General features: G+C 31.1%; 4 protein-coding genes and 1 long non-coding RNA gene across 6 annotated transcripts; 3 read left to right on the top strand and 2 right to left on the bottom strand.

Moving 5' to 3' along the window:
* The first annotated feature begins 711 nt into the window (after positions 1 to 711).
* Positions 712 to 10,518, top strand: LOC25496990 (serine/threonine-protein kinase VPS15). Of its 2 annotated transcripts, XM_013597743.3 has the most exons (11): positions 712 to 1,109; positions 3,674 to 3,796; positions 3,917 to 3,962; positions 4,130 to 4,290; positions 4,893 to 4,972; positions 5,368 to 5,473; positions 5,593 to 5,769; positions 5,870 to 8,989; positions 9,318 to 9,565; positions 9,654 to 9,753; positions 9,952 to 10,518. In XM_013597743.3, exons 1-11 carry the CDS (start codon positions 837 to 839, stop codon positions 10,126 to 10,128), a joined length of 4,611 nt encoding a protein of 1,536 aa, XP_013453197.1. In that variant the 5' UTR covers positions 712 to 836; the 3' UTR covers positions 10,129 to 10,518. The 2 variants fall into 2 exon arrangements, with proteins under 2 accessions (XP_013453197.1, XP_024642396.1); XM_024786628.1 differs by lacking the exons at positions 712 to 1,109; positions 3,674 to 3,796; positions 4,893 to 4,972 and having other exon boundaries at positions 3,911 to 3,962.
* A 4,150-nt stretch (positions 10,519 to 14,668) lies between these two features.
* LOC25496988 (probable glutamate carboxypeptidase LAMP1) lies at positions 14,669 to 20,216 on the bottom strand. The gene is made up of 13 exons (XM_013597739.3): positions 19,774 to 20,216; positions 18,274 to 18,797; positions 17,883 to 17,950; positions 17,650 to 17,731; positions 17,218 to 17,310; positions 16,982 to 17,134; positions 16,823 to 16,891; positions 16,530 to 16,617; positions 16,166 to 16,249; positions 15,931 to 16,019; positions 15,702 to 15,821; positions 15,326 to 15,466; positions 14,669 to 14,930 (listed from the first exon to the last, which is right to left on the bottom strand). The coding sequence occupies exons 1-13, from the start codon at positions 20,192 to 20,194 to the stop codon at positions 14,748 to 14,750; spliced, it is 2,115 nt and encodes a 704-aa protein (XP_013453193.3). The 5' UTR covers positions 20,195 to 20,216; the 3' UTR covers positions 14,669 to 14,747.
* Positions 16,610 to 20,390, top strand: LOC112422690 (uncharacterized). Its single transcript, XR_003013203.2, has 2 exons — positions 16,610 to 17,071; positions 19,801 to 20,390. It is a non-coding gene; the product is annotated as an uncharacterized lncRNA (long non-coding RNA).
* A 12,088-nt stretch (positions 20,391 to 32,478) lies between these two features.
* Positions 32,479 to 37,514, top strand: LOC25496985 (probable pectinesterase 53). Its single transcript, XM_013597737.3, has 5 exons — positions 32,479 to 33,156; positions 33,964 to 34,153; positions 34,363 to 34,569; positions 35,563 to 35,798; positions 37,305 to 37,514. The coding sequence occupies exons 1-5, from the start codon at positions 32,789 to 32,791 to the stop codon at positions 37,450 to 37,452; spliced, it is 1,149 nt and encodes a 382-aa protein (XP_013453191.2). The 5' UTR covers positions 32,479 to 32,788; the 3' UTR covers positions 37,453 to 37,514.
* A 12,234-nt stretch (positions 37,515 to 49,748) lies between these two features.
* Positions 49,749 to 51,881, bottom strand: LOC25496984 (protein DETOXIFICATION 51). Its single transcript, XM_013597736.3, has one exon. The coding sequence runs from the start codon at positions 51,416 to 51,418 to the stop codon at positions 49,949 to 49,951; it is 1,470 nt and encodes a 489-aa protein (XP_013453190.1). The 5' UTR covers positions 51,419 to 51,881; the 3' UTR covers positions 49,749 to 49,948.
* Positions 51,882 to 60,948: the final 9,067 nt, after the last annotated feature.

The following is a 60,948-nucleotide window of genomic DNA, read 5'->3' as shown; positions in this document are numbered from 1 at the left end:
CGTGAATGTGCACCACAATTTATGGAGTTTGAACTCATCGAGTTGTATGTGTAGCAGACTGGATTTGCGATGGAGGAGGAATAAAGAGGAACACTGAATTGCAAAACAAAATTGATCTGAAGGAAGAAATAAAATCGAATTTAAAGCTATGACAAACGATGAAAGTAGAATATAAGAACGAGGTTTTGAAAGAAGGAAGAAGAAGGGTTCGAATGAAACCGATTTAAGGTTTTTTTATTAACCCTAAAATTTGATTTTTAAGCTTATGATTATTTTTTATTAAAAAAGAAAAACTGATTATTATTAATTTTTTACTAAGTTTATTTAGAGATGATGCGACACTTAGGTGGCGTCCACAACACTTAACTTAAGAGATGAAAATCTTTTGGAGAATTAACTAGAAAGAATTTTTTTTTTTTTTGAAGGAACTAGAAAGAAAAATATTGGATTTTTCTTATTGGGACGAAAACTAAAATTTGATAATTTCACGTAACGAAAAACTTACGTAACCCATAAATTTTTTAGACTAATATAACACAAGGGCCTTCAAAGCCATATTTTTTATAACAAGTTGATTCAAAATCGTTGGTTTAACTTTCGTTCAGATGAGTGATTTGTAAGTATTTTAGTGCAAAAAAACGCAGCCCATGACCAAGAGGGTAAATCTGTAAAGTACCAAAATGAACATAGCAAACGCAAAAGCTAGCTTAAACTATAATCGATTTTTAAACGTGATTCTAACCAATTCCCAAACATATTTCAAATGAACGTGTTCAAAAAGCTTCAAAGCAACATCACAAAAAAGCGATTCTGCAAATAATCCATCCATAATCTCGATGGGGAACAAAATCGCACGAACGACGCAAGTATCAGCGTCGGAGTATTACCTACACGAGTTACCATCAACGTATAATCTAGTTCTGAAAGAAGTTCTTGGACGCGGTCGATTCTTCAAATCGATTCAGTGTAAGCATGATGAAGGTTTGGTTCTTGTTAAGGTTTATTTCAAACGCGGTGATTCTATTAATCTTTCGGAGTATGAACGGAGGATTTCGACGATTAAGGAGATTTTTAGTAGTATTGATCATCCTCATGTTTGGCCTTTTCAGGTTTGAATTTCATCTCTTTTTAGTTTGGATTTTGATTTTAGCTTATTGTTGAGTTAATTTGATTTTGATTTTGGATTGAAATTTGAATTAGAAGTTATGTTGTAGTTTGAGCTAATTAGGATTTTATTGATTTTAGTTACTTAACGGAGTTGTTGATATTTTTCTTTATTTACTATGTGTTTGGCTCTGCTGTGAAAAATTGATTTTGAGTGAATTGATTAGGTAGAAGGGGATTTTTGTTTATGTAGAGTGAATTGATTATGTAGAGTACCACTCAAATTGAAGTGAAAACTTTATCGGACCGCGGTAAGACTGGCGATGTTGTAAAGAATCTATACGGACATAAATTAAGCGTAGCAGAGATGAAGATGTTGCGTTGGATGTGTGGTAAGACTAGATGTGATAGGATTAGAAATGACTACATTAGAGAGAGAGTTGGAATAAGATTCATAGAAAAAGTGATTTTGTTGCTCAATAATTTATGGTCCTTTTGGTACGGATTGTAAAAAGAGTGACTTTTTGATACATAATGTAGAGGTTTTTATGAAAAGCAAAAGCTGTTTTGCGTTTGTCTACCTAAATGAAATAATTTTTTTAATATAAAATTATTTTCCAAGAAGCTACTAAAAACAGCTTCTCAGGTTCAAGGTTCACCTATTTCTATTTTGGATTTTGATTTTTTAGGTGCAAATTGTGGTTGCGGTGTGTTAAATATGATTATTGTTGAGTTAATTTGATTTTGGATTGAAGTTTGAATAAGATGTTATTTTGTCGTTTGTGCTAATTAGAATTTTATTGTTTTTGGTCACTAAACATAGTTGTTGATATTTTGCTGTTTTGATTTTGATTGAGTTGAAATTTTGAATTTTGATTTTTCTAGCTGAAAATTGTGGTTGTGGTGTGTTAATATATGCTGAGTGTTGATGGTGGAAACTAAGCTTAGGTGGTTTGGGCATGTAGAAGGAAGACCTATAGATTTTGTAGTAAGGAGTAGGCTAGATGGAGGGTAGTCAAAACACTAGAGGCAGAGGAAGACCTTGGAAAACTATAAGAGAAACTATTAAGAAAAGCCTAGAGATTAATGAGTTGGATAGAAATATGGTACATGATTGAACATTATGGCGTCATTTGATCTATGCGACCAACCACACTTAGTGGGATAATGCTTGATTGTTGTTGAGTTAATTCGATTTTGATTTTGGATTAAAATTTGAATGAGAAGTTATTTTGAGGTTTGAGTTGATTAGGATTTTAAGAAGTTACTTTGTAGTTTGAACTAATTAGGATTTGATTGTTTTTGGTTACTGAATGGACTTGTTGATATTTTGCTCTGTTAGTGTGTATTTGGTTGTGCGTGACACAAATTGATTGAGTGAATCTTTAAAAATGATTCCGGTTAAAAGTGAGATGAATGTAATTTGGTTTATGTTTGGATACATTCATGTAAAAGAGAAATAAACACTAAACTCGAGTGTTATCAATTCTAGAATAAAAAACTAAACTTTCTTGCTTCAAGTTAGAATCAATTGTGAAGGCAAAATCAATAATGCTTGAGAGAAACCAAACATGTCAAAATCGATTCTAAATCTCTAGAATCAATTTTGGTTCCTCCAAAAGTGGAACCAATTGTTTTTAATTTTTGAATTGAAATTGTGATTTTGATGTGTTTTAATTGCTGAATGCTGAGTAAATTTTATTTTAACGGCTTGAAATTTGAATGAGACTTTTGTTTGTAGTTTGAGGGAATTTTAATCACTATGCATAGTTACTGAAAAGATTTCTTGATATTTTGCTATTTCATACTTGTTTTGATTTTAGTGTAGAAATTGTGGTTGTGCTATTTCTTAACCGATTGCTGAGTCAATTTTTATATTAATGGATTAAAACTTGAATGAGATGTTAGTGTTTGAGATAAATATGATTACTGTGTTTGTTAACTGAAAGGACTTGTTGATACTCTGGTATTTTGTAGTTGTTTTGATTTTTGAGTTGAAATTGTGGTTGTACTCTGTTTCCACACTTAATGCTGAGTCAATTTGATTTTAATGGCTTAAGTTTTGAACAAAACACTGTTTTGTAGTTTGAGGGAGTTTCGAATACTGTATTTTGTTACTGAAAAGACTTGAAGATATTCTGCTGTTGTTTTTCCTGTTTTGATTTTGAATTTTAAGTTGGCATTGTGGCTGTGCTGTGTTTCCTAACTGAACTTTTAGCCCATTTGATTTTAATGTTGTATGTAGTTTGAGGGAATTTCCGATTACTATATTTGGTTCAGCGTTGTTGAATAGCAGCTATATTGGCGCTGTCCCACTAAAGCGTAGCGGAATTTGAACAAACCGCTATTGTTCCGCAATCCGCTTTTTACTACAAAATGTTGTCTAATAGCTGCTATCATGATACTATAGTACTGTTGGGTATTGGAATTTTGACATTCCGCTACCAGTGATTGACAACATTGATTTGGTTACTTAAAAGGCTTGATGATGCTCTGATATTTATTTTTACTTTTAGATTTTTTTTTTCTACTTTAAATTACTCATGTGGCAGTGTCTGTGATTTTGCAGTTTTGGCAAGAAACAGATAAAGCAGCTTATCTTTTGAGGCAATATTTCTTCCATAATTTGCATGATCGACTAAGCACTCGACCTTTTCTTAGTTTCGTTGAGAAGAAATGGTTGGCTTTTCAGGTCTCCTTCACTTGTCCACTTATTTTTTTTTTGTTTTTTTTTTTGCTTTTTTGCATATTAATGTTTTGTATTGTTGTTGACTTTTTTTTTTTTACTTTTCCGGTTTTGGGTAATCCACAGTTGCTTTTAGCTGTAAAACAGAGCCACGAGAAGGGAGTTTGTCATGGTAAGTCTTGATTTGATTGAAACTTAACCTTTTAAAGACAAACACAATTAGAAAAGAGGGAGTGGAGTGGAGAAGGATCTATTAGTTTCTGATTGTATTTTCTCTTATCATGGGTTGATTGACATTACATTGATGTTATTCTTGTTAATTTGCATTATTTTTTGTAGGTGATATCAAGTGTGAAAATGTGCTAATTACGTCCTCAAATTGGCTTTACCTTGCTGACTTTGCATCTTTCAAACCCACATACATACCGTATGACGATCCATCTGATTTCTCTTTTTTCTTTGACACGGGTGGAAGAAGACTCTGTTATCTGGCACCTGAGGTTGGATCCTTTTCCTTTTATATCTATTCGACTTTTTATATTGTCTTTCTTATTTAATTTGTTGGCTCAGCCAAGTTGTCTTTCTTATTTACGTTTATTAATTGATGTAAATTTTAATATAAAGATGCAAGTGAAATGTGTACCAGATAATTATTTGCTTAGAGGCTTAATTAAATTGTGAATTAAGCAAGTGGCCCTGATGAATTGATTAAACTATTAAATTATGAATTAAGCAAGTGGCCCTGCTGACTTGATTAAACTAGGACTCATATTGGTTATTAAATTTTAGTTTTATATGTTTATAAATACTAATAATCTGTGCTTTAGGCTAGACACCTGAGGTTAACAAAAAATCTGTCATGCTCTCAGACAGCCTCTTTCTAGATTTTCTTTTTTGGTATATTTAACAATTTTGAACTTTATTGCAACATTAGAGAACACCTTTGTTCAAAATAAAAAATGCAATTAGTGGCTGAAGACATTAATCCTTCCAGTGTGTCACTGCTGAAGTGCTTTCTTGCTGATCGCTACTGTTTTTACAGAACAATATTATATTTCTAACTCTATTTCTTTCTTCTTTTTTTGGGGCTGTGTCCTGCCAGAGATTTTATGAAAATGGAGGGGAGATGCAGGTGGCACAAGATGCCCCTCTAAAGCCATCTATGGATTTATTTGCTGTTGGGTGAGCATTTGTAGCTGCAAGAATCTTTATCTTGCTGAATATGCTGTTCTTCAACCATGTTTTAGGCTTAAATAAGAATACTTAATGTGCAGGAAATTTAATTAACTGACTTAACAATGGAGAAATAATAAATTGCTGTGTATTTGTTATTGTAGTAATATAATCTGCAAGGCATCATATTGTGTAATTATGTTGAGGTAGTGGTGATGTTTAGTGATGTTTAGTTTGCTGTCCAGTTGATTGTTCTATAAATTTTTGTTGAACCCTAAGTCTCTAGATTTACTTTATTGAAAAGTAACCAGTGTGGTTTTGCAGACATACCATTTTTTGTACTGTTTTTATTTTTATTTTGTGTTCCTTCTTGCTAAGGTACAAATATTATTTTACTTCCTCAGGTGTGTAATCGCTGAACTTTTCCTTGAGGGCCAACCACTATTTGAACTGTCTCAACTTCTTGCGTATCGCAGAGGGCAACATGATCCAAGTCAACATCTTGAAAAAGTACTCTATTTGCGTGTCTTATTTTGTTCTCCAATGGTCTCATTAATAAGGGGTTCCACCTGGCCATACTCATGACCCAGATTTTAATATTTTGAATACTTCATTCTCTATGGGCGCAGATACCAGATATTGGAATCCGTAAGATGATTCAGCACATGATTCAGTTAGAACCAGAGTCTCGATTTTCGGCTGAAATGTATCTAAAGGAATACGCTGGAGTTGTATTCCCTACCTATTTTTCACCATTTCTGCATGATTTTTACCGTTGCTGGAGTCCTCTCCATTCTGATATGAGGGTATATGTGTTTACCGAAATATATTTTCTGTCCATTGATTATTTGATGTTTTCTGTAACTTGCTTATTTTACCTTGATTTTGTGGGAACAATCTATGCAGGTTTTACTATGCCAGAGTGCTTTCCAGGAGATACTTAAACAAATGATGAACAAACAGTCATCCGATGATGCAGGTGTGACCTCTGGAGAACTTTTGGAAGAGATGGTTGCCAAAGAAAGCGCAAGTTTCATGGACTCACGAAGGAAAAGAGAGGACATAGGCAAAGGCTTAGTTCATGATCAGTATGAACTTCTTGGTGATATTAATAGCTTACTGAGGGATGCTAAAAATAATAATAAGAGTCCAGCTGGTCCTCAGCAAGGAATAGGAAATGCACAGAATTCAACCTTTCCTGAAAATCTAAAAAGTTTGCAGTCTCCTGGTGAGCTGCTTCAAACTATATCGAATGCATTTCGAGGAAATGATCATCCCTTTTTAAAAAGTATTACTATGAAAGACTTAAATTCATTGATGTCCGAATATGATAGTCAGTCGGATACATTTGGAACACCCTTTCTACCATTACCAAAGGATACTATGAGATGTGAAGGCATGGTTTTGATAACTTCTTTGCTCTGCTCCTGCATACGCAATGTCAAGTTGCCTCACCTAAGGAGGGCAGCTGTACTCTTGTTGAAGGCTTCTGCCCTATATATTGATGATGAAGATCGTTTGCAGCGTGTGATTCCATATGTGATTGCAATGCTTTCTGATACAGCAGCAATTGTTCGTTGCGCTGCTTTGGAGACTTTGTGTGACATTCTGCCCATAGTGCGGGAGTTTCCTCCTAGTGATGCAAAGATATTTCCTGAGTATATTTTTCCTATGCTTTCTATGCTTCCTGATGATCCTGAGGAAAGTGTGAGGATATGTTATGCCAGCAACATAGCTAAGCTTGCGCTCACTGCTTATGGATTCTTGATACACTCAATAAGCTTGAGTGAGGCAGGTGTCCTTGATGAACTGAGTTTGCCACAGAAGCCATTTACATCATCCACCCAGACCCCGGGGAGGATGATGATAAATAGTGATGTCCAGCTTCTGCAGCTGAGGAAATCAATTGCAGAGGTTGTTCAAGAACTTGTTATGGGTCCAAAGCAAACGCCAAATATTAGGAGAGCGCTTCTTCAGGACATTGGTAAACTTTGCTACTTTTTTGGTGTGAGACAGAGTAATGACACTCTCTTACCTATCCTTCCCGCCTTCTTAAATGATCGAGATGAGCAATTAAGGACGGTATTCTATGAGAAGATTGTTTATGTTTGCTTTTTTGTGGGACAAAGAAGTGTAGAGGAATATCTATTACCTTACATTGAGCAAGCTTTAAGTGACATGACAGAAGCTGTCATTGTTAGAGCCTTAGAATGTTTGGCTATTCTATGCAAAAATGGGTTCTTCCGGAAGAGGATATTGCTTCAAATGATAGAGCGCGCCTTTGCTTTATTGTGTTATCCTAGTGAATGGGTACGAAGATCAGTTGTGTCTTTCATTGCTGCTAGTAGTGAGAGCCTGGGTGCAGTGGATTCATATGTTTTCCTTGCTCCTGTTATACGCCCTTTCCTTCGTAGACAACCTGTATCTCTTGCTTCAGAGAAAGCTCTTTTGTCATGTTTAAAACCTCCTGTCTCAAGACAGGTTTTCTATGAAGTCTTGGAGAACTCCAGAAGCTCGGACATGTTAGAAAGACAGAGAAAGATATGGTATAGTTCATCACAGTCTAAAATATGGGAAATGGATTTACTTAAAAAAGGAATTGATGAGTTGGACTCATTAAAGAGCTGGGCTGAAAAGCAACAGGGTTCTGAGGCTCAACAAATTGTTGGAACTGGCATCCAACAGCCAGGGCTATCTGATAATGACAAAGCTGAGTCTAAATTTAGAGATATGGGGGCCTTTATGCATAATGATAGCAACATGTTGGGACAACGTGATCCGCAGTTCTCGGAGAAGTTACAGTTTTCAGGATTTATGTCACCAACCTTTAGTGGTGCGAACAGTTTGACATATGACAAGCCATCAGAAGGCATACCTTTATACTCCTTCAGTGTGGACAGGAGAGGAATGGGAATACCTCCCGCAGCTTCTGATTCTCCATTACAAATGAATTCTCTGGGTGTTAGTTCATCTGCAATGCCTTGGGTTAATCCACTTAGTAAGTCCTTTAATTTGGCCAATTCAGTTCCATCACCAAAGCTTTTTTCAGGTTCTTTTAGCATCAACAATGGTACTAAACAGTTCCACCGAGTGGTACATGAACCAGATCCTAAGGAAAATGAGACAGCCTTTCTCAATAGCACATTTCAAGACGTCGGACTATCTTCTAATAATAAAGGTACATCAATTTCACTAGAAGATGCTACTACCCAAGCTGATTTATCAGGATTTCAATCTTTTGCTCGGACATCCATCCCTGATTCTGGATGGAGGCCACGTGGGGTGTTGGTTGCACACCTCCAGGAGCATCGTTCAGCTGTCAGCGACATAGCTGTTTCTTCTGACAATAGCTTTTTTGTGAGTGCATCCGATGACTCGACAGTCAAGATTTGGGATTCCAAAAAGCTGGAAAAAGACATTTCGTTCAGGTCAAAGCTAACTTATCACCTGGAGGGAAGCCATGCGCTATGTGTAGCAATGCTTCCAGGTTCAGCACAAGTGATAGTTGGAGCATCTGATGGATTTATTCATATGTTTTCTGTTGATCATATCTCTAGAGGTCTAGGAAATGTTGTTGAGAAGTATTCTGGTATTGCTGATGTCACAAAGAAGGATACCAAAGAAGGTGCAATACTTGGCCTTTTAAATTGCCCCATGGATAATAACAGCATTATGTATAGCACCCAGAACTGTGGCATTCATCTATGGGATACGAGGTCAAATTCCAATTCTTGGACGTTAAAAGCTACTCCTGATGAGGGCTACGCCTTGTCCCTAGCATCAGGGCCTTGTTCCAACTGGTTTGTATCAGGGTCGTCCAGGGGTGTAATTACACTTTGGGATCTGAGATTTCTTGTACCTGTAAACTCTTGGAAGTATTCTCTTGCTTGTCCTATAGAAAAGATTTGTCTCTTCCTTCCTCCTCCAAATGCTTCTCTGTCTTCAACCACTAGGCCCCTTGTTTTTGTGGCCGCGGGTTGCAATGAAGTTTCTCTTTGGAATGCAGAGAATGCTAGCTGCCACCAGGTATGGGATATTTGTAACTGTTTATAGAAAACGAAAGCAATATATGACAGAACAAGACCTAGTTCTATCAAATATACTTTCTAAAGTCAAATTTCTATTTATCCAAAGAAGATATGGTTTTCTAGTTTCTACTAACATTTACCACCTTTTGTTTTTATTTAAGTACCTAAAGTATTGTATGAATTAAAATTTATCATGAGCTGGTTTAATGATGCTTATGATACGAACCTCCTGCCAAATTGATCATAACTATGTTGGATAACATGAAATACATTGATTTTCATTACTTCATATTTATAGTACCCTCATTATTTTCTTGTACGAACAGGTACTGAGGACGGCCAATTATGACAGTGATGCAGAAATGTCCGATATGCCTTCGGCCTTGGCCAAACCTTCAAGTAAGCCAACTTCTCAGTCAGATCCAAGACGAAATGTTAATCGCAAGTACAGAGTTGATGAGCTAAATGAACCTCCTCCCCGTCTTCCTGGTATTCGCACATTACTTCCCTTACCAGGTGGTGATTTATTGACTGGGGGCACTGATTTAAAGATACGTCGATGGGATCATTACAGGTTTTGTGTTGAACTTCAATCTCTGTTACTTGTTTTTCTTGTGAAAATAGTCTATTTGAATTTATTTATGTACTGTTTCTGTTTGCAGTCCTGACAAAAGCTACTGCATTTGTGGACCTAACCTAAAAGGAGTTGGAAATGACGACTTTTACGAAACAAAATCTAGTTTTGGAGTGCAAGTTGTACAGGTAATTTATGAATCAGTGTTTGAAAGGAATCTGTACCTTTTCCAGTGGTCTCCTGTTACCCCAGTGATTGTTTTACTTTTACTAGTCAACTTACTGTACCATCTAAATGCTGTTGGATATTACCAGTTTCTCCTCAATACCTTCCAATTTGTTTAGAATATAGGCAGAAAAAATTTGACCTTTTACTCTTATGAACAGGAGACAAAAAGACGGCCTCTTGCAACCAAGCTGACACCAAAGGCAATTCTCGCAGCTGCTGCCACTGATTCCGCTGGTTGCCATCGTGATTCTATTGTGTCTGTGGCTTCAGTTAAGTTAAACCAGAGACTTCTACTCTCAAGTGGTAGAGATGGGGCCATCAAGGTTTGGAAGTAAATTACTAAAGTTCATCTGGGCATTGTTGTACATAATTAGCAATTCCTGGTAGCTAGTAGAACTGTACATGAAGTAAGTTATAGGATCTAACCAAATTTTTGGTATACACTTGATTTGTACAGCAGGTATTATTAATGAGAATTAGATAAATTTGTTAAGCTTTGAATGTTGACGGTGTCAGTAGTCTGTAAGATTATTATTATTTTAAATAATATATTTTCAGATAAAGCACAAAAAGTTATTGAAGGTGTCGTCTTGGTTGGCCTGATGATTTGTCTTGAGGGCATTTACCAGTTTTTGTTAGATGTTCTGAGTCTTGTGGCTCCAGTTAGTTAATTACCCTTGATCGTATCATGTAAATATTAAACGAGATTATTAGTTTCTCTTGAATCTTGGATTATAAGTCTGTTTCAGCTGTAGGCTTGTATATCACTTTCAACTGCAGTGATTAGTATCAGTGAAAGTGGCGTTAGATAGTGTCTTTCAGAATTTCTCAAATATGAGATGAAATTACAGTCTGTAGAATTTATTTCTTCAATAATGTTATCAACAATCAAGTTTTCCAGACTATTATTTACTGCGCCAATGTATTAACATGAATATCGACGAGCCATTAATTTAGTACTGTCAAACTACTGTCATTTAAAGATCAAATTAGAGAAGTTACGGGTTCCTACTGTCCATTAATACAGGGTAAATTATGTCAAATTACTGTCATTAATTTAGTACTGTCAAACAAATGTCATTTAAAGATCAAATAATGTTATCTGTTTTGGATCCACTCTTCCTTTCTTCTATTTCAAATTCTCATCCATCCATGGCCCATTTTTTTCTTCTTCCTGCGTTGGATGTTTTTGTAAGATATCTATATGTACATTAGAGCATGTTCAGAAATCAATATGGATTTGCTTAAATGAATGTATGAGGGAGGTCTTTCAATCATTTCTCTAATAATACTATGAATGATAGATCTTGATTGCATGAAACTAGTAACAAAATCTTAAAATTGAATCCTTGCAGATTGTTTAGATTTGTAATACTCGGTGTTACAAATATGTTGAAAAAAAAACACCAAATTGGACCAGAATATCGGCTTCTCATTACATGTGTGACAGCCTTGTCCCATGCATGTAAGAAACAAATTTGCAACTAGTCAAATTGCAAGTTACGAAAGATTTATGTATCATCCACCATATTTACTGTTGTAGAATTGATATTCATGTTAGTTGACCAGAAAGAGCCAACGAAGCATGTCTGATGACTCTTGAGACTCTCCAAACTTCGTGTTGTATTTGACTCCATGATTCTGCAGTATGCACATTTTTTGCCATTTTTGCAGCATCATAAATTCCAGGGAATGATTGGGAGCCGTAGTTATTATGTTTAGATGGTCCATATATCTGAAAAACAGGAAAAAATAATATTAAATTGGAAGTTTTCATAAATTTGATATTTCAATAACTTGAACAAAATGTTTCCACTTGATCATCAGACTAGCAGTGACAGAAACCAAAAGAGAGGACACTTGCCAATTTTTGTTTCTTTTCTCAATTCATTTTATTTCATCTTCTTTTCCTTTGTAATTTGTTGATAAAATCCTTCAATTTTATCTATAGTAAGCACCCTTTATTTGTCTAAACATTTTTCATACTTGAGTTGCCTCATACATCTTTACATACCATTGATTTTTTATTATGATTTGTTGTCAAACCAGACGAAAAATGAGGTGGCTCTAATAATAAGATGCTGTTAATTTTTTTTATAAAATAACGAAAAAGGATGCTATTAACCCTATCCTAAATAGCCTCAGTGTAAAAAGATTCATGTAAATATACTTGAATCTAGTTTGAGTAAATATATTTGAACTGAATTTGTGTAAATGTACTTGAACTTAGTTTGCAAAAACATACTCCACTTAAATTAAGTTTGCATCAAACATGCTTGAATCGAGTTTGAGTGTGTATTTGAATCGAGTTTGTGTTGACATACTTGAACTTAGTTTCTTTAATTGTACTTGAACTATGCTTGTACAAGATTTGGAAGTTCAGAATCAAGTTTACTTGAACCAAGTTTTTGTAAATGTACTTGAACTTAGTTTGTGTAAAAATTGCAGAAAATGAAAAACTCTAATTTCTTGCTTGAAATCAAAGAATACACGTAAAGGAACTCAAAACTTGTAAAATAATAAATAAAATGGAAATAAAGGTTTATTCATGTTTTTTATTTTGATATTGGAGAAAGCTTGTTATACATAATAAGGGTGAAATGAAACTTGTGAATTATATCCTTTACACGAATTAAAAAGTTTAAAATAACAAGTTTGTTTTAAAACTTGTGCATTGCATATTAAAATAAAAAGTTTTAAATAGTTTGTTTTAGAATTGTGCATTTTATGTTAAATATATATAATTTTCTAATAATTGATTGTTGTTTTTAAATAAAAAATTGCTAGTTTTAATTTGAGTAAATAGTCAATTTGATTCCTTACTCTGCAACTCGCTGTCATAGAGGTCTTTGACTTAGGATTAAATACAAAGTAGTCCATGAATATAAACTTTTGTTGTCATTTTAGTCTCTAACGTTAAATAATCCTCTTAACTGATGATGTGGCAATGTTTTATGCTGAAAAGGGGTATGAGGTGTCACACGAACTAAAGGGATATGAAGAATTGTTTAAGGCTTTCAGGTTTAGTCATGAATCATATTTTCCCGAATTTTGTATTTGTATATCTTGAATTGCTTTGTGGTTTCTTCTTTTTAATCTCAATGTTAACTTCAAATTATACTATTTCATTTTTTAAGAAAGATTATTAGCTTCAAGAATACATATTCAACTAAACTTCAATTGATTATTTACAAATATTGTCCCAGTATATTTATCTGGGCATGTGCATTTCTGCAACATGATTGCAGAACATAAACTTAAGTCACTTGATTCAGTATTTGTTTTGTAGTAGCCATTAAAATAATCACTGATATAATGACAAACATGTTATATGAATTGTTAGCTAATATTTAGCGTTTGTTGTCGCATTTTTAGGCATGTTGTGTGTTCATGGAATAACAGCCATTGCATGGAAGCATGATAAATGTTGTAGGCGTGGAATAGCAGCCATTGCATGGAAGCAAGACAAATGTTGTGTGTCTGTAAATGTTTACTATCAGGGACCTTAATGACGTGTTTTTTTAACTTAGAAATAAAAACATGGAGCATAATTTTTTACTTAGAAATTGAAACATGAAATATGTTTATTTTTCTTTGTTGAGTGGGGGTGAATATATTAAGCAATGATTTTTTTCTTGAGGCTCATTACTTTAGGAGATTCGGCTCGGTTGAGCTCTTTGCACTTTCCATCGATATGACCGTATTGATAAGCTATGAGTATTACCATTTTGTAAGTTGGTATTTTCAAATTTGAAACCCACCCACATTGAATTTTCCATTGCATTTAATATCCATTTTGAATTTTAGTCAGTTTAAGCTATACCTCTCGAGCCACTGAAAAACAGGTTTTCCAAGAACAGATCTCAGAATACCCAAATGTTATTCTCTTCTTCATCTACCTCAGAACAACAATCGATGCTCTTCTCTCAAAATCATTCTTCATCTCTTCTTGAACCATGATTCAACGGGAGCGAAGATGGTGGGGATAGCGTGAGAGTTTTTGTTGGTGGTGAATATGTGGAACGGTGGAAAGGTTTCTTTCAAAGTCACTAAACATATACAACTTAGTTAAGCAAAACAGATCCAATGTCTTTGAAGACGAAATATTTGCCAAACTCTACTACTCACTCAATCGACGCAAACATCAAGGCTGCACTTTAGGTATATTGTTGCTTTCATTTTTCATCTACAACATTTCTTATGAATTTACTTGTATATGATATAATATAATATAAATTTTGCCTCAATAATTAAAAAAATCTATAAATAAATAAATAAAAGAAAATTAGGTTATAAAAATCCCATCCCAAAATAACCAAACACTTTGACATTCCCTTCTCTGCGATTGCGATTTCTCTCTTCTCCGATTGCAGGTATGTGTGTGTATTTTGATTTTGTTTTTCAATCAATTCTATTATTGTGATCGTGTGTTAGGGTTCTCTGATTTTCACTATCTCTTAAAATTGGGGATTAGGGTTTTAAACCTTATGCATTGGGGATGGATGGATTTTCTTGTGTAACATGATTTTTGGCGAACAAAATTCGATCATTTCTCACCTTTGTTTTACCCCAAAAATTCACAATTTAACTAACTATATTATTTTGTATTATATAATATATGCAGCTCTCTCACAATGACTTACTCCAAGGCAAGTTTTTCTGTAGCAAATGCTTTCTTTTGATCATCCTAGTTTCACAATAATTATATTACTCTTTAAACCAACATGATTTCGAACTCGCATCTTATGCTTAAAGATATGAAGGATCATGTGAAGGAGTCTGGGGGAGTCTATTCTTCGGCACATTCATGAACGTCGTGCTGAAGTTCGACTGCATAGAGTTTCTGCTAGACCTCGAACCAAGACAACTGCTAAATCTCCAAAGCCAGAATAGAATGATCTTTTTATTTGATACTGTTGGTAAAACAAGACTCAACTATGAAGTGAATTCATATTCATGTTAGTTGACCCGAAAGAACCAACGAAGCATGTTTGATGACTCTTGAGACTCTCCAAACTTCGTGTTGTACTTGACTCCACGATTCTGCACTATGTAAACTTCTTGCCATTTTTGCAGCATCATAAATTCCAGGGAATGATTGGGAGCCATAGTTATTATGTTTAGATGGTCCATATATCTGAAAAACAGGAAAAAATATTATTAGCCAACAAGCCCGTATGAGGAGCACTAATAAGCTCGGGTGGAGAGAGAAAAAAAATACATCCAAGGGGAAATCGGTTGCCATACAAACACTGGTTCGAACAAAAACCCCTTCAAAAACCACCCATAAACAAAAGCACCAACCCAAGAGAATTGACGCGGGAATATACAAATGACACACCACATGCATACCCCTGCGTCAACACCGAAACCGCCACCCACAAACCAAGACAAAACCTCCAATAGGCAACCAACCTGCTGCTGCAAGAGACAACCAACCACCACACAATATATTTTTCTTTTTCTTTTCAATGTGTGCTTATGAAAAGCTTTTAAAGGTAGGAAAATTCCTGAAGAAAAAAAAAGACTTACCAAATGCTTATACCAAGGTATTCCTAAGAGACCATCTCTGTCAGTGAATGCACGCTCAGCCATCATAAGTCTATCATTTAGTTCTCTCACTTTCAAGTGGTCCATCTTCCATGTTTTCCAACCTTTACTTGCTTCTATTTCCTGAATAATCACATTTCAATTATTTTACACTTTAGAGAATCTATTTCACATTGAGCCACTCCAATAATTAGGTATGCATTATAGAAAATGTGACAATACTTGGGTATATTTAGGTATCTAAAAGATTTCAGTGACAATAATTTACACATTCACGGACAAAAATGATTGTTTACTCGCGATATGCTCATGTTTATATAATAATTAAAGGCCATGTATTGAGATACTTAATACATACCTTTATCTGTTCATTTATCTTGGTTGCAGCTTTTTCAAGTTCCTTGATGGACTTATACATAGGAGACAAATTTATTATATCTTCATTTGAAATCTCATTTTTAAGTGACTCCATGCTAAGCTGCATTCAAATATTAATTTGATTTGTAAGCATCTTTGATTCTCTAAAATTTAGTGAGAATAGTCTTTGCCTAACTACAATGTTTGATTAAATCACCATCTAATGTAACCTGAAGCTCCTTAGCATAGGATGAATAATTAAAAGGTAAGAATTCCTCGTCTGCTAGCCAAAGTGCTACTAAACCCCAAACACTTGCAGCTGTTTTTTACAAAAAAAATTACTGGTGTAAGTAAAACATGATAACATTTTTTCCCCATATAGATAAGTTTAATTGATATGCAATTTCAGTGTAAAAATATACACATATCAATCAATTATAATCGTTGAATAATTCATGTACTAACCTGCAACATGTCTTTGAAATACAGGATCACCAAATTTTGTCATCCAGACGAAATCATCATATTGTGAATGGTATACTGGGTATCCTGCAACATATGTGAAATAAATTTGGTTTTAATGTCTGCTCATTGATGACAAAATGTTACATCTAGGCATAGAATCCTGAGCTTGATTGTTTGTTTTGCACATCACCCAATTGACAAGTGTATATTCGTTTCGACTATTGAAGGAATTTGAATTATGTTTCAAAACTTATGTTCTTTCATATTGTTAATGATTTGCTTCTACCAAACAATGACATGTATTACAGAAGTTAAATTATTGATATGTCATGATCAATAATTAAAAGAATAAATTGTGTTTTACCTTTTCCAAAGGCTATGTCAGCTGCTGGAATTCCCACATGCTGCAGAAAAGGTGCATAATCTGATACTCTACCTCCTAACCTTCCAAACTTTTAGATAAATGGTTTATGATCATGTTCAGTTACACAGATATTATAAAGTTTAATGTCACTGATAATTCACTAATTTATTGAAATCAAAGAAGTAAACTGAATGTTTCTTCTATGCAATATTGATTTTAATCTTCTCTCAGTATCTCCCAAGCCCTACCTCAAATTGCTATATAAAAATGTGAACAAACTGCTATATACTTGCCTGAGGAGAACTATTAGAATCAGTCCAAGAATCATAGATACTTTGTGATGAGTTATCTGGATCTTTGACCTACAAATAATAAACATCATTGTATATTCTCTTACTGATTATGCATACAAGTTCTAATTCTAGTTGTTTTATATTCAACTCTTATCATACTTTCTGAGTTGCTTTTATGATCAATTCTTCAAGCTGTGGAGTAGCACTAGCACGGAACCCTGGTCCACCTACTGCACTGTCAACATTCAAGTAAGCAACTGTCCTTGAAGCAAGAATTTCTCTATTCTCTTCTACCCATTCTGTTGATCCTATCTGGAAAATATAATGAGTCAAATTTTGATGCGGCATTCATCTTTTGTGTGTAACAAATTATAGAAAATAAAGAAGAAAATTACAATGCCATATTCCTCAGCATCCCAATTGCATAAGATTATTGTTCTTCTAGGCTTCCATCCTTTTTTCTGAAGCTTGCCTAGTCTTTGAGCTACCTGAATTTTCATGTCACAAGTCACTTTTTTTTTCTTTTCTTTTTCTAGCTGGTTTTGCCATTAATTATCAAATGATTTAATTGTTATGATATGTTAATATAAAGATTTTTTAAATCACAGTTGTCAGATTATTAAAAATATTTGACTTTAATCGTATTTAGGACTATTAGAAAAAAAAACCTAAAACCAAACCGCATTGCATCGAAAAAACTGAACTTTGACTAAAAGTTCATCGAAAAATCACGTACAAGATGATTTGTCATTGGTTTAATGTGTAAGGGGCATCAAAATTATACTCATAGACTAAACCATGTGTACAAAGTACAAAACAATTGTTACCTCAAGTAATGCTGCAGTGCCACTATTAGGATCAACTGCTCCAAATGTCCATGCATCCCTATGGTTGCCTAAGATGACAAATCTACAAACAGTTGCAAAAGTTACTAAATAAATTTTTTCAAGAAAACAAAGACTGAGATTTTCTATTGTTCTCTCAATCTTGGGTTGCATCACATATCATTGCTATTGAATGATGCAAATGAATGAATGATGAAAGAGGAACTCTTGCATACCTGTCAGGCTCTTCTGCTCCTTCAATCACACCAATAACATTTTGAATTGTTGCTATAACTTGCTGCCCCTGAAAGCTCGTTGAATATTGTTGAAGTTAATTTAAAGTTAGCTGTTTAAGTTAGTTACAAGTTAGTTATGATTATTTAGTTTAGTTAGGATTACTATAAGTGTCATCAAATATTGGCCATGGCAGATTTTTTGACAACTGCCACGGCCAATTTCCGAAGGATGGCAGCACCATGGCGTTTTATGGCGGCGCCTTATGGCATATTTTTGGCTTTCCGCCATGGTCCGCCATCCTCCATCAATAACAACGATTACTATATAGTTCAAGTGCATCCTAGACACTCATTTTAAGCAACTTTTTTCATTCAACTAATTCTAACATACCGTGTAACTTAGATTGAGAATTCCGGGTCCAGGTCCAACCCTATAAGTAGGTGCATCTTTACTTCCCTGCCAATCATCCTCAGCAACAGGACCACCAATTGACCTAATTATCTTTTCACCATCTTCACCTGACACTGGCAATGAAGGTATCAAAGGAACATCACCTCCTTTCTCCACTTCATCCATTGATAGTCTCTCACACTCACCACAACTAGCCCAACCAGGTGTTGTAGGATCTCCAACTCTACTATAAACCCCTCCAATTTGAACACCACTTGGTGGCAACCATTTTTCATTAGGGAACCACTTTGCTTCATCAGAACCACCATTGTCCTTTTTATCTGAATATATCACCACTCCAATAGCACCTTCATTATATGCATTCTTCACAATATCTCCTCTATAGACTTTTCCATACTTTGCCAATACAACTGTGTTTGAAACATTGATTCCCATTTCTTTGAGTTTCAAATAGTCCTCCACCCTTCCGTAGTTTGCATAAACCACATAACCAATGGCAGTACCTGATCCACGAGGTCTTAGTTCAGTGGTTAGAGTTTTACTTTGTAACATCAAAGAACAAAGTTCAAATTCTCTCGAGGACGGTTGTAAAATGATCATCGGTGACACTTTGATTAATAATAGAGTTAATCGATAATTTGGTCTTTGAAATTGTATGCATCAGACGAAATGATCACTAAACTTTTGCGAAATGGCATATACATCCTTAAAATTGTAAAATGACTATAACATTAGTCCCTCCATTAAGTTTTACGGTTAGAGACTATGACGTGACACATTATCTGAATATGTGTCATCTTCATGCTGGTCTCACATCAAGGCCATCTCACTAGAGACTAGTTTGTCTTTGAAAATTATTTCATTCACAAAATAATTTGCAGGTAAACAATCATTTTGGTCCATGAAAGTGTCAGACACGGTCAATATAGTCCCTGAATGTATTGAAATTACAAACACATCCCTAAGCGTTACTTTAGTTTGTAATTTATGGACTAAATTGACATTAAAAAACACATTTCATGACTAAATTAACTAACTAAAGACATACTAAAGAACCAAAAAGACTAACAATAGATATTTAAGTACATTTTGCAATTTCGACAAATTGAGACACTATAGTTACAACACCTCACATGTCCAAGGACCAAAATGGTTGTCTGTTCAAGATTTTGTTAGTAATTAGTCAACGCACAACTACGATTACTACCAAATTTGTTCCTGAGATGATCTAAATTTTATAGGCAAATTAACATGCAATGTGACATGTCCAATTAACATGTTAAATCATAGCTTCTAACCATATAAGTTAAAAGGAGGACCGATTTAAATGACAATTTACGATTTCAAAGATGTATTTGCCAATTTCGAAAAATGAAGGACTATTTTGATTAATGCTTACAATTTCGACGATAAATTTGATTACTACTCTTACATAATAATTTCTCTCAAATTTTAAATAAAAATAGAAAATGGCAGTACCTGACTTAGCATATGCATGGAATGTAGGGACAACCTCATCTATCACATCAGCATAAGGATCACCTTCATAGCTTTCTTGTCTTAGATTGAAGCTAAAAGAAGATTCTGTTGAAGAGTTTGTCAGAACCAAGGAACGTGAAAAAGGATATGCAAGAGCAACATCATAGGATGTTACATGAGTTGGTATGTTAGATGAGGTGAGTATTGAGACAACATAAGCTGCAGCTTCATTGTTGGCTTCAGAACCTGCTATGTGGGGTCTATGAGTGAGAACTTTAAGGTTGTTAGATACTGAGACATTATCTGATAGAGAATTGGATATAAAGAGAGAGTGATAATAGCTAGATTTCTTGGTTGGAGTAAGTAACAAGTAAGATGTGGCTATGGCTAATAAGGTGATGATGATGCTTGTTTTGATCATGGCATATGCTAATTAAAACGTTGATGGATATATAGTGTTCTTTTTGCTTAGTTGATAGTGTTTTTGAGGTGTTTAAGGTTGGACAAGTTTCTTGGTTTCTAGGGTTTGCCCGTAAGAATGAGATAGAGAAAGATTGTTATATATATACTACTATTTTGTTGAAGTTGGTTTTGATTAAGAGAGATAAATTAAATGATGTGACTGGTTTTATTTTTTTTCATTTGGATGTGTTCAAATAGTTTTAATTTGAGGTTGTGCCGAAGTAAATATTTCTCGAGATAAAGATATGCCTAATGTCGGAAGAATACAATGCTATATGTTTTCCTTTTGGAATGAGTCATGACAATATGCAACTATCAATTTTTAAACTGGCATCTTATTCTTCAATTTGTTTTGGTTTTAAATATCCGTACTAGTTACAAACCCGTGTTTCGCACGGGTTTAATAACGTATTTTGTAAAAAAAATTATTTCAAAAGAAAAATGAGCAAATTAATGAATATTGCACAAACATTATAAATCTTTATCAAAATATTTATGAAAGTTTTATCAAGTCTTTAATAGAGATTAATATTTGTGAGATTGTGATGATTGATAAAAGAATTAAAAAGAGTAAAGAGTATAGAAATAAATTTATTAAAGAATTAACAATTTGTTTAAACTTATTTTTGTTACAATTTAGGCCAAAAAAATATATTGGACTTCATTGAGTTTCTCTCTAATTTCTTTTATCATGCTTGAAGCTATGACTCTGAGTTTGAAAACTGCAAAATTCACAAAAATTATTGAAGAAACACTATAAACAAATAAACGACATCGTCAAAAATGAAATCATATTTGGCTATAGTGATCAAGCAAACAAAAGAAAAAGAAGCATATTAAATACCTATAATCAATGGATTCTAATTGCATAGAGACGACACTTATATTTTCTCTATGTCTAGTCATCAATGAGAGTGATTGTTTTGCGCTTTCCTTTCAGAATTATTCTTGACACCTCGTTTGGGAAATGCTAAACAGGGAAATAATTGTAATATTAGTATGATGCATATTAACATGGATAAGATGTATGCGAATATAGTTACATATAATTTATAAAATGAAGGTAACATAACTGATTTTAAGCTAAATAAAATGTACCATGACTTCTAATTTATCTTCCTATAAAGTCTAGATAAATGCATGCATGTGCATTATATGTACCCCATTGACCAATTAACATTGTTGAAACAAATGAAAATTAAGCATCACTCCCGCATGTGCATCTATAGCTAGCACCATTTGACATTGATGTCTTCGAACATTTGGTGCAACTCTCATAATACCATTAGAACAGGTTAGGATTGAATTTAGTTGTTTTTCCAAATAGTGATGCAGTATGTATCCTGACACAAATTATGCACATGAAATAAAGAATAATGCAATATGCATTTTTAATTTGTGCGTAAAAACTCAAAGCATGTTTGTGCATAAAAAAAAAAAACAGACCTTGACTAAGTTTATAAATTCATCAATTGGCCTAACTTGAGACAAATTGGAAAAATCGTTCTACGAAGTACGTTGAGAAGAAGCCGAACTCTCACTTAAGTTATGACGGAAGCTTTGACTCTGAGCTTGAGAAGTGTTAAGTTCACGAGAACAATTCAAGAAACATGGTCAATAAACAATCAAATCAGATTGTGAAATAATAAGTTACTCTAACACTGTATTGTGAAATCATAATGCAAACTTACTAAGTCTTAAACTTTTCAACAACCGGATGATGTAGGTTGATGAACAGCCTCGAACCTGACCAATTGTTACATCTATTTGGGTTACCATTGACTACAAAATGGAAGCAAAGAATTCAAGGTAAATAGATGGTAAATGATAAAGCTACAGAGTATTTTACCCATAGTGTTACATCAACTATATTTCCACTGCATAAGCAAGGACATCTTTCAGGTCATTATCAAACTTATACAAAATCCTATCATCTGATGCTGACAAATTAGAAAATAATACCTTTTATCTTTCAACACAATGTTCGTACACGGTTTCTTTCCAGTCCGAATTGGTGTTGTCTTGACAATCTCATGAAAAAACCCAATGATTTCTTAAAATTTTTTTACATCTATAAGAACATTATAATCGGAGAAAACACATTAAATTAAAGCACATAACTATACCATATAAAATTTCAATTTTAAATTTTCCATCTTGGATTTCCTTAAATGACTTAAAAAGCAAAAATCATGAGTAAGAACATTAGTTAACTTGTCATACTTCTGCACCTTTGTGCCATAACCAAAAACAACCTTAAAGGGATTAAATGCAATGTCATTATCAAACACATGACAATTATACAAAGTATAAGTCTTGTTTTCCTCGATCAAAGCCTTCCAATGCTCCAAATCTCTATATCGAGTTATTACATGAACTTGATCACCCTAAATCCGAGAAAGAAACAAAAAAATATAAATAAATCAAAACGTACACTAATAAGTAATATTGATAAATCATAAAGGAAATTACTACAAATCTTAACTAACTCATCTAACCTTTGCATCACAAATAATGAGCTTCATATGTTGATTCTCATTACTACCAGTCATAATTCAAGAATCCAGCACTCCAAATCCTATTTTCCAAATGTCCAAATCATTTTTGAGATACTTAATGTAGTCATAATCCCTTGACATTGAAATTCATATAAAGAAATACAATAATACATCATTTAATTTTATTCCCTTTGTTCATTTTGATATCGAAAGAAGCTAACATATTTCTATGTGATCAATTTTTGTATCATCAAATTAACCTGATCTTAAATGTACAAATTTTTATCATCAACTTTCTGGACCTCAATGATATGATCGAAACAAATTTACACCAATCAACTTTTCGTACGGCTCGATGATATAGGAAAGAATAAACCAAATATGAAAACTGTTACAGCTTTAGGATTATTCACAAAAACTAATATAACTCAAATGCATCAATTATTTTCAACTACTGTACCAGAAGCTAAAATAACAATTGTGTCAAAACTTTATCATGAGTTAAAATTCAGTCATCATGACCTCTACTATACTCCACATAACAAAGGAAGATTTTTCTACAACCATGCAACATAACAATTTTTGGTACATAATCCAATAACAATTGGAAAAAAAAACTTTAAAATGCAGAATCATGAAAAAAGGAAGAAAACCATCTATGATGAAGCAAAAACTAAAATAGTGTCGAAAAATGAACCCCTTAAGCCATAAAAATCAGTCAACTCAAGTCATGCATGGTCTCAGAACCATGAAAAAAAAATAGAAAATGACCTCTTTTTTTTTGTGATGGCCGGGGTTTGAACCCCGGACCTTGCATATTTTATGCATTGTCCATACCAATTGAGCTAAGCTCACGAGGACGAAGAAAATGACCTCTTATGAAGAAGAAAGTGAAACAGTGTTCCCGACTGAACTTAGACACCGTTTGGTCAAAGGTTTTTTACGGTCTAAAAGTTACTTCAAAACAAAGTTAAAATAAAGGCTTTTAAGAAAGAAGCTAAAGTTGTTTGGTTTCTTTGTTTTTTTAGTTTTAAAGCTATTTAAGTTAAATGTTGTTTGACAAAATATTATACAAACTTTGAATTTATTATTTTTTATATGGTGTCCGGGGTTCGAACCCCGGACTTGACATATATTTATGCATTGTTCCTATCAACTGAGCTAAACTCATGAGGACAAAACTTTGAATTTATTATGAATTATCATAATAATTAAATAAAATGTTTAGAATAATTTTTGAAGGCTAAAAATGTTAAAAATATAAAAGATATTTTTTTTTTTTACAAATACTATATTTACTCAATAATGTTTATTTTGTGTAACATGAATACAAATTTGTATCATCATATAAATGACTTGTTAAATATTTGAATAGGAGAAACAATTTAAGGAGTCTGAAATAATAATATCAAAATAGTTGATTTTTTCTATTTCTATTATACTCTATAACAAATTTCGTTATAAGAATACCAAATTTTTGGCGTCTTTCAAAAAGATAAGAATTTATATTATATGATATTATATTTGTTACATTGTTGGTGTCATGGAAACAGATATGTTTAGTTTTTTTTTAATATGAAAATGATATGCATAGTTTGTTACAATATTCAGCTAAAAAAACAGACAGACGAACATAAAGTATTATTCTAAACGTTAATGTGTGTGTATATATTCGCGAGGTTGAAGAAAGGAAATAAAAATATTTGGTATCATTAAATGACAGCGTGAATAAAAATATTTGTTAGGTTGTGATGATTAAACAATATTGAAATTAAAATAATTAATATTGTGTTTGACCCAACTTCTCCTTAAAAATGTAGAAAAGTTGGAAAAAAGCCAGGTCAAACGATACCTTAATCTCCCACAACGGCAATGTAGAAACAACTGAATTTGGGAGAAAAAATTGAAAAATAGTTAAAAGTTATTAAAAATTAAAAAATAATTTAAAAAATTGGTGAGGGGCAAAATGGAAAATATGGCATAAAAAAGGTGAGGTGGCAACAAACCAAACCTATCAATTAAAAAATTACCTAAATGCCCATCCCAGGGATAAAATGGGAATTTCATATGGCATCAATTTTAATAGAGTATATAGATTAAATATTATGACACGTTGATGTTATGTTATTGTTCACTAATCAAGAATCTCTGAAGTTTTCTTACTAAAAAAATAAAAATATTTTGACCATTGAAAGATAAAAAGAGGAGTGTTTTTAATTTGATAAAATGTTGAGCCGTTAGTTAAATAGGGGCGAAGAATCTTCAGTGAAGATTTAAAACCTAAGAAAATATAAAGGCCATCCTTTTCCAATGAACACATTGGCATTTGGTGCATTGTATGCCCTACAAGTATAAAGAAAAGTTGTATTGAGATAATTTTCTTTAAGGAAAATGATTTAGGTGATCCGTAAATACAATTTAGATGATAGCTGCAAAAACATTTAATATGTTATCATGCGCGTAAAATCCACAATTCTCAATTGGTAAAAGAGTATGAGTTTCGTCGCTGATCTCTTTTGAAGAAAAAAAATTGATTCAAGTTAATTAACCGTAAAATGGTTCATTTAAGACAAAACTTATGATCGTCTTTAAAATTGTTCTCGACACTCACTTGGATTCCCTCTCAGATAAAACCAAATTGGATAAGAGATTTACATTTACGCTTCTCATTAGTCATTACACAAGTGTGACGGTCTTTACCATGCATGCATGAGAGAAATCAAATTGCATGTTATGAAAGATTTATGGCTTAATTGCATTTTTCCCCCCTATAGTTTGCCAATTGTGCGATTTTGCACCCCATAGTTTTAAACGAGCGATTTTGCCCCCTATAGTTTTCCCCCTTTCTGATTTTATGGTCTCCATGACATTTAGTGCTGATATGTCTGTTTTTTTATCAATTAATGTGTGCCACGTGTGTAATTCCATTTTTTAAAAAATAAAAAAAATGATATTTTTCAGATTTTGAGAGAAGGAGGCATGTGATATTTCTTCTTAAAATCTGAAAAATCACGTGCCCCCTTCTCTCAAAATCTGAAAAATACTATTTTTTTTTAATTTTAAAAATGGAATTACACACGTGGCGCACATTAATTGATAAAAAACCAACACTAAATGTCATGGGGACCATAAAATTAGAAAGGAAAAACTATAGGGGACAAAATCGCTCGTGTAAAACTATAAAGTACAAAATCGCACAACTGACAAACTATAGGAGGGAAAAATACAATTAAACCAAGATTTATTTATCAATTCATCATGGTTATTGTTATGGAGATGTAAGTTATCATCAATTGTATACAAGTGAATTGATATTTATGTTAGATAACCCGAAAGAACCAACGAAGCATGTTTGATGACTCGAGACTCTCCAAACTTCGTGTTGTACTTGACGCCATATGTAGTATGTAGGTTTCTGACCATTTTTACATAAATTCTAGGAAATGATTGGGAGCCATAGTCATTATGTTTTAGATGGTCCATATATAATATTATTTATCTTTGTATATTAGTAAAAAAATATGGTCATAATATGTCAGATCAAAAGTGCACATTGTCAAATATATCATCTAATATGGGATAGAGGGAGTACTATTTAAGGCCCTTAAAGAATGCCCCGGAAAACTAGTTAATATTTCCCTTAATTAAAATGGTGAATAGACAATTTGGTCTTCGAAATCGTAAGCATTGGTCAAAATGATCATTGAATTTATGAAATGACAAATACATCCTTAAAATCGTAAAATGACCATAAAAATAGTCCCCTCTATTAACTTTTACCGTTAGGGATTATGACGTGACACATTATTCGAATATGCGTCATCTCCATGTTGGTATCACATCAATGCCATCAAACCATAGAAAAATTTGTGTATGAAATTTATGTCTCATGGAATAATTTGCAGGTAAATAATAATATTGCTCTCTAAATGTGTGAGACGACGCGATCATTATAGTCCCTGAATGTATTGAAATTGCAAACACATCTCCAAATTTCTCTTTAGCGTGTAATTTATGAACTAAATTGATCAAAGAGAAAGATATTTGAGGACTAAACTAACTAAAGACACATTCGAGAATAAAAAAACTAACATCAAAACAATTGAATGGTGTATCTCAATCGAAGTTTGAGAAGAAAAAAACCGCGAAGATCCGAAGGAAAAAAAGAGATAAATGCAAATAAATTTATTAACACTGATGAGTTTATTATAGAAAAAGATTTCTGGAGTGATGGTTCACATATTACAAAATAGATGAGGGGCCCACATCAAAACTTGACGGGTTTAAAGTTTGGTGGACACACATCACCTTTTAAGGGAAATGTTAATTTGTGCCCTTATAAATTATGTTTTTAGGGCACATGTTAAGAATTCTACTAATAGGAAATTATGTATTGGAAATGATGTTAATTTATTGTTCAAAATGTTTAATAATTTATTTTTCAATTAATTCTTACCATTAATGGAATGAAATTAATGCTTAACATGTGCTCTAAGAGCACAAGTTAACATGACCCTTGTTTTAATATATTTATTCTAGGCTAAATTGCATTTTTGGTCCCTTAATTAAAATTCAATTTATTTTGGTCCCTTAACTTCTCTCCGTTACACATTTTGGTCATTTCCGTTAGTTTTAATTCAAAAACGTTGAATTTTCTTCATTTTCTTCTGGAATTTTTCTGGGAATCTTGTTGTTGAAGGTTGATGGAGATGATATGAAGATGAAAAAGAGGAGAAGAAGATGAAGAAGACCTAAAACGTTTTTGAATTAAAACTAACGGAAAGGACTAAAATGTGTAACAGAGAGAAATTATGGGAAAAAAAATAAATCGAATTTTAATGGCTTAATTGCTTTGTGTTCAATTGCACTTTTGCCCCATATCTTTTTGCTAATTGTGAGATTTTGCACCCTCTTTTTTTTTTTTTTTTATTTATTTTATTTTTTTTAGCGATTTGCACCCTATCTTTATCCCCTTTTCCTCTCTTTTAATGATGATTTTGAACAAAACACAATTGGCAAAAGATAGGGTGCAAAATCGCTCAAAAATAAGAGGGGGTGCAAAATCGTACAATTAACAAAAGATAGGGGAAAAACTGCAATTAAGCCAATTTTAATTAAGGGATAAAAACAATACTACCTAAATAGTTAAGGGACCAAAAATGCAATTTAACCTTTATTCTTCAATTCAACGCACTACTTAAAAAAATCAGCAAATATGTCTCAAATAACTTTATATATATCATTATATTTTGATTGGAAAAAAAAATCATTATATTTTGATTTGAAAAAAAAATCATTATATTTTGATTTGAAAAAAAAATCATTATATTTTGATAAAATTCATTTATTTTTCAATACAATTTAGGGTTAATTAAGATTTTGGTCCCTATAAATATCTGCAGGTTTGTTTTTAGTCCCTATAAAAATAAATCACACTTTTTAGTCCCTACAAAATTTTCCGTTAGTGTTTTTAGTCCCTGTTAAATTAAAATTTGTTTAATTATGCTTAAAATTTTAAATTTTTTAATGATTTTTTACATACTTGTTTAAAATATTATAAAAGGTTCCGCCACAATAAATTAGCTCAAAATTTTATTTTTAGGTCCAAATTTTCATTAGTTTTATCTTCAATTTTTGGCGTTTTAAAAAAAATTATATTTTATTCATTACATTTTAAAAAAATTCTAATTTTTTATAAAAGAGACTATTATAATATTCTTAACATGTATGTTAAAAATCATTTTAAAAATATAAAATTTTAAATATAATTAAACAAATTTCAATTTAATAGGGATTAACACATACTTTTAGTCCTTGTAAAATTAAAATTTGCTTAATTGTGCTTAAAATTTTAAATTTGTAACATATTTTTCACATATTTACTTAAAATATTATACAAAGTTCCTCCGCAAAAAAGTAATTTAAAATTTTATTATTAGGCCCAATTTTCATTAATATAATCTTGAAAATTTTGCTTTTAGAAAAATTCATATTTAATTCATTACATGTTAAAAAATTTAAAAAAATTATAAAAGAGTGTCTTACGATGTTATGAACATGTATGTAAAAAATCTTTCAAAAATTTAGAAGTTTAAGCATAATTAAACAAATTTTAATTTAACAGAGACTAAAAACACTAACAAATTATTTTGTAGGGACTAAAAAGTGTGATTTATTTTTATAAGGACTAAAAACAAAACTGCAGATATTTATAGGGACCAAAAACTTAATTAACCCTACAGTTTATTAAATGTAATCCGGAAAAAAGTGTAGAAACATATAGTGCTTTTATAACCAATATCCAAATTTTTTACTCTTAGTGAAGATAGGAGTACCCATTTAACTTGATGAGCTAATAGGTGAAACACCTACTATACTATTATAGATATTCTTAGATCTTAAGTCACTCAGCTTGAGTATAGATGCAATGCCTCATAGGAACTTCGCAAAACTCTCGATCTTGATTAAGCATATTATAATGATTTATAAATCACTATTAAATTCTGTATGTGGTAGGAGAAACTACAAGAACAAGACAAAGGGCATTATTATTAACCATTCCTTGCAACACATCAAGTTCTTCTCACTTAAAATTGTACAACCATACATTCATCATTCACCAATGATTATATATTAGGTCTTGTTAATGAGTATCCTCAAAACACTCTTTAAATATGTTAAATAAAATAATTATTCTTTCAAAATTTAAAAATTTTTAATTTCCAATACACTGATTGTACAACTTTTAATAAAAATTACTATTTATGATCCTTAACCATTGTCCCGAAGATACTAGTTAACATTTTCCATATACATTTTGATATGATGTTTGAGGAAATGTATTCATTCACTTCACGGATCATTTTTGTTTTGACCAAACACTTCACGGACCATTTTATTAACTTGTCTTTTGGGGAGGCTAATTAATGCATTTAGTTGAATTTTCTTTACAAAAAAACTTGTGTCCCTTTTTTTTTAAGAAAGAATTTGTGTCCTTTTGAATGTTGCTATCACCTCATAATTATGTGATGTAAGTACTTTAGCATTTTCTTAGAATCCTTCCAAGAAGAATGAAAGTTACTTTAGCATTTTCTTTCCCACTTATTTTTTTTTTCTTTCGAGTAGTCTAGTGGTTAGAGCTCACACATATTAAATTGGAAAAATGTGGTGTCTAGGGTCGAACCCCAGCTTTTGCATATATTATCCAATGTCTCTGCTAACTGAGTTAAGCTCATGGAGACTCCCACCTATTTTTATTTACCATGTTTTTCTCATTTAGTTTTGACTTACAATAAAAATTTACAATATCAATAAATCACGCTTTTAATTATATGATGATTTTAAAAGGTTAAGAATGTAAATATTTTTTGTCTAAATGAATGAGTATATCTTACTTGATCACAATCTCAAATGGAAAACGAAAGCATTTGGACACGTACGTACAAATGAAAAATAAATAAAAAATAAAATTTAGATACATAATTTATTATTACTCAATTCTTTTTTTTTTAATTCTTTTTTCTTTCAATTTTTGCGTGCGCCCAAATATTTTTCATTTGAGGTTTATGATCAAATAAGACTTGCTCATTTTTAATACCGATCAACTTATACTAATTAAATTTATTTGAGGTATAATTTTGACAATAAGAACGACTATGCACCACCATAGACCATATGCAAGGTACTTCACCCTAATTGGAATAATTTAGAATTATTCTAAACCAATATTACAAGTAACCAGCTAAACAACAAAAAATCCCTCAAAAAAAAAAAAAAAACTAAACAACAAAAATATCATAATTCTAATAACATTTATGTGGTTCCAAATTTAGGACAGTCACGATTCTGCAAAGTAGGTATTATCAAACCGAAAGTTAGCTTCAAATTATATATACACCTTACCTTATGGGAAGTCCATGATGAACACTCTGCAATCCACTATTCATAGGTTGCAAGTAAAATGATAACATTCTTTATCAAAACTTTTGGGTGAGTCTTTATTGAGTAGTTTATTAAACAAATTTTATAGAAACCTTCCATTTATATAATTATCTTATGACACATCATAATAAAAAAAAAATTAATTTTTTTTACACTAAGTTTATATGATGAAGTAGGACGTTTGTTATTTTTTTAAGTGAACATTTCATCATATACTCCCATGTTTTTAATTTAGCACTCTTAAATTATATCTCTTTCATTGTCCTAATGAGAAAGTTAGAAGAGGTTGATTTAATTGGTAATAAAGTAAGCAAATGACGTCGTCTGTCTTACTTATTATATGCTGAATTTTGGTGGGTCGGTTACTTTTGCTCCGAGATCGGAAGTTGGCGTCTAACTGTATTCTTGTTTGGTTGGCTACGGTGTTTCTCTGGTGAACCGAGGGTATGGGGTGGCCTTCTGATTTGGTTATGTAGTCTAGTGGGTAGATCGCTTTTGATTCGAGATCGGGAGTCAGTTCTTTGGTTCAAGTTTTGATTTTGGATTTTTTTGTTCTTTTGACGGACCGAAGGTTGAGAGATGGTGGAAGCTGATTGATCTTTAGAATAGTGGCTCAACTTTGGCGATAAGGACAAAGTGTTTCATTTAGAGGGGTGTTATTTTGGGATGAGTAGTGATGATGCTGGTTATGGATACCATTTTTCAGTGGTCGTTTTGTAAAAGAGTCTGTTTTAGGTGATGTCTATTTTGGTGGGTGTTGTCCTCAAGGGTGTTGAAGGTAGGGTTTGGCTAGGTGATGTGTGTAGGGGTGTCTTTTACAGTGTTTATTTTTTAGATATTATGCCAATATACAATGTCTTTTGTTTGTATTATCTGAATCAGGTCTCTATTCTTCTTGAGCATGGATATGATTTTTAATAAAATTTGTTGTTCAAAAAAGTAAGTTATGTAGTTCATACTCAATCAGGGTAAATATCTTTGGTCGGTTAATTTATAAGCATATTAAGATCTTGATGCCGACTCTAATCTTAACGAACTTTCACGATCCAACTCACCTAAATTTTAATTTTATCAAAAAAATTAATGAGCAAAATTAAAGATGTGATACAAGAGGTTAAATCCACTTGAGAGCAAAAGTAGTCAAAGATTGTGCCACTCTATATATCTAAGGTCCTAACTTCTCAAAATGCATTAAGTAATAACCTTAAAATTCTTCTTTACCATCAATTCTAGTCACATCCAACTCGATGAATTAATCTATGCAGCCGTGTTTACACTAATTTTTTTCATCTAATTGGACAGTTATATAAACTACAAATGTATTCGTTTGTTTATGCACCATATACAATATGGCCAATTGGTTTCCAAACTAGTACATAGTAACAATACTATTAAATGGGACCATAACCTACCCCATTCCATAATCTTAATTTGAATAGTATTTTCATCATAACACAAAAATAGGAAGTAACCTTTCGAGCAATAACACCAGACAAACAACATTAACTAATAATTTTTTTTTTTTGACAAATAGAGAAATGTTACATAAACAATTTTTTTCCTACTCTTTATTTTCTTTTGTCACATCAAAAATTACAAATAAATTATTTTTATACAGTATAAAAATACAATGCCAATTAATTTCTATCCTCAAATAACATAAGTCGGCCAAATATTTGTACAAGACAATGTTTTGTTTTTATACACAGAAAAAGTTCAACCTATCCTGTCTTGTGGTCTAGATTGTCTCTTCTACATGTATGACACTACAACTACCCGTGACATACTTCTGTCATTGCTTCACTTTTCAACCAAAAATAAGTACCATAAACATTACTACTATAATGTAACCTACATATCCTCAGCGCACAATCACACAGACTAATCTCTCGAGTTAGATAAGACCATAATATATGACCAAATATTTTGTTTAGAGTTTTAATCTTTTTTTTTTGAAAGGAGTTTAGAGTTTTAATCTTATTGCAGTTCTATGACTGAATTCGAAACCAAAACCTATGATTACGCGCATTTTGGAAACATAACTAGTATATATAAACCAAACCAAAACATACCATTCTCCATCATTTTTTCATTTTCACAATCTTCTCTTAAGAATGTCAAACATGCATTACATTTTCAGCATGTTGTTATTTCTTCTTCTTCTTGTACAAAATCTGACCACAATACATTGTCATACAAAAGGAATTCGACCGATACGTTCTGCTCGAAACGGTTTATCAACCTACAATACAACAAGAGCAGACTTAGCAGAACAACAATTCATGAAATGGGTGAGTTTTGTTGGTGGTCTCAAACACACTGTTTACAAGGCTGCAAAAAATAAGCTATTTGCTTCTTATACTTTGCACGTTGATAAGAATCCTTCTTTTGGAGATTTTGATACAATTCAAAATGCCATTGATTCTCTTCCTTCCATCAATCTTGTTAGAGTTGTCATCAAGGTTCATGCAGGAGTTTACACGTGAGTAGTACTATACTTTATCTCATTTTCCTTTGTTTGTGGTGTCATTGTGTCCAAAGTTTTTAATTTGCGGTCACGTCGGAATTCTTGATATTGCGAAAAATTGTGATAAAATATGTATGTTAAGGTAATCAATTGATTGGACTCGAGTAGTAGATAAGCTTGGATGGAAGACATATTATTTGGAAGAATCTGAATTCGAATTTTAACTGAAATAATCCTTAGTCAAACTTTATTTACATTTCGGATGAGCTTTAGATTAAATTGAAATTGAGAATAGAAATAAAAAACCTTGATGTCGGACCAAATTGAGTAGCCAACATTTTTGAATAACTTGATGTTTGTTTTTGTCAGAGATGAATTTTGGTGTTTGTCTGCATTTGGTATTGTGTTATGTTTTTTAGTTTACACATACAATGTTGTTGGAAAGAGATTACACAGACAACTTTTGTTTCTTCTTGTGTTTTTTCCTTATGAGTTTCTATCATTAGAATTCTCAGATTATTAGTCTTTGACTAAAGATTTAGTTGTTTTTTTTTTTTGTACCCTTATTGGTGCGGAGTCCTCAATGGTACGATTCAGGGATAATCTTGTAAACTAAACTATAGTATTAAAACACTTATAATATGTATTCCTAAGCTTGAATAATCGAAAATCAATGTAGCCTCAATGTAGTAAGAGATAAAGACACAATTGACCGAACTCCACAATCAAATCTTGTGTGTTCTTTGTTTGTATTTTTCATATCGATTTTTCTTTCGAGCCAAGGTTTCTCTTCTAATAGTTTGTGTGTGTTTTTGTGTCTAGGGAGAAAGTTAACATTCCTCCTTTAAAATCCTTCATAACCATAGAAGGAGATGGTGCAGATACAACAATTGTTCAATGGGGTGACACTGCTGCAACACCTGGTCCAAGAGGGAATCCATTGGGAACATATGGTTCAGCAACTTTTGCAGTTAATTCACCTTATTTCATTGCCAAGAACATCACATTCAAAGTATGTAACCCAAAAACTACTTTCTATTTTTCTACATTAACAAATCGAAATAGTGACATAAATTTAGAGGTAGGAAAACGTGAAATCAGTCTCTAATTATGTCACCGAGTGCTAGAGACGACAAATTTAAGGGCTAATTTTTTTTTTTTTTCGTTTGTAATTTTCGTCGTTATTTCAACTTTTTCCGGTAAAATTTTGTGAATGTGTAGAACACTTTTCCTCTTCCTGCACCTGGAGCAATTGGAAAACAAGCAGTAGCATTTAGAATTTCAGCAGACACAGCATCATTCTTAGGGTGTAGATTTTTGGGAGCACAAGATACACTTTATGATCATATTGGTAGACATTACTATAAAGATTGTTACATTGAAGGTTCTGTTGATTTCATATTTGGCAATGCTCTTTCTCTATTTGAGGTTAGTTTTTCTGTCCATCATTTAATACATTTAATGTAGAATCATAGTTTTTTATTTTTTTGGTACAAAGAATCATATAGGTTTTTTAGGTCACATAAGTAACAATGCAACATAACCTAATATGGACCCCTTGTGCAAGATGAAAGGACTCACAATATATATGTATAATTTTTATTTAATGAACAAGATTAACCCCAAATCCAATTTAAAGGGCACTTTTTTTTCATCAAAATCCCTTCATCATGCACATTAAGTTAGTTGGATATTAACTATTCATATTCACCCCTAAAAAAAACTATTCATATTCAATTAATATGATGTTAAATTAACTACATGAAATATTGTCTTAGAATATAAAACTCTTTTAAGATTTTTTCTTGTTCTTATTGGACCAATTTCAAAATTTTTATTGCACTAGTTATTTATTTACCAACATATTCCTAATTATATTATAATGAAAACATAAAGTAATTATCTCTTAAAAGATAAATTTGTAAAATAATATCAACAATCAACATTTTTTTATGAAACAAATTTAGGATGAGGTGATGGTGTCCCAGTTACGTCTCTTTAGCGACACTAACGAGACTCTAATCCAGATTCTCCGAATCCAATACCTGTTTTTTTTTTACGACTAGACCAAATCTTAAAGTTAATTATCAAATCTTAAACTTTCTTAATTTTTTATGATTTAGTCTATGGAGTTCTATATTCAAGAACGAGACTAGTCATATTTTGAATAGTTGTCTACTAAACAAAGAAACGAGGATAGACTACTATTCATGTTCTGAATTCAATGAATTAGTTCATCGAAATTGACACCAATTCTTGACACTAAAGATAATCGAACTTGAGACTTTGAGGAGGAAGTCTCAAGCCAGGAAGAGCATAGTTTGTTACATAAAAGTTGTTGATTGATTAGGTTCTTTTGTTACAAAAGAGTTGTTGATTGATTAGATTATAATAATGTTTGTGACACTTACTTTTAAATAGGGATGTCACGTGCATGCAATAGCAAGAAATACAGGAGCACTAACAGCACAAGGAAGGAGCAGTATGTTACAAGACACAGGTTTCTCATTTGTAAACTGTAAGGTCACGGGGTCAGGAGCACTATACCTTGGAAGAGCTTGGGGTCCTTTTTCACGAGTTGTCTTTGCTTATACATATATGGACAATATCATCATTCCTAAAGGGTGGTATAATTGGGGTGATCCTAACCGTGAAATGTATGTATCTTCATAATTCCTCTCTATATATCAATTCAATGTCACACATTAACATAGTATAGACACACACATGGCAACATTGCATTCACACTTGAAACTTAGGGAAATAAATCATAGAGGAAGTGCTGTTTTTTCTTTCATAACCTTCCGGTTTTCAGGCGAAACGGTCATGATAATTTGGAGTTCGGTCGATAATAAGAAAAGTTTAACTAAAAATGTTTCAATCAATATTTAAAATCGGATTTTCTTAAATGATTTATTTTTTATTTTTTATATGTAAATGTTAGCGATTAGTTTGTTAGATGAGAGTATGTTAGTAACGGAGATTCAACCATGGACCTCCTATATATCACTTCATCGGTGTCTCAACCGATACTATTAAACTACTCTAATTTATCTTATATTGAAATTCATAAATCACTTGAGCTCAATCACTATAGATTTTTTTTTTTTTTTTGGTATATGAACTGTTTAGGAGGGTGTATGTGAACTTATTTTAACTAAGTGAAAGATTTTCTATTAATAAAATAAGTTTTTGTTTCATAACTGATTAAAAAAAACTTCTTATTTAATTGTTGATAGAGAAGTTAAACAAAAAAAGGTGTTAAAAAAATAAATTAAAACAAAGAAGCTAATTTCCATCTTATGATAATATTTCTTTTTTATTAAATGCTTGTGGAAAACCTTATCCAACAGATAGCACTTGTATGGTGCAAATCTACCTGTTATGCTATATACACCCTCCAATATTTATTTTATTTTTAAATTAGTAATAAACAATTTATAGGAACTCTTTGCTGGTAGCACTATTGAGGGAAAAAGGACAAGTAAATTCTAAATACAGAGAATATTTTGGGCCAACAATTAAATACTAAATACACATAATGTTTTGGCCACTAAACTTGATGCCAGTATTTGCTGGTATATAGATAAGATAAGACATAGCACTATGAGCATAGTGCCTGAAAAATGTGTCAGCCACTAATCCCATGGCTTCATATATTGTAAATGTTGCCCTTAACACAATGTGACTACAATGGTGGTGCATTATCAAAAGAATAAAGATATAAACATACAATGAATATATGATCACGAAGTTCGGTCAATTATGTATACACCGACAGCAGAGTGACGATAAATCTCGTATTATTGTTTCAAACTTAGGATTTACGATGCACACCCAACAATGATGGTACCATAATCGTTAAGAAAACAAAACAACTATTTAAAACCTCAAGTATTGTTTGTTTCAGTGATAATAGTTTGACTTTTTCAACTCGAAGTACAAAGTGTAAATTCTCTTAAAAACAGTTATAAAATATCATTGATGTCAATATAATTAAAAGTTATTTTCTTATGTGTTATTTCATTATTTGGCATTCATATATATATATATATATATATATATATATATATATATATATATATATAATATTGCATGCCTATTAGTAGGTTTAAATATTATTTATTCTTATGTGTTTTGTATTTTATTATCACCACTATCAGGACTGTATTCTATGGACAATACAAATGCACAGGACCTGGAGCAAGTTTTGCAGGGAGAGTATCATGGTCAAGAGAACTCACTGATGAAGAAGCTAGACCTTTTCTTTCACTTACTTTTATTGATGGGACTGAATGGATCAATTTTTAGTTTAATCATACACATTGATTGTTTATTAATTTTTCATAATATAGTTTATTTTCTTGGTGGAATTTTTTTTATGTGTACATTATATATTACAAATTTATTATTTGATAGTGCCTTTATGTGAATTACAACTGGGCCTTAGAACTAACCATATCCAATATTATTTTTTTAAGCTAAAAAAATCCATATATGCAGACTAGTTTTTTTTTTTTTTTTTTTTTCCTTTGAGGCAGTGCAAGCTCTTTCTATAATCAAAGAAAAAAAAGATGATATTATAGTATTTATGTATAAATTAAACTATATTCATAAGATATTTTGGGATGTTTATTATTGTAATAATAAACTAATAAAGCCAACTTATAGATATATCAAAAGCTATGTGTTTTTTTTTTTTTTTGCTTATAGAGTCCCATGGAAAAGGAGCTCAGAAAATTAATCCATAGGTAATTGAAAGATAAGTACATAATTTTTTTTAGCAAAAATAAGCACGTAAAATTTGATCACGAATTGTTACATTAATAGAGATCGAACTCGATTACCAATAAAGTATGTTTTCTTAAAAATAAGTACGTAAAATTTGATTACGAATTATTACATTAATAGAGATCGAATTCGAGTACCAATAAAGTTTGTTACCTTAAATTACAATACTTAACTCAACCTTACGATCATAATACACAATTATTTTCACAAGTTATCTCAAATATTTGTACAAGTAGCTTTTTTTTCTGCATGATAAGATCTTTTTTTTTTTTTTTGTCAAAAAATAGTTTCTTCCATTAACACGATGAAAATGGCTCTTTATGCACCTACCAATTGCTCTAGATCACCTTGCATTGGTGGTTTTAAAAAAATATTTTTTATTTTAACTTTTAACCCATTTACATTGGTGTTTTTTTTTTTCTTTTCTGTTTTTGTTAACCTGTAATGACGAACAAAATGGTAGTTAATTACCGTTCCAACCAAATGTTTTTTTTTTGTTATTTATTTACAGTAATGGATGAAAATACGGTTGATGGGGCTGTTGAGTGAAAACCAAATATTATTGAGTCTTTCGGTGAATTCTAACCATCTATTCTTGAAGCTTCAGTCGAATTAAAACCAAACATCCAACAAACTTATGTCGATTTGAAACCAAATGTTGATCCTAAAGCTAACATTTTTTGTTCTAGTTTTTCAAAAGTCGGTGTTAATTATGAAGTAGATAAGGCGCCTTACGTTTTTACGAATGAGATATGGTCAGTTAAAGATGATAAGATTGATTGGGTTAGCCGATAAGTTTAATTGGGTTAGTCGACAAGTACCAAAGCTAACAAATCTTGTCATGGTGGCGGAAGAAGGAAGCCAATGTTAGTATTGACTTGTGAAATGGGTGATGTGTACAAATGAAACAAGAAGAATTTGAAGCGAGAAGACACAAGGTCTACGAAATGTGATTGACTATTTAGGGTACATGATTATTTGCGGCCATCAAATGGATAGTCATTAAATATTGAATTAGAATAAAAAACTATCACAAACATATATATTGTTTAAAGGACAGACATAAATACAAAGTTTTTGGATGTATAAATATGCAAATAAATATAGAAAATTAAACACACATCAAGCCACAACGAACAAAAATACAATAATACAAAAGAATACACTAAAACTAATACATGTAATTCCAAACACACATGCACGCACTCGCACACATATATAATTGAGCACTCTTATGCTATAATTGTATTTTTTTTTTATAAGTCAAGAGATAGGTCATGAATTAGGGAGAGACATAATCATTGTATTTCAAAAGTAACTTATAATTACTTTTTTAAAGTATTTCAATTAGTAGTGAATATTTAACCGTACATGACATACTCTTTTTTATTTTATTTGATAAATTAGTATTTTTTTTGTTTGATAAAATATTATTCTTGGAAGATTCGTTTTCCATAGGACCTTAGTAAAGCTACCTTCATGTATTTACCATAAAATATATTTACCTTTCTTGATATGATTCAAAAATATTAATTTTTTTAATCAAAAATGTGCATCTTAAGTAGGGATGGCAATGGATACCTAATGGATAGGGTACTATATATAATACCCATCCTCATACTCTCATTTGTAAAAAATGTTCGTATCCTCGTGGGCAACAACTTTAATGTTCTTCCCATACCCTATGGGCACCTAAGTGCCCATACCCACACCTCTATGAAAAGACAATGAAAAACATCACAATTGAAATAAAACTATGATTCAAAATTATTTAAATCAACTAATAAAATAGTACGAATCGTAGTATTTAGCCAAATAAAAAAACATCCAAAATATCCCCCAAAAATTAAAATAAAAACATTCAAATAATCGTAGTATTTAGGTTTAAACTTAAATAGCTTAGATTTTAGGTTTAGGTTTAGACTTAAATAGTTAAATAAATTAAATAATTGTACACCAAAAATAAATAAAGTATTTATTATATTATATAAATATGTACATGTGGGTTGCGGGGCTGAGTAGTATAGTACCCTTACCCGTATCCATATCCATTAAAATTTGCAGGTAATTATCCTACCCGTACCCATACCCATGAAAGTGGAGTTTTACCCTATTCATTGTGGGGATTTTTTGCAGGTGCCTATCAGGTCTGGGTCGAATTGCCATCCCTGATCTTAAGTTCTCATTTTTTTCTTCTTCAAATATTTCTTCCTGATCCCACAAAAACCGGCACATACAACCGCCATGGCTAACCAAAATTTATATTTGTCTTCATCATTTTTTTTTGGACAAATATTTGTCTTCATCATTGTTTTTCCCTCTATTTTTCAAATATAAAAGCACAAAACTCTTTTGAATTATTCCGTATCAATTGCTCAACCAAAATCAATAAGACACTAAACAACCTTTACCAGAGCCATCTCAAGATATTTATGTCCTCTCTTCTTTCGAAAAACACTAGTTTCTACAACACAACAATCACTAGTGTAAATACAAGTGATACTATATCCGCACTTTATATGAGTAGAGGAGACATACACTTTTGTACCAAAAAAATTAAAATATGAGGAGACACAAACTTTAATGTATGTCATCAATACAAAACGAATGCAACTAAACAACTGTCCTCATTGTGACCTTAGTGCATTCAACCATGCATAAAATTGAAAATGAAGCAGTTGTAGGCGCACTTATTAGTAGCAAGATCTTGAAGTTTGCAACATCCCAAGTAGATGTTTCGAAATATGTGACACTTTTCAGTTTAGCTCAATGCAAACCAATTTTTTAGTCATTGGAGAATTTTCATTGCTCAATTAATCACATTTCAATCTCTTCGGACAACCTCAAGTTCAATTTTTTTTTTTTAGCTCGATTTCAGCTTATTTGAAGTTCATGAGCACTTTGGTTTGGCATGTAGGTTTAGATCGTCTGCTCGAACCAAAGAATTCAACAAATTTTTTTTATCAAAAAAGTAAATTATAAAAATTCTATCTTTGACCTTTTAATTTTTCTTTTATAAAGGAAAATATTGAATTAAAATAAAAATTATCACGGACATATATATTGTTTAAAGGACAGATATAAATACAAAGTTTTTACATGTATAAATATGCAAATAAATATAGAAAATTAGACGCACAACAGGCCACAACGAACAAAAAAACCAATAATATAAAAGTATACACTAAAACTAGTACTTGTAATTGCAACTTATAAGTATATATAATTAAGCCAACTTGTGTAGAATTATTGTAACTTATAATTATTTTTTGAAGTATTTCGATTATTAGTGAATATTTAACAGTACATGCCATACTCTATTTTTTTTATTAGGTAAATTAGTATGTTACATAAGAAAATTAGCAACACGAACAACAAAAGCAAGCCAATGTTTTTCATACTCAAAGTTATACCTTAGTAAAGCTACTTAAGTGTGTATAAAATATTATTCTTGGAAGATTTGGTTTCCACATATATGATTAAAGCTACCTTCATGTATTTTACCACAAAACATATTTACCTTTATTGATATGATTAAAAAAAAATTAAATATTTTTTCCACTATTATCTCCCTCCCATTCCTCATGCCATAAAACCTCCAATCCTCAAGTTCTCTCCGACTCTTAAGTTTTCGTGTTTTTTCCATGTCATCAATCCAAAACGAATGCAACTAACAACTGTCTTCATTGTGCCCTATGTCGAAAGAAGGCGTGGTTTGGTACGATGCATGCTTGCTTCGATATTCTTACAACAATTTCTTTTCCACTGTTTATACATAAAACTGGAAATGAAGCAGCGGTAGATGCACTTATTAGTGACAAGAACTTGATGTTTGCAAAAACCCAAGCAGATGTTTCGAAAATATGTGACACTTTTCAGTTTTGCTCAATGCATGCCAAATTTTTCTTTTAAAATGGAAAAGATTGAATGAACATAAAAGCTATCACAAACACATATATTTCTTAAAGGATATACACAAATACAAACAGGGCCGGCACAATACATAGGTCGGAGTGCGGCGGCCTAGGGCCCATGCCTGTAGGGAACCAAGTTTTTTATTTATCTTAGCGGGTGTATATAGAAATAATTGGTTAGAAGGGGGTATGTATAGAGAAAAGCGCAATGAGGGCCCTGACCATTACCAGACTTCAGCCCATCATCTGTTTCATTTTTTTTACAACCCAGAAGCCTTTCCTTTTTACACCCCCAATCCAGCGGTTTCATTTTCACCCCCAACATTTCACTAGCCAAAACGCAAAACTTACAGGTAAAACGTAAATTGCTGAAGCAACATATAAAACACAAAATATCTACTCCTTTCCATATATCAAATTAGTTTTTTATTTTGAGGATGGTTTTTGGTGTTTTAGATTGTAGTTAATTTTAATTTGTATTTAGATTTCATAATATAATATGACTTTCATCATGAGGGAAAGGTTTATGTTTGGGCATGAAGGGAGTGTATTTTATACTATTATGGATTTATGGTGGAAAATAATGATGAAACTCTTTGAGAAATTTTGGAGGTGGTAAATCAATTGAATTATCTAATCAGATAATGAAACCTATATAAAGTTTGATATGTCTACTATCATTTTACTTAACTTTGTTGAGTTTGATTCGGTCCGCCCAATTTTTTTTTTTTTTTATTAATAATATATATGACGAGATGCATTTAACACGCGATGTTTTGGAGTGTTAGCATTATTGGGATTTCAAAACATCGTATTATAATGATTGTCATGATTAATGCATATTACCTTTAAAAAAATGATTAATGCATATTTGATTCACCTATAAAAAAAATTGATCTATCGTGTAAGGGGGCCCTTTCCTCAAATTTGGCCTAAGACCCCTAAAATGTTAGGAACAAGCCTGAATACAAAGCTTATATATGTATAAATATGCAAATAAATATATAACACTAAGAGTTTAATGGTAGTGGATCGACTGTCCAAAACAACTTTGCACACACAAATCAATTAATATTTTTTGATAATCTTGTGTTAGAAGGTGTGTTCCTATCATTGCTCGTCGGTATTAACTAAAGTCCTTATAAAAACTTATGAATTCATTAAGTTATTTCAAATTCGAACATATATAAATATTTGGGAATTCAAATTTCAAAATCTTGATTATAAAAGTTATGAAAAAAAATGTTATAATTCATTACATTTTTAGGCAAAAAATGTCTGTTTAAAATCTCTATACAATAAAACCACTATGATTTTTTTTCCTTCTCTCTTTAAATTTTGTCGTAAATTAACTTTTTTTTGAGTAGTGTGATGTAATAAAAAATTATTTGATTTTAGCCTTCAAAAAAAAAAAATATTATTTGATTTTAGCCTCTTCAAAAAAAAAAAAAAATTTATTTGTTTTCACGATGTTACCAAACGAAGAAAGTAACAAGATTTTGATTTCTCTTTATTTACTTATTTAATTTAACGAATAATCTCTAAATGCAAAGCTATTAGATGAACCCAATTAGGAGTAGATTTAATTTGGATGACACAAAAATGAAGCTTTGTGACTTGTGAAGGGACATGCCAGGCCAACAACTTGATAAATAACAAAAGAAAGACATAGTTTGTTCCTCAAATCATTCAAATTAAACTAGACCTATGTAGCTTTAGATAGCTAGAATGTTTCACGTGCATTATGTTTTTTTAGGGTTGTTACTTGTATGGTGAATATAGGCCACCTATATGGGCTATACATATGTTAAGATTGTGTGTACATCTTTCATGGCAAATGCTATATTAGGTTTCTTTCACGTAGAGTTATGATTTGGTTTGTTGGTTAGTCATGATCAATAGTTAGGATGAATAATAAAGGTTTATTTTTCTTTATGAGAATGAGATTGGTATTGATCATATAGGCACGCACAAATCTTAAGGATGGTGAAGATATAGATATGGGGACAAGGAAGTGGTTAAGAAATATCACATTGGTTGGTTACCATCAAAAGCTTAATTAGCCATGTGAGAAGCATGATGATGCTAAATAAAACCGTGTTCATTTGCCCTATGTATATAAGAAATATAGCTAGCTTGTAGATATAGCCACACCATGATCCTAGTTTTGATTTAACTTTTAAATTATGATAGTACAAATAATTGAGATGGAACTTGATGCCCATATATAAAGTTTAACATTTTCCATATTTAATAACATGCTAGATGAGTATAAGGTGATATAGGTTCCTTTCAAAAAAATATATAAGGTGATATAGGTATATCTGTCAATTTATAAGATCCTTTAAAATTTGATCCCAACCCACATATTAGGGGAGCTATAAGGTTTCCAATGTTAAAAAAAACCTACCTAAGTTAGACTCTAAGAGTGTGTTTAGATGGAAGGTTTATGAGAGTATGATTTACTTTTCGTTTTTAAATTACGAACACCGAGGGTTTTCACAAAGCTTTAGTGATAAAAAATAATAATCTATAGGGTGGTAAACCAGAAATCATATAACACAATGCAGCTAGCGCTAAAGAAACATTCTCTCAAGAGGGGCACAAAAGTAAAGAGCTTTTAGTAGGGGGCATAATAAGTGGGTATTGCGATATTTTTTAGAGTTTGAAGCTTTTATGACAGTTCTGAATATAGTACTACTCTAATAGGCATACAATACATAATTAACACTACAACACTCAAATTAGTGTCTGATTTGTTTTATGAAAACAAACTAGTGTATGATTAAGGGGGCTTCCCCTAAATGCTTTGAGAAATGGGCTTGCATGTGATTTAATTTAAATTGAGCCTTGGTCCACTTTCATAAATTAAACTTAAAGAAAATGCGCCTATTTTCAATTTTGTAATAAAATAAAACTCTACATAATTTTTAATATTTTATAAGGATAAATCAGGAAAATAATTTATTTATCCTATTCTGATGATTTCCAATCCATATACCTTATTTTAGGATACATTTTTTACTAGAGAAACATGATAAGATAATGTGACAATTTTAACTTATCTTGGTTCATCAAATAATAGAGTGAAATAAGATATGATATTTTTTTTAGAGGGTAATTTATATGGGAACTTCTATGGTATACTCACAATTTTGAGTGCATCGGTACTCTAGTTTCACAAAATATATAAATTAAAGATCACTTTAATGAAATAAAAAGGTATTTGTCAATATTTATATTTTAGAAAACATCATTTCATAAGAAAAAACCATCATTTCATTGTTTATAAGGATCATATTACAAAATTTACATTTTGTCATAAAAAATAATCAATATTCAGTGTTATGAGTAATAAAAATTCTTAAAAATTAAATTTTATTTCGTCGAAACTTTTGGTATATAAAATTTAATTATCTTAGTTGTCAATGATAGAAAATAATTATTTTTCTTCAAAAAACAACTCATTTATTATTAATTTTACGACTTGGTGTACCGATACACCCAATTCTAGACTGTCAAAAAGATCCAAATGTACGGATTCAGGATAATCTCCACAAAACGTGGAACCTATTATCTGGGTATACTATTGTTTGATAGCAATAGCATAATCATAGAGATAATAAGTCTATGAGTAGGAGCTAAGTACTTTACTCTTTAGTATTTATTGATTCAAGTAATTCTTGTGTGACCACAAGAGTTTTTTTTTTTTTGTTGGTGTGATCGCAAGAGTTTAAACACATGCAAAATATTCATTATTCAATGATTTTGAAAATGTACATTATTTAGTTATGTATTTATCTGTTTTTTTTTTTTTTAGAAAATGATAATTATTGTCCTTGAGACACTAATTTATTAAGGAAGTAAATATAGTAATCACATAATTTTTTTGACAATATATTAACACTTGTACAAACAATCCCTTAAAAGTGTGAAAAATGTTCTTTCCAATACAAAAATTACTTTTTTTGTTTGTTTCCTTATGTTGTGTCTACACTCTTGTGGTATATAATGATACAAGAGTTACTCTATTGATCTACTTTGCTTATCACACGTGCATAGCTTTATGTGTGTGGGAGTTCATTCAGTGATGACTAAGGTTTTGGATAATGGATGTTGGTAGATAGATAATTGAGTCTTTAGCATATGGATGTGGTAATCTATTGAAGATGATATATTCAAAACACTTTCCGATATTAGATATGTACACCTCTCTTAGATGTGATTTGAACATTAGTATGCCACATTATAGATGTGTAGTCCATTTTATTTGACCCAACCTCCGTTGATGTTTAAGTTTATCTTTTTAAACAATACTTTCATGATATAAAATAACTAAAATAATAAGATTTAAGTCATATATGCATTGTCAGATCACCCTAAAAATAGGATACAAATTCATTGGTAAAGAAAGTTTATGAGATTTTAAAAGGTAAATTCTTAGGTACTTTGGAGTTTCTTTAGGTGCTTGTACCTGTAGGTAAATTCATTTTAACAATTGAATTTATTGTAATATAAAAATATGACACGACGTTAAATGATTAGATGGATGATACATACTCAACCAAACTCCACGAGTACCATTCTCTTCACCATTTTAAAAATTAGGAAGATTATACTTTTAAAGTAAAATGGAGGAACTAAAACGGAGAATAAGCAAAATTAAGAAGCCAAAAAACTGATCTAAACCTAATCTTAAATATAATTGGAAGATATAACTATGTCATGTGACAGTCCATGAGTTCTAACTCAACTGATAAAAATATCAAAATTGCGAGGCTAGATGTCGTAATCGAGGTTCGAACCCCAATCCTTCCACTTGTGTGTGAATCAATGGTTATTTGCCATTTTCTTTTATCTACCGGAAAATAAATAAAAAAACCTATGTCATGTGGTAACCCTAATTTTGTATTTAATTTCATGTACTTTTACATAAATGTAGGTGGCCATAAAAGTAAACCTGCAAAATCTACAAACATATCATATGCTTTTTGTCTTGAGGAGAAACATTTCATATGTTGGTCTCTCAAGATAATGTTTGGCACATATCATATCACATATGTATCACAAATTTTCTGCCTTTGGCACTGAATGTGGTGTGTATTGAAAAAATCTATGTACTAGATGTCAATCACATAAATGAACATAGAGAATGAGTAGCAGTAATAGTAATAGATAAGAATATAATATAATATACTAGTATACTATCGTGGAGCATCATATATTCATTGAAATGGAGATGAAATATATGTGGATTTGAAGACATGCTTTATGCACCCTCTCAGCGAGAAAAACTCTTCTTGCTTCTGAATAAAGAGACAATACACTATTTTGTTTGCATTCCATAATAGCTATTTTCTATGATTTATCATTGGTCTCTTCTTCCTAGCACACAAAGCACAGTTCTTGTCATTATAGAGAGAAACTGTTTCCTTACAAGCATTCATTATCCTTTTCACAAGGACACAAATGAACCTCTTCTTGTTGCCTTTTGAGATTGGAACATGGAAAGATTCTATGAAGAAAAAAATTGTTACAATAATGTGGAGAGTTGTGGCCAAATGTTCCATTTTCATGCACACTTGTCTATTCCTTTTTCATTCCTTTTGGGCATCAATATGGATAGGATTTCTCTTATGTGTCCATTCGGTTAAACTTGGCCTTTTGTTATGTGTGATTGTGTGTACACATAACAAAGAATTGAACCTAACAGAATGGGCATATATATCTTATAAGATGTGACTAATAACAAAACTCGAATCTTGAGTATTCAAAATGAGTTAATATCTTTAGTAGAGGACTTTCCAGTCAAGTGGGATTGACGATGCATCTGTCATCTTGCACATATGTAGGGATATATATATATATATATATATATATATATCAATCAGTGATGAATCTAAAAATTTTGATATGTGGAACAAGATCATATGTTATAAAATGTTTATATAAAAAATATGTCGATATATTCATGATAAAATAATTTTATAATTATCGTTAAGCAAAATATTGAAGATCATAAAAAAATATATACTATTTTACATCAAGAAACTAAAGACACATAATCATCTATGTATTATATTTTTTTACGAGTATTCATATTTTAAAATTATTGCATGACCTTTTTCACTGTTAGCGCTGTCAAATATCATTGTTTCAGTATATGACTAAACAATCATTCAATAATTGATTTCTCATATCATTGTGTATTTTGATTATTCACAAATCAAACTGATCAGTATTTTGTGGGGTCATAACTTAAGAAATGGAAAAAATATTGAAAGGGATAAATAAAATATATATTGTGATGGATTATATGATGAGAAGGAAAAAGAAAATTATAAAGAAAAAAAAAAAGAGAATATGAGAGAAATGGTAGATGAGGACTTGAATATCTTTTTTTGGGCAAAATTATAATTTTGATCTCTTAACTTTAATTTCAAGTAATAATTTGGTCTTATTTTCTTGTGATATCTCAGTCTTTAAATATGTGTTCTTTCATTAAAGTTCATATATATATATATATGCTTAGATTTAAAACTTAAAAATACAAATACAAAATAAACTACCTTATCTCTAGCTATTAGTGTTTTTCATTATGTCATTCATTAAATATCTCAATCAGAATCTTTTCGTTTAACTTGGTTATAAATTCCAAAGGAGGTGTAAAACTTTATCATGGTAAGGAGTGGTGGGGGGCCTTCAAAAACACATGCCTCTCCTCTCAATTTGGATTTTGTAGGACCATGCTATACATTACTGATTCCATCAATGATATTAATTAAGTTCTTAACCGTTTAAAAAGTTTATTATAAATGCAAATTAAAATCACAAAACATGGTTACATATAGTTCAGTTAAAATGTTAACTTCAAACGATTCACTGTGCTTAACTTCTTATACAAACATGCGTTTGGATAACAAATTCATTACACACTCATTTATAAACTTTTAAGCATAGCTTTGAAAACCTATATACATATGCCATAAATTATTTTTAAGAGAGTGTATACATATTTAATAGAGTAAATTACACTCCTCTTCCTTCATAGATGCTTGAATTACACTCCACTCTTATCTTATGTTAATATACACCTCCCTCCCTTGAAAAATAAAATTAATACTCCCCTCCCCTATAAGATGCTTGAATTACAACCCCCCTCCCTTAATAGTTAAATATGGACTACACTTTAATCTATTTTAACATAAATAAATATTTTTATAATATATATTAATTTTGAATCACCATTTAAAAAATATAAATTCGTTTATTTATAATCTAAATGTCAATGACAATTAAATTTAAATTTTGTGTTATTAATTTATAATTTAGAGTATAAAATTCACTTTTAAATAACCATACTTAATCGATTTTAGTACTTTTTCACATATTTTAATTTTATTTTGGGTTGTTTCATGTTTTATAATAGGGTTTAAAACTATATGTTAATGAAATTGTGAATAAAAATAAAGAAAGATATGTATTCAAAATTTGATTATATTAAAATGAACCTGCATGCTGTTTTTCTTTAAAGTGTGGTAGATTATTTTTTTCTAGATTATTAGAAGAAAAAAACATTGAGGGACTAAAGCGTAGATTTTAACTTAAGAGGGAAGGGGAATGTAATTCAAGCTTCTCTCAAGGGAGGGGAGTGAAATATTTTCTAATATGTTTTGAATAAGAGGGGAGGGGAGTGTATATTTTAAAATAAGAGGGGAGGAGAGTGTGATTCAAGCATCTTTGAGGGGAGGGGAGTGTAATTTACTCTATTTAGTAAGTTATAATTGTATCCTTGCTCAAAAAAAAAAAAGGGTTATAATTGTATCTTTTTATGTATCAAGAGGAACAGACAAAACATACACCACCAATATAAAAACAAGAATCTTAATCTAAATACTAATGTTAAGTTTAAATAATTTCTTTTGAATATAAATGTAAAAAATAACATAATCACCACATATATATCCTTTATCCACCCATGGAGCTAAAAAAACAGGTGAATAAAAATATAATGGTAATTCACATTTATCTTTCAATATAAAAATTACAAACACAAGAAAAAATATCAAAATATTACACCATAAAATCAAATCAAATCAACATCAAGCACTTTCCAAACCACTAATGAATGGTTCTTTTTGTCCTTCCGATCCATTATTCACTTCATCAAACGTTGTCAATAACTGAGCCCGACGAGCCTGTTTTTCCCAGTCAGTTGTTCCAACTATATACAACATTAGGGCCGCACAACAAACCTGGGCTGATAGAAGGCCCAACCAAAGCCCGCAAAATCCAAAATCAAACCAAAAAGCAAGCCCAACTGCCACTGGCATTCCCACCATATAAAAAGCACTCAAATTCACATTTGCCGCCACTTTCGGCCTCGCCGTCCCTCGGACAACACCACAACCAACCGTTTGCGGACAGTTTCCTAGCTCACACAATCCTAAAATCGGCAATGCCGCCGCCGTCAAGCGTAGAATATCTTCATCAGCAGTGAACATCTTTCCCCACTGCCACCTCATCATCATAGCAAAAATAACCGCAGTAAATCCCATAACTGCTGCAAAAAACACCGCAATCACAGCGGAAACTCTCGCATTTCTCGGACGATTTGCTCCCAGAGCATTCCCAACACGCGCCGAAACAGCGAGTCCCATAGAAGAAGGAAAAACATAAATCAAAGACGTTGTCTGAATTAATATCCCCATAGATGCCACAGTGGCAGTGGGGTCCACAAGAAATCCACACAAAACTATCACAATCTCATACCACCACCACTCTAAACAAACCGAAACACAACTCGGCGCAGCTAGCTTAATCAACGACCCCCACCCAAAAAAACACTCCCGGCTCGGAGCATTCCATGTGGCAATGTGGACCCCACTTATCCAAACATAAACCACCAATACAACCAAAACTGAAAAATTGGAGGCAGTAGAAGCAATGGCAATACCAGAAATACCCTTTTTGAAGAGTAAAAAGTTAAAAGGTAAATGTAAAAAAGTTCCAACCAAAGATGCTAAAGTTACCGGGTAGGTGACAGATTGAGCACGAAGGTAAATCCTAATTGGTTGAAGAAAAGAATTAGTAACAAGATCAGGTAACAAAAACACAAGATAAGTTTGTGACATTTGGGTGATTTTATCATCTTGATGTAAAAAATGAAAGATTCTAGACATATTAAACCATAGAAAAGAAATGGGTAAAGAACATGATAAGAGGAAGATTATACACCGTTGAAGTGTTAATGATAGAAGTTTTGGACGGTTAGCACCAAAGGCTTGAGAACAAAGAGGTTCCATACCTAAAGATAAACCAGAAAGAACTGAATAACCGGTTATGTTTGCAAAAGCTATGGCTAATGAACCTGATGCAAGTTCCACATCACCAAGTTTACCAAGAAACATCATAGATATCATGGAACGTGCATAGAAGATTAGTGCTGTTAGTGCTGTTGGTAAAGCTAATGATAATAGAGATTTTGTTTCACTAACTATGATGTCTCTTTGATTTTCCATGTCTTTGGAAATCATTGGTTCGTTTAAGGTATTGATCTTTGTTTCAGACATGTTGTTATTGTTGATGATGATGATGTTTTGGTTTTGTTTTTATAGACGAATTGAAGTGACCAGGGCTGAAGTGTGTTTGATTTGATGGAAAATATGATGATGATGATGATAGATTTGAGGAAAATGAGGTTGTTTTGAATGAACGAATCGAAGTGATATGGGCTGAACTATGTTGGAGTTGATGGAAAATATGTTGATGGATAGATAGATTTGAGGAGAATGAGGTTGTCTTGAATGAATGAAAATGTAGTGTTATTTGTTGATGCTAGCTAGGTGGTTGTGTTTTTTTCTTTTCTCTTTCTAAAATTTCTATATATTTTGTATAGTGTGTGTGTAAAAGTGAAAGTGTAGAGAAAGAGATACTCTCGTAAAGAGCACTCTATGGAAGAAGAATTAGTGAGAGAATGGTTTTGAGTTTGAGGATGGGTTGTGTATGTGTGTGTATAAATAGAGGGGTTGAATTAAAGCATGAGTTGTTTTACGTTTAAATTATGCGTTTTCCTTAATCACTTTTAGTACTTTTTCTTAAAATAAAATGGGATGGAATTGTGCTAACATTGCTTTAGGTAGAGAAGGAATAAATCAAAGGTTGACATGTAAACTATAAAGTCAATTTTTTTTTATATCTATAGATCTATGTACTAGTTTATGCTTATGCATTAGTGTGTTTTTTATATCAATTCTTTGTTGTTTGTTTAAAGTAGCATGAATGATGATGAATCTATGGTTTACTTTCTTAATTTTATTGTTATTTACTGCATTCTTGTATCAAGCTTTTTTATTTTTGACATTCGTTAAAGAATTAAATATAGTAAAATTATCTCTTAATTAAATTTGTATAGTTAATAATAATCTTTTAAAAGTGTAAAACACAATCTATTCAATACAAAAAAAAAAAAATCATTTTTTTTAGTCAAGTATTATAGTGGCTAGAATTTACCTTTTTTAAGGTGAATAAGCGAGGTATCTGAAGTTCTAACCACAACCTCTGCATGTAACAATGCATGTCCATACCAACTGAGATATGCTCACGGAAACATTTTTTTCATTTCTTTAACAAGTGCCCTATGCACATTAATAGTTAACATTAAATTTTTTATATAGAGAGGTTTGAAATTTACTAACTTCTAGACTTTAGATTTTTAAAAAGATGTCATAAAATGCATGTATAATATTGAAAGGTCAATTTCCAATGCCCTTTGATATTTGCTCACTAAAACGTTAAACCTTAAGTATATAAGTAGGGATGAGAATAGACAAAATTAACATGGATCTATATATGACCTAATTTATGTCCGGTGCAAACAAAAATCAAGTGTTTTTTTAATAGAGAACACTTTGATTTTGTTAAAAATCTATTTAACTAAAAATGTCAAATTATAAGCCATATATATTTTTTAATATTTACAAGGCCAGCATACTTAAACCAATCCATGAAATATGAGGAAATTCAACTTAGATATTCCAAATCCCTAAATTACCTGCATGATCTCTTCCAACATAGGTAACTGCAATTTCAAAGGAGTAAGAAAAACTTAAAATTAATTGCTTTTGGTCTTTGGATTTTAAGGTACCGTTTGACCCGACTTTTTTTCAGCTTTCCTACGTTTTTAAGGAGAAGTTAGGTCAAACACAATATCAATAAAGTACCTTTGAAAAAAAGTACTTTTTTTAGAATGCATAAAATTGAATGGAATGAGCTTTAACCAAAAGTTGTTGAATGCTATTTCAAAAAACTATTTCTCCCCAATTTATTTCACAAGCATCTCTCTTCAACTCCCGCCGGCAACCTTTTGTTTTATTTTTTCAATATGCTTTTTTCTTCCATTTTATTTATTTTTTTTTTTTTAACCGGTCCATTTAATTTTTTAATGAGGTTCCATTTAAGTTTATTATCTATTTTTTTAAGGAATTTTATTATCTTTTTATGACTTATATATTAATTTCAATATCTTTTGATCATCACAACCTCGCAAATATTTGTATTCACGCTGTCAATGAATGACACCGAATATTTTTATTCCCTTTCTTCAACCACGGAAATACACACACACGTTAGCGTTTAGAGTAATACTTTATGTTCCTCTTTATGTTTTTTTTTGTTATGCTAATGCGTATAATTTTTGTTAGTGTTGTGTAATGCGTATAATTATTTTTATAAAATTTTGATTTTAATTAAAAGTACAAGTGTAGTTGCCTAAAAAAATTATACTTATATATAATTTACACATTTGTATTGTAACAAACTATGCATATATTTTTCTTATTAAAAAAACTAAACATATCTTTTTCAATGACACCAACAATGTAACAAATATAATATTATATAATATAAATTCTTATCTTTTTGACCAACACTAAAAATATGGTATTCTTATAACAAAATTTGTTATAGAGTATAATTGGAAAAGATATTGTACAAATTTGTATTCATGTTACACAAAATAAACGTCATTGAGTAAATATAATATTGGTAGAAATATATCTTTTATATTTTAAACATTTTTTCCCTTCAAAAATTATTTTAGATATTTTTTTATTTATTATGTTAATTCATAATGAATTCAAAGTTTTTTTATTTATAGACAATGCATAAATATATGCAAGCTCCCGGGTTCGAACCCCAGACACCACCAAAAAATAATAAATTCAAAGTTTTGTACAATATTTTGCCAAACAGCTTTTAACTCAAAAATAACTTTAGAACCAAAAAAAAAAAAAAAAAGAAACAAAACAGCTTTAGTCTTTTTCTTAAAAAGCTTTATTTTAACTTTGTTTTAAAGTATCTTTTAGATCGAAAAAAAGTCTACCTAAGTACCGCATGACCAATCAATAAGGTACCATTCAATTCATATTTTAGTCTTGTGTTCATTTGACTTTAACCCACTAATAATATTTTCTCTTGGGGATGAATCCAGCATCATCATTAAGAAAATAATTAAAATAATTTTTTATCTGTAAATGATGATGTATAACCTAATAATATTGAAATTGTCAGTTGAATTAAGTCTTGCAAACTCATGTAACAATTTCATGATAGACTCTGCTACGTAATCTAAAGTTCGATTTAGAGGTTAATAGCTTAACTAAAAATTGTTAATTAAGATAGATACTCCATCAATTACCATATGTTTTATTGATTCAATTTTACTTGATTGCTTGTTAGTTAGAGTTTTTCCATAATTAACCAGAAATGTTTTGATTTAAGCTAATCAGATTTAGATTAATCTATTAACCTAAAAACGTTTTGCGTCTTCAACTATAGTTATAGTTAATTAAACGTAAAGAAGAAAAGGAAAACCCGTCACTAGCAAAAACAAACTCTTGCGGGTCAAATACTAATTAATGTTTTATTATAATGGAGCGTGATTAAGCATGCTTTTATTCCTTGAATTTTGTCAAACTACAATAAGCATTTAATCAAAATATTTAGTACACATCTGTTAAATTTTGTCAACATTGTAATTACGTTTTTATTCCCTCCATGATCATACTTCAAGTTAGGTTTGACTTTGATGCAAGAAATTAGGAGTTAGATATAGAAATTCGGATTCATTGAAGACTAAAATTTTTAAATAAATTTATTATTTTTTGACAAGCTAGCAAAATATCAAATTTAAGTCTATGTGATATAGTTCGATGTATGTTTGATATTACGATGGATGTAACGAAATTACGGTGATCCATCGTGATTCTTTAAAAGCTAAACTTTGCAGCTTCTGCAAAATCACGATGGATCACCGTGATTCTAACACATCCACCGTGATATCAAACATACACTCAATTGGTGAGAACATTGTTATATGTAGGAGTTGAGATTTAAACTTCAAATTTCTCTCACTTATTCAACTTGACAAACAAGAGTTTACAAACTGCACTATTCAATCTCAATCCAAAGACAAGGATGGGCTGAATTTGTGAATCCATAAAATTCTTGAGCAAAAGGTTTAAATTCTACATATAGAATGAACTCATTATAATGCCATAATTAAAGGTTGGAATTTATATGCTTAATTATCTTCCTAGTACTTTGTTGTTCCTAGCATCTTTTTCCTTTGGTTTTTCAAAGAATGATGATTAATGATAAAATAGATGATGAATTAGGCACTAATTAGTGGATGAATATCTTATTGATTAGGTTTATTTTATTGAATTTGTAAAAAAAAAAAAAAAAAAAAAAAAAAGTTTATTTTATTGAAAAACATTTTCAAGTTTCAAGTACAAGTGAGTATACACACATCAATTAGCAGAAAACAAGATAGCCAGGCACGTGAGGTCACACGTGGAGTTTGAGACAGTAGATTCTATTCCTCACTGCAGTTGCAGTGATTGTAAGGTCCGGCCCAGTACTGTCAGGTAAATTAGGCTTAAACTAGTAATGACAGTAAAAAAAGGTGAACTCTACTGATTAGTTTTTTTTTTTTTTTTTACTGACAATTGATTGATCAAAGTGGTTAAAAAACTCGATACTTTTACGAATGTGATTAAAAGTTCGTTTTTTGACTTTTGCATATAGAAAAACACGGATGAAGGAGGATAATTTATATTGTGTTTTTCACAAATTCTTCAATGAAGATCGGTCATTAATATGCAACGGTGAAAACTTTATATATATATATCATCCTAACCTAAAAAGAAAAGTTAAATTAATTTAAAGTGTCTTAGATATCATATATACGTGTTGATAACTCATTTGGTCAAATTTAAATATTTTGTCACATTGTAGAAGTTTAGTCATTCTACTATATTCAACTCACGTTGGTCATAACACTTTAGTAGTTACCAGAATATTTAAATTACTATTTTTTTTTTACAAATTATATTTTCTTTTTATTGGTTTTAAAAGTTATAAATATTAAAAAAAAATCAACGTGTAAACTCTTTGGAAAAAAAAAAGCTATGACATATATTGAATAACTTATAGTGGAGCCAGCTAAATTGGATTTAAATATAGAATAGTTTAGTTTAATGGTAAAAAGATAGATTTTATTTTTTTAAGAAGTAAAAAGATAGATATTTAATATTGAAGTTATGAGTTGGAGTCTAGTTAGTATCTTTGAAGAGAAATAAATGTAAATATTTTGATAAGTTGTCTTTAAGATTTATAGGGTCTATTTAATATGACTTATTTAAGTTTATTTATTGACATAAGTTTTGTAAGATTATTTGAAAGAACATTTGAAAACAACTAAGATGTTTTTCATAAGCTTTTCTAAGCTTATTTTCTTAAGTAATCTAAGGTAACTTATCGAAAACAGTTTATAACATGTACAATAACAATTTAACTTTAATTTATCATTTGCTCTTAAAATAGCTTATATTGCTTTTACTTAAGCGCTTATCATGATAAGTATTTGCGGTATAAGCTACAAATAAGTTGTTTATCGAAATATGCCCATAAACTTATCTTTGCATGGACCCCACCCCATATAAGAGATAAAATAAACGTCATCTAAAGCAACAACAAACTAAATTCGGAGGAATTCCTTCTCCATCACATGTTATGGTTTGGTTTTGTTAATTAACGTCCCAAACACTCCATTGTTCTTGTTTGTATAATTCTTCCAAATTCCTTGTTTCACGTAATTAACTATTTGTCATACTCACGAACAAACAAACCCCTCTCTCAACCACAAAATCTTATGTTTCTTATGGATATCAGTCAATGATCCGTGTCATTGAATGAAATATTAAAACTATGAAGATGATAATATAGATTTGAAACTCTAGTGATTAACAATGATCGGTGTCATTCATTGTAAGTAGTGTTGTGTGTCAAGTGTGAGTTAGAAGTCTCGAATTAGATTAAAAAGTAAATGTTAAGCAACACATAAGTAAAGAGACCCACATACCTAATGTGATGATCCCTCGTATCCCTAATGACCCAACAAGTAGATTTAACTTGTGCTAGACATAAGATATGGAGAACCATGCATTTTTACTAAAATGTGTCGTTGTCAATCGTCCTAAAGTTTTGAGTGATTTTCAATTATCAATAAAGTGATATTATTTCTTCGAAAAAAGTTGTATAATAATTATTAATATCACTTAAACTAATAAAGAATTTCCCATTCCTCATTTTTTTTATATGTGTCTTTCAAACTTGTAAATATTATTGACAATGATTTAAAAAGATTGATCAAGTGCTTAAGGTTAAAAAAAAAAAAAAATTAACAAACTAAACAAATATTTTTAAACAAATCTGCTTTAGAAATGTAAAGTTAAAGTTAACTAACCAATCTACATTTCAGTTGCCTTCACACTAATACGTGTGGATCATTGTGAGTATGTCAATTCCTAATCAAGAGCTCTTGATGTCTTATAACATTCCAATTCTAAACACAAATAATTTTAGGATATGTTTGAGTAGAGTTGATTTTTCTTCTATTAAAACTTTATTTGAATAATTATTCGAATATTAATTCCAAGGATCACTTTAACAAAAAATAATTTTCCAATAATTATTTTGATGACTATAAAGAACCAATTAATTACTTGACCATGTGGATTGGACCAAAGTAGGGTGTTGTTATAATCATGTAGTCAAATTGATATAGCAAGGATTAATTTGTTTTTTGCCCGCAAGAGGGAAACAATAAAAGAATTAGATAGGTATGATATCAAATATCTTAGACATGATTGCATGAAGATAATAGAATGTGTTGTGTTGTGATTGGATTGGACATTTTTTGACTTTATTTTAATGTCACAAAAATCGGTGGTCTCCACACATGGTTATGCGTGCGCAATTAACGGAGGAGTATACAGCTCCCGTTTTCACAAACAGATGGTTGGAAGGAAACATCAAACATTTACATTAATCCTTCCTTCATCAATTGCATAAATGTCCATCTCATTTGCCCCTTCTTTCTCTCTCTATCTCTTAGGATATGAATATGATAGATAGTAAGTTTGTGAAAATTTACTACCTATTAAGTGCATGTTCTTTTGTCTTTACCCTTGAAGGAAGATTGAGGTGTTTAAGGTTCGGTCGAAGCTAAGTAAAATTTGAACTATAGTTGTTTTAGATTCTAGCGAATGATTCATATTTAATCAAAGTTTACTTAAACCGAATCAATTGGTTTATTTGGCGCGTGTTTAAAATTATAGGAATTTGTCTTTGTGAGTATAACTCAGTTGACAGAGACAATATATGGTTATATGTAGGGGTCAGACTTCGAACTTCGAACACGTCACTTATTCACTTTAAAAAGAGAATTATAGTCACTACGCTACTTGACAAAAAAATTCATAGAAATTTAGATGAAATTATGTTAATAATATTATTGTATTGAAGCTTTAAAGAGTTGTTTTCATTAAATTAAAACTTCTATTTGATTATCTATCAATTCAAACATGCACTTAGATTGTATGTACCAATGCGATTGTATCGATTGTAATTTTCTTAGATTATTAAAGACAATAATACAAGTGCAACGGGGATAGGGGTAGTTTAAGAGCAATTCTTTCATGGTCACAACCTCAAATAATAAATATTTGAAGATATTCACATAAAATGAAATAACTAAAACAAAAATAATTTAATCACATCAATCAACATCATTTAATTTTATTCTTTTTAATTTTTTTATTTGATGTGAGTGTGTGGGATTATGCCCAATTAAGAGTTTCTCGGTAGCTTAATTGATTTGATTGACTTGAGCTAAAAGTTAAAGAGTTAGAGGTCTTAGGTTAAAAAATTGAAGGAATTCCTTAATATTAATTTTACAAATAATTACTAACATTTGTTTTTAAAAAAAATAATACCAATGCAATCACAATATAAAATCTTGATATAGGATTGCAACATATACTTTTTTTTCTTTAAGATCTTTTTTCTTTAGTTTCAAAGAGTCTAACAACAAACTCACACACACTAAGAAGAGAGATATCATAGGTTCAAACAAACACTCAACATATTAAATGTGTTCACAATTTTTTACTATCTGAACAGTAATTATGAAACCGCAACAACAAAAATCAAACCATATTCCATTAAGTAAGACTGACTACATGGATTAAACCATGCTATAACATTCTATCCTAAACCATAATTCGGTCAGACTACCAAGCTACAAATTCAATTAAAATCTTGATAAGTGGTAAAGATGAAGAAGAGATATGATGATAACATGATATCTAGGTTTTAATGTAGACATAAGGAGTGTATGATGCAAAAATACTAACAAGGAGTGATCCCCACCATCCTTCATGTGACAGCAATGACAGTCTCATATATAGGAGGCACCACATCTTCTTTTTGTTTTCTACCATAAGGGGAACCTCATCACTGTGCATTTCATTGTCCCACTGCCCAAAAATCCCTTCCTTCTACACTCTTCAGACTCAGCAATACATAATGCCACGTCTACTATTTAACCACTAGTATTATTACTGTTATATTTTTTTTGCTTTGCTCCGGTTTTCGACCCGTCAAAGATGGACGACTAATCCGGCTCGTGTGTAGAGGCATGCGCAATGGTTAAGTATTGTTCCTCCTGAGAATCAAACCCAGTATTCCTCGGATACGTCCTTAGAAGTAGCTCCTTTCCATTGGAGCCAAAGCAACTTGGTTACCGCTAGTATTTTTTTGGCTTCTACTATTTTCCTCTAAAAAAACATTTAGTTTCCAATTTTAATGTCTATAACAATTAGTAGTGAAATTTAGAGACAAGCTAAATTTCAGGAAAAATTTAATTGTTTATGTAGCTATATTTTTGCAATTTCAGGAAAAAGATTTTTTGCATGGCAAGCTAAATTTGATTGGATGTTTGCACCAATTAATTGCTGAAGTTGTTTTTATTATATGTGGAATCATGTGAAAAATAATGACAGTCCTGCTTAAACAAAACTTGCAATTCAAGGTTAGATTTGTTATGAATTATGTAAAGTTGACATTTGATTATGCTAACAAGTGCCAAAATAAAATAAGACGAATTCTTATAGTAGATATTTCAATTGATGATGTGATCAATAGAGGGTGACCAAATATAAGTTGATCCAAATAAAATCACAAATTGATAAAAGAAATATTGAAAATCACACATAGTCGAATTTAATTGGATGTCTTTAGATATCATATCAATTTATTATTTATTGGTTTTTATTTTTTAATAATTTTTTTCTTCAAAAATCAAACTAGTCCACAAAAATTGCTATTGAAGAGAATCAAATTTAAGACTTTAAAACTTTGTTTGCGAGTTTGGAGGAAAAAGGAGAGGAGGAGTTTGAAAAAAAAAAAAAAAAAAAAAGAGGAAAGAGCAGGTGGAAGAAATATATGATATTGAGAGAAAAAGACTTTGGGGATTCATTTTTCTTCATAATGCAAAATCCTTCTCATTTGAGGAATTCAACAATTGTACTGGAGGAAGATTTTGAAGGATTTTTGGAGGGTTTTCATGAATTTCTCAAATTTATTCTATGTAGTTATAATATTCTTAAAATTAAAAATATATTAATCATAAACATTAATTTATCATTCTCTTAAAATTACATTTTAAAAAAATGTGAAAGATTTTATCATTTTCCCT

The sequence above is a fragment of the Medicago truncatula genome, chromosome 6 (genome assembly GCF_003473485.1).
Source record: "Medicago truncatula cultivar Jemalong A17 chromosome 6, MtrunA17r5.0-ANR, whole genome shotgun sequence".
Lineage (NCBI taxonomy): Eukaryota > Viridiplantae > Streptophyta > Magnoliopsida > Fabales > Fabaceae > Medicago > Medicago truncatula.
The sequence above is the reverse complement of the archived record's forward strand: the minus strand, read 5'-3'. Positions and strand labels throughout refer to the sequence as shown.

What these genes read in the sequence shown, in the direction of transcription:
- LOC25496990 (XM_013597743.3), top strand. Translation starts at nt 837, where the DNA reads ATGGGGAACAAAATCGCACGAACGACGCAAGTATCAGCGTCGGAGTAT. An exon ending in AGAAATGGTTGGCTTTTCAG is followed by an intron (nt 3,797 to 3,916) that starts GTCTCCTTCACT and finishes GGTAATCCACAG; the next exon opens with TTGCTTTTAGCTGTAAAACA. An exon ending in TTGGAGTGCAAGTTGTACAG is followed by an intron (nt 9,754 to 9,951) that starts GTAATTTATGAA and finishes TCTTATGAACAG; the next exon opens with GAGACAAAAAGACGGCCTCT.
- LOC25496988 (XM_013597739.3), bottom strand. Translation starts at nt 20,194, where the DNA reads ATGATCAAAACAAGCATCATCATCACCTTATTAGCCATAGCCACATCT. An exon ending in GCACTGCAGCATTACTTGAG is followed by an intron (nt 17,311 to 17,649) that starts GTAACAATTGTT and finishes ATGAAAATTCAG; the next exon opens with GTAGCTCAAAGACTAGGCAA. An exon ending in AGATAAATGAACAGATAAAG is followed by an intron (nt 15,467 to 15,701) that starts GTATGTATTAAG and finishes GTGATTATTCAG; the next exon opens with GAAATAGAAGCAAGTAAAGG.
- LOC25496985 (XM_013597737.3), top strand. Translation starts at nt 32,789, where the DNA reads ATGTCAAACATGCATTACATTTTCAGCATGTTGTTATTTCTTCTTCTT. An exon ending in GTTCATGCAGGAGTTTACAC is followed by an intron (nt 33,157 to 33,963) that starts GTGAGTAGTACT and finishes TTTTGTGTCTAG; the next exon opens with GGAGAAAGTTAACATTCCTC. An exon ending in CCAAGAACATCACATTCAAA is followed by an intron (nt 34,154 to 34,362) that starts GTATGTAACCCA and finishes GTGAATGTGTAG; the next exon opens with AACACTTTTCCTCTTCCTGC.
- LOC25496984 (XM_013597736.3), bottom strand. Translation starts at nt 51,418, where the DNA reads ATGTCTGAAACAAAGATCAATACCTTAAACGAACCAATGATTTCCAAA.